The sequence below is a fragment of the Drosophila teissieri genome, chromosome X (assembly GCF_016746235.2).
Source record: "Drosophila teissieri strain GT53w chromosome X, Prin_Dtei_1.1, whole genome shotgun sequence".
Lineage (NCBI taxonomy): Eukaryota > Metazoa > Arthropoda > Insecta > Diptera > Drosophilidae > Drosophila > Drosophila teissieri.
Genome location: NC_053034.1, coordinates 21,888,488 through 21,949,264, shown reverse-complemented (window position 1 = coordinate 21,949,264; position 60,777 = coordinate 21,888,488). Strand labels below are relative to the sequence as shown.

The 60,777-nt window shown below is 42.2% G+C and overlaps 1 protein-coding gene across 1 annotated transcript; it reads left to right on the top strand.

The window, feature by feature from the left end:
• Nucleotides 1–19,679: 19,679 nt before the first annotated feature.
• On the top strand, nucleotides 19,680–60,563 carry LOC122624137 (chitin deacetylase 1). Its single transcript, XM_043803579.1, has 8 exons — nucleotides 19,680–19,975; nucleotides 26,613–26,704; nucleotides 26,819–26,930; nucleotides 34,004–34,131; nucleotides 39,820–39,962; nucleotides 53,721–53,940; nucleotides 56,205–56,590; nucleotides 59,962–60,563. The coding sequence occupies exons 1-8, from the start codon at nucleotides 19,924–19,926 to the stop codon at nucleotides 60,287–60,289; spliced, it is 1,461 nt and encodes a 486-aa protein (XP_043659514.1). The 5' UTR covers nucleotides 19,680–19,923; the 3' UTR covers nucleotides 60,290–60,563.
• Nucleotides 60,564–60,777: the final 214 nt, after the last annotated feature.

Below are 60,777 nucleotides of genomic sequence, written 5' to 3'. Positions count from 1 at the left end.
GCTGGACTAAATGTATAGAGCTAAAAGGAGATTATGTTGAGAAATAAAACGCTTCTTTGACGAAAAAAATATATTTTATTCAAAAAGTCACGGACTTATCAAACGACCCTCGTATATTTACAAGTTTAAAGCTCCGGCGATGGGAGTGTTTATTTATGACGGGGAGATTTGAAATTCCCTCTTTTGGCTCACAAGTAAAAGTCAAAAGAACTGGGAAATCTGGCATACCAAATGTAGTTTCAAGTAACTGGATTTCCATCTGGCGAGCAGGCATCCAGTTCTATCAGTATTTAGGAAATACGCAGGAACACAACCGCTCAAATTGAAGGAAATCATATTCATCAGTTCGCCAGACACATCGATCATTAGTTCCTCAAGTTATAGCAAAAAAGAGCTCTCCACACTTTGGCAAGCAATATTTTACCGTGCTAAACAAGGTTTGCCATTTTTCGGCGACCCCGCCCCCCGAGTCGCCCACCTTTTCACTGAGATTTCATTTCCAGTGGCTTGGGGGGCGCGGGGTGTGCAGGGGTCTGCACAATTTCCGCTGAAATTCATGTGCCCGGCCCGCCAGGAAAAGGAGCAACAAATGTACTAGAGTGCGGGGATGCTGCCACAAGGCCGCGCACAGTGGGGGCAAAAAAATTGTAAACACTTATTTACTGTCCATTTCCGCTGGCTTTTGATGTGCCACTGCTATTTCTGCAGCTCTACTCTGCTTCTCTGCTACTCTGCTACCCCGCTCTGCAGCTGAAAAAGATGGAAAATGCATTAGGCAACATTTCCATTTGTATTACCATTTGTATTTGTATTTGCAGTCATTTTTCCTTGTGCCGCGTGCCGGGTGCCGGGTGCCGAGTGCTTATTTATTCAGCTTCAGCTTTGTTTGCTGGTTACTCACTTGCATTCCGCCGGGAGGCGCCACAGGCCCAGGCCACGGTCCTCCCCCTTTCCCCTTCCCCTTCACCCGCGTCCCTCGTCCTTCAGAGCCCACCTGGCCAAATCAATTCTGTTACTCAACACGCGCCCTCCCCAAATCCAAATCCAAATAGCGGGCGAAAGTCGAAAGAGCAACTTCTGGGGCACACATTGATATGATGCACAGCTCAAGAACTTCGCTCGCGAAACTCCAAATTCGAGCAGGATATTCATTTTCAGGCGTCGCTCAGCAGAACCACACACAGCTTGCTCAAATCAGGATGCGCCTTCCCAAAGGCACTTCGCTCTACTTAAACACTTTCTGACTGTAGTTCTGGAGTTTAAAAAGGGCTTTCTATAACATATTTTATATGTCCCATGGTTACTAGTAGGAAAAATGCAATTCAACTGTGGATTTGCGCCCAAAAGTTGTTTTAGGAGGCACCCAAATTTTATTAAAATCAGAAGTACCTAAATTTAAAACTACAAAATGCTTTAAGCCAATAGTACAAACATCTATATACTTATATAAGCTATATGCTTTGTTGGGGAAGCTTAAGAGCGAGTCTTTAAGTGCCAAATACAACATAAGCTTTTCTAATAAGACACACCAAAAATGGCATCAAAAACAATACATTAATTACTTGCATTCACATAGAGCACATAGTATTGTAAACTTGGTGCACTACTATTAACTGCAGTTTTATAGATTAGTGCTACTTGGCTGGGTAAAATTATAATATTCCCTGAGAGATTACACCAACAAAAAAGTACCAACAAATTATTTGAAATGCAACGTGTAGCCCACTGTTATTAATTCATAATTAAACACATTTTATTTACAAGAAGGAGGAGAAAGGGAATGCCATGTTTCCCATAGACAAACAGTTTTTTCCTTGGAATATCCGTTAGGCTCAACAAACTGTGGCCACTAAGCCCAAAAAATTTATTTGATGCGGTTTTTGTTAAGGTCTTTAATGTGCTACATCAGTTTAATGGCTGAAGTTTGTCGTTGAAAACTATAAAAATACATTTTAATTATAAATTGATTGTACACATTTTATTAAATTAAGAATTCTGCTTATTTTAAATAATTTAGCAGCCATTTAGGTGGTTCGTAGAGGAAGTCAGTACATGTGTGTGGAGCACATAGTTCGGGGGATTATGAACTTATTGCTTAAATTCTTTTGACTTTAAAAAGTCCACAGCTTAAAGTGACAAATGGTGTGGTATTGGGGGTGTTGTACCTCGCAAAGCTGGCAATTACTTAATAGGATTTATTAATCTAAAATTAACTATTTACGATCCCTGACCCTCGCTGCACGGAGCGAAAGTTGCCAAGCTCAGTGCATTTATTTTTCATGATTCTCCAACTCGCTAACTTGGACTATTGAAAATATCTGATATCTGATTTGGTGAGGTGAGGTGCCCTTTTCGGGCATTTGTTTCATCATTTCCCGCCCGGTCATCGTCAATCAATCAATTTGCCGCTGTCATAACAACTGTGCATCAGCAAAAAGTTGGCCCGCTTTCCACATCGCCCAAAAGCCCCGAACTGCGGTTACTGCGGTTCAGTTTTTGGGGCTACTGGCTGCTGACTACCATACACCGTAGTTTTGGTATCTTGGCACTCACCCGAGAAAACTGGCACGTGTTTTTTATTTGGGGGGCGCTGCACTTTCTGTTTCCGAATTTTCACTCACACATTGAACTCCAACAAAATAAAGCCAAAAAGTGCGCTACACCCGCACTCGAACAAAGCACTCAACAAATAAATCAGCACTCGCGGGAGGTCACAAAGACGGAGTGTTACGTGTATTCAAAGATATTTAAGATTTTTCGAAAATTTGCACTTTTGATTTTCGAGTGGAGTTTGGAAAACGGCAGCAGGGTATATTTCCCAGCACTCGCCAAATCTCGACAATGTCTGACTTGCGAAATTCGAGCGTCGCCTGTCCGCTGGACCGCAGCAGTTGGAAAACGCGCAAAGACTGAATTTCGGCGCTGGCCGTCAGCTGCCGGCAACTGCATCCCTCGCTCGGCTTTTCCCCGACTTTCCCCGACTTGCCCCGACTTTCCCAGGCGAGGCGGCACGAGTGGCAACGAATCGCCGCCGAGCATCTCAGCAGCATCCACGAAGTGGCTTGTTGCCGCAACATATCGGCGGCATGCGACGTCGTGGTGTTGTCGTTGTCATCGGTGCCCCTCGTTGTTGTACTGCCGCTGCTGCTGCTGCTGCTGCTGATGCTGCCGCCGCCGCGAGGAAAATTCCCGCCGCGGGGGCAGCCGCTTTTCCATTTCCACGGCGTGCTATTTTTGTTAACGCCGCCAATGCCGCTGGCTCACGTGTGCGTTAGGTCAGTGACGCTTCGCATGGCATCGTCTCGATGTTCAATTTGTTTTCACGCTGCGGCTGCTTCAGCGGCTGCACTGCGAATAATCAGCAGCTCACAATGCATAAGGTAAATCACTTCATTGCATATAATTTCCAATCAGCAACAGTCAGCTAATAAAAAGTTGGCCAAACAACCTATGTTTGGTCTGAAGATACGGAAATGGCAAACTCTGCAGCAATCTGAACAACTTCTAACTGAATAAATCAAATCAATGAATACCAATGGGTTTTAAGTGGCACAAACACTGAGGAAGATAACACCAATTCATTTGTTTCAGTACCCTCTCCGTTTGTTTAACTATATTTTTTGATTCAGCCTGCGGCTTGCATTTATTGCTAACAGATGACACTGCGGGTCCAACGAGGGGGATTTTCCATATTTCATGGACTTTATTCCCCGGCAGGCGTCGAGGAAATTATTAAATGCAAGAAGCGACAAGCGGTGCTAATATTTATAAACGAACTCGGAGGAACAGCTCGAGTTGATATCATACCTCTGAATAACCAAAAGAACAAAACGCATATTTGCATATGTATGCAGGAAATATCTGGTTTGGCATTTTCATTTATTTATTTATTTGTACGTTGTAGACAAAAGTTATAAACTTGGGCTACAGAAAGATATTTTTAGTTATAGCTATTGATCTGATTAGTAATTGGTATGTTAATTACAAATGGTAAGCAAATAAGTTAATAAGGGAAGCTCTGTTTGTTGCGGCGGAAATTTTTCAAATAAAATTAAATAACTTTTGGTGACCGTTTCGACTAATCAACTAATCATAAAGTATGCATGATAAAACTCCGTTCCATCTTTTTTGATTTATTTTTTTATTATTATATTTATTATATTTATATTTATTATTATTTTTTTATTATATTTTTATTTATTATTTTGAACCAAAATTGTCAAAACTATTGCACCAACATGTAAGCTCTCTGTTACCTAACTATAAGGTATTATAAGATGAAAATAATAATAATTCATTAAAATATAGTAAGTATAAGTATAGTATAGTCCACAAATCGATCTAAGTAAAGCTATTAAAAAAGCTTTGGTTTTTAGGATTTAATTGAATTTTAGCATATATTTTGGAATGTTTTTTTTTAGAATTTAAGCCAATTTAAGCAGAAACATAAATCCATATAAAAGTGAATCACTTCAAGAAATTCATAAGTTATTGATAACAAGACAAAAACATAAAAGAACTATTTGTTTCCGTTCTTCAGACCTGCAGTTACTTCAAAGCAACATTTTGACTTAAACGAAATGGAAGTAATAAAACATAATCCTCAGCATTTTCTTCACTAAGCTGTCAAGCTTATTTCCATTCACTATTGACACAATTTCTGCTTTTTTGTTTCATTAAATGTTAAACAGTTTTCGGGTTTGCGCTGAGTATTGAAATTATCATCTAATTAGTTCATTTATCGATGCCAAAACTTGCCCACTGACATTGCACGCTTTGTTTGGCTTTGTTCCAAAACTCAAGCACCAAAGTCCCAAAAGTGGTTAGCCAGCAAAAGGGAGTGGTCAAAGAGGAGGGTGCACTGTACTACAGTGGGCTGGCTCACTAAGCACACACACACACGCTCACACACACACTCACACTCACACACAGATAAATCCCTTCTCTGCTAACCAAACTTAATTATGTCGAGCATTAAAAATGCAACTGTCAAACCGAGGCGACATTAGGAGGTGGAACTTCGCCCCGATTTTCACCTTCTCTATTTTCCGCCCCTCGTGCTGATCCCTACTCTTTGGCCTCTTAAGGGTCTTACTCTGTGCTTGTGTGAGCGTGTGGGTGTGGCTCCGGGCGTGTGTGTGTGTGTGTGTGTGTGTGAGCCAGCAACTTCCTTTATTCTCAGTGCACAATGAACGACGCAGCAGAAGACCACAGCAGGCTTCCGTTCCCAGGTCACTCATCCGCCCTGTTGCCCACATTTCTCAGAAGCCAAGCCCGAAACCCCAAACCCCGAACCCCGAACCCTTTTCCCCAACCACTCCCCCACTCAAACTACTGCCCGTGCCCCTTTAAACCGAAAAACATTCTAGTAACTGGGTCACAAGGATAGCCATTAATTTATAATAATTTCAACTAAGATTTCACAATTTCTTTTGCAGCTGCCCCCACTGTTTTGCCTTAACAATTTTCCACACATTTTCCATTCATCATTTGCTGCGCTCCTCGCCGCTTTTCCACCATTTTCCCACTTCGCTCCACTACAGCCGCAATGCCACTGTCAGCGCCCGCAGAAGCAAAGTCAATTTCGCGCACTTTGCATGCCGCCCCACCCCTCGATTTCCACCCGCGAAAATCCCCGGGCTGTTAGAGTTTTTGGGAGGCAGTGCACCCGTGCCCCATCCCCCTCGCCACTTACCACCCCCCCAGCCCACAAGCCAGCATCAAATTTACAAGCGCAATGCATCAATCACGGAAATGGTTCGGGAAGCAGGGGCCAGATAGTGGAGGCCCTCCAAGATGGGGAGTGCGGAAAAAAGCAGAAATTATATATATTCATATATATTATATATGTAAAGATCAGACAGAGCTACCTACTGCGCTTTTTGCGGCCCAACGCAAAGGAAAACGCAAAGAAAAACAAAAGGAAATGCTGGCCAATTTGACGTTAAGGAGGAATTTGTGAAAAATTCATCAAATTGACTGCGGCGCATTTCCTCATTCAAAACTGCGAGCAGGAAAAAGGAGCAAAGCCACCCCACCACCACCACCCTTTAAGTGACCATAGCCAAGGATAATCCAGTTAGCCGGCACTTTCGCATAATGCTCGGGCAATTCCAAGTGAGTGTCTGTCCTGAAACGGAAAATTCAGAGGACGAATTTCCCAGGCAGCAGATCCAGCCGCGACTGCTGAGAGATTCAGCGAGAGAAAGTACCCGCTGAATGTCCTTTGCGTTTGAACTCGAGGCCCAACCAATAACAAGTTTTTGAGGGAATCAGGTATGTTTTATATATTTATACTGAGAAAACAGTGGGATTCAGGTTTCAGTCGAATCATAACTGTGCCTCAAACAGTGCAGTTTACCAAGGATATAACCAAATAACCAACTCTTTATATTTATTTATTTATTCAAATTAGGTATGGCTAATTAGATTCTATTTAGTCTCACTCATAAGAATTATTTATAGTAAATTTACAAGCGAAATTATAACAAGTTGAGGGGAAAAGGTGAAAGAAAATATTTAGTTATAGCTTTATATATCACATTCCTACATCCCATACAAAAAATGCAGTGCAAGATCTTTTTAGCAAAACAATGTATTTAGCCTTTAACTTATATCATAAAACATATTAGATCTCAAAATGGTCAACCTTCAATTTCAAGCTCATATTGGAAGATGTTGCCAACGAAATGTTGCTGGGCTTGCAGCCGGAGAGGAAATTCAGCGGAAAAGCGAGGCAGATGGAGCGAGAGCATTTCCCAAACTCAGCTGACAAGTGCCACAGATGCTGTTGCTGCCTGTTGTTGTCATTAACCAAGTGACTTATTGACTTACTTATGAACCTGACCTCACACACTGCCGCGCCAACAATTTCCCTTTGGCCGGGAAATAGAAAAGCTGGGGGCGGCGGTGGGCGTGCGCCGAACGGAAACTCGCAGGGGGTGTGGTCGCTTATCACTCGTACATCACGCAGACACGCGCTGTGGACTAGACCAATTGCTTTTTTATTGCGTATTCCTTAGCCTTTGATTATTTTCCCTGTAATTCCATTTGCTGGGGGACCGAGTCGAAGGAAAATATTAAATGGATTGGTTTCCGGTCTTTAATAAGTGTAATTAACTTTTCTTACTTTATAACCATTACTGTTCACAAAGGTGATTTCCCTGTTACCATTATTTATAATCTATGTCATCTGTGCTGTATCTGCTGTATCGCAAAACCTGAAGCGAAATAACCTTTTCAAATTTATGAATTTATTTTTCCAATTCACTGAAGTAAAGCAAGAAGAAGCGAGGCTGGTGCGATCTACACATTTTTTGCACTGTGAGCTTCCGCACCGCAAAGTCGATTCGTTCCCCAATATTTGGCCTACCACTCGAGGGTATTTGGCCGAACTTTGTCTTATTTTGCAGCTTCGCTTCAATCGGAGCTGGTAAAAGGCCGGCTGGCAAAGGCTGCATACTTCAGGGCGCTGGCGGGAAGACACAACACGAAATCACGAAATGTCTCCATCTTTTTCCCCTGTGCCTGCCCTCTCTCTCTCTAGGCGCCTATACCCGTCTCTTTCGGCGTGTGGAGCCAACAGTTTGCGGCTTTGTTTTGACTTTTATACTTAGTTTGTGTTTACTGCTGTGTTCGTTATATTTATTTGCTGGTGTTGCCACAAGCGGTACTTAAATGTGTTTACATTCGTGTGAGAGAGCGTGTGTGTTGGCCACACTTTAACCGGATTATTAATGCTTGTCTAGCTGCCTGAAATTAATCAAGCTGACCATTCATTCATTCTGGCCAACAGCACGAAGGACGCATGAAAACTTAATTAGACTTTAGTGCTGGCACACACTCTCGGATGTTTCCCGTCCGCCCTTTCAGCCCATTCCGCCCCCTTCCTCGCTTTCCTCGGCCGGAAAAACGCTGTGTTAATTCCGATTGCTCGATCCAATTGCGTTTCTTGGCCAACCTGTTAAATGACGTTATGAGCCCTGTTAACCGCCCTGATTGATGAAGGTCGCGCCATAATTCGTTTTGATTTATGTCCTGCTATTAGAAGGTCCTTCGATGACTTGCCTCCGCAAATAACTGGCTTTTGTTTTCTGGAACGCCCGTCTGGGAAGGGTCTCTTTCTGACATCATCATTTCATCAGCGAAAACTGCTTTGCTGATTACTGTAATATACAACATTTCATGCCATTGAACACGTGCAGTTACGCATTTATTTATTGGAATCTATTCGATTTATATTTAATTTGCCATTTACACCCGTTACTAGTACAAGTAAAGGGATTCGATGAGAAGTATGTAACAGGTAGAAGAAAGAGTTTCCCACCATATAAAGTATATATATTCATGATATACAAATATCAATAGCCGAGTCGATCTGGCCATGTCCGTCCGTCTGTCCGTCCGTCTGTCCGTCCGCCTGTCCGTCCGCCTGTCCGTCCGTCTGTCCGTCCGTCTGTCCGTCCGCCTGTCCGTCCGCCTGTCCGTCCGCCTGTCCGTCCGTCTGTCCGTCCGCCTGTCCGTCCGTCTGTCCGTCCGCCTGTCCGTCTGTCCGTCCGCCTGTCAGTCCGTCTGTCCTTCCCCCTGTCCGTCCGTCTGTCCGTCCGTCGAGAATCGAGAAACGTAGAGATCTCAAGAGCTATAAAAGGTAGAAAAGCTAAACATGCAGATTCCAGAGACGTTTTGTTTGTTTTCATTTTTTTCCTTTTATTGCTTGTCTTGCCAATTTCTGTCGGTAGACCAAAAACACTTTGGCCACGCCCCTTCTAACGCCTCTAACGCACAAAACTGTCCGACTTTTTTTATTACTTTAATTATTTTTTTCAAATTTCCATCGATATGCTTAATATATGTTTAAGTCATACATATATATAGCATTTATATATTCGATTCTAGTTGAAAAGCTGCAAGGACTTTAGGTTTCCCCTTCATCTATTGTGCAATGAAAATGATTGCAATATAATTTATTTTAAGCGCCCAATTCGATCACAAAATGTCAACTTCCGGGCGAGCAACGGCTTTGGTACCCGTTTTCCTGTCGCGTTTTCCCGTACCTTGCGTTTTCCCGCGAATTTTTCCACCGCCCATTGAATTGCCCTCTTCAACCCCTTAAATCCTGTTTGTTTGCTTTGATAATCCGCACACAGCTTAGAACGCGGATCTTTGGGGTCGGCAAAAGGGAGCTTTCCAGGGGCGTAGCTCCACGGGTATAGTAGTAGTAGTAGTAGGGTAGTAACTTTGTTTCACCTGCAAATATTTGCCTACAAGTAAAGTAAGCTTCGCTTCCATTAGTTACAGGCGAAGAGCGGCTGAGGCTGAGAAATGGAGGAAAAGCGGCAGAAGCGGCAAAAGCAGCAAAAGCGGCCAAAGTGGGCAAAGTGGGCAGAATGTCAGAGCTACAAAATGAATTTTCGGCCAATTTTCTGCGCATTAGCCGTTGCTTCTTTTGCCGGCCAAAGCCGAGTGCACGAGCGTAACAATATTTGTTGTCACTTTTTCCGTTAATACACTTTCGGCCCAGACGCACAGCATGAAGGCAAACAAGGGCGGCCAAGGGCAGGCACCAAAAGACTCACCAAAATTAAATCATTTTCAGGTGCAAAACGCTTCCATTCAAAGCAGCCTAAGAAGACCTAAGAAGTCGTCGCAAACAAACGGCGGACCAGCAGTTGGCCAATCAATGTCACGGCAAAGCTTTCGCATCTCCTTAATTTTTATTATACTCCGTCCTTTAAATTTGCACGGTATACTCGTACATAAATTTATAACACTGCACCTGCTGCCCAGGCAGAGTCCTTAAGAAAATAAAAATATCTTCCCTCCTTCAGCCAAAGTGAATTATGTGGCCGTGCACAAAAGTTCAGAGCAAAACACCAAAATAAATCGAAAAACTTTTCATTTCTATTAAATAATTTATTTTCAATTTCTTTTCACTTTTATGTGCGCATTCTTCGCCTCCTTCAATTTAATTTATGTGCAGCGACTAAGATTTCAGTTAATAAAACTCATTTGGATTAATTTATGGCTTACAGGGGCCATTTATAGAAATGGAAATATCGAAATGTCATTGGAACTAAGTAAGAAATGTATCTGTTGATGATAAAAGACTGCACAAGTTAACAAGTGAAACATTGAAATATTTTAGGTATTTAAATTCTGTAATTCAAATGTCTGCATCCATCACACTCCCCTCAGAGCTCGCCTACTTTTGAGTATTCATCATTCAGGTGATGCATTCGCATTATTCATTCACACACCATCGGCTGCGACATTTGATAGCCGTTCTTGGCCCATTATGGGACTCCAGTAACTTGGTCGAAAGCACACCAACGTCCACGAGCTCAAAGGTATTCATGAATCCCAGCGAAGCATGCAAGCACTGCAGCTCATCTGCACAGGCGAAATTATGCAAATTTCCTATAAACAGCCATGCAAAATGAGAATCTTCTGTATCGTAAATCTGCCAGGGATCGTTTCAAGTCTCATCACTCGCTCGGACCACGTTATCTATTCTAGCAGGTTCGGAATCAGGACTGTGAAAACACCGGGAAAAGTGTACATGGCATAAGAGGAACGCATTATATCAATATAACCCTAAACTCATGATGTATTCGTGAATAATAAGGTCTAAAAACTATGGAAATTAAATTGGTTTTAATAAAGTGTAATTCCAAACGTTAACAATAAACGAAGCTGTGCTTTAATACTCGTTATTTAAATTTGATAAGATTGCAACAGGTATATAGATGCATTTATGTATTCTTGATAAGGATTACCAGCTTAGTTGATGTCCGTATGTCGGTATAAATTCTTATGGATTATTGTGGAGTGCAAAGTTCTTTAAAAACTCTAGTCTGTAACAATTATAAACCGAAATCAACTGCCACACCCACACATTTAAGCTTCATAATTATTTCAAACACTATTAATAATATTAAAATATTATTAAATATTAATAAAGAACCAAATATGGTCAATGACTTTATTTATATAAGATATACAAAGATAAGATATACATACATGTGTATGTCCGATCTTAAACGCTCTTTTCGTATCTCTGACACTTTTAAGATATGTGATGCATATGTGTCTAAAAAGGCACTATTAGTTTCTTGTAGAAGTATTACTTACATGTGTGTCAAATAAATAAAATAAATGAAGCGTTTATGATGCTATAAAGTATTATTATTCTTGATCAGGATCACTGGCCCAGTCATTCTGACCATGTCTGTCCGTCCGTCCGTCTGTCCGTATGAACGCTTTAACAAATTTCAAAATGTCGTCGGCCAACCGCGCTTATAAAATAAAAATGTATTTAATATGATCCTAAGGTGAGTAAAATAGTAATTTATAAAACTGAATATTATCTTGATGGATTGTAGGAAATTCTAGCATTTTATTTTGTATAGGTTGTGCTCATTCTCGAATCCGGACTTAAAATTATATATTTTTCAACAATACGATTTACCGCTTGGAAGGCAATTCCCAATGCTAAACACAAAATGTAAAGACATATTTTAATCATGTTAAGAGACGATTTCCGTGATTGGTATATCAATAGAGAATACAACAAGTTATTCAATCCTAACAACCCTACTTGGACACTGACATGATTTCTGCTCCTCTCAGCATCAACATTGTTGCCCAGTGTAGGCGCTTGCTTACCTTTAATCTACTCTCCGCTCTGCGGGTGTCCATCACCGAGGAAGCATTCCGCTGTGGCCGCTGCTGTTATTGTTGCCACTTGCCCGGCACCTCGCGTTCCCCCCAAAAGGAGGTGGGTGTTGGCCGGTGGGTGGTTATCTGTGGGCGGGCTGTGGGCGGCACGCACAACAACTGACCAGAAGCAAACAAATAACAAACAGACACTCGCATGGGCACGGCTCTCCTGACGGATGATTTGGTTACGGGACTGGTTTCGGTTTCGCCTACGGCGCCATCGCAGCCGTAGTAACGCAGGTGGTGAACGGGGCCGAGTTCAAGTCGAAGTCGGAGTAGGAGCGGGACCAGGACCAGGACCAGGACCAGGAGCAGGACCAGGAACTGGTGTCACGTGGTGAGCACACAAAGGACCTGTAATTGAGTGGAGAGCTGCAGGAAAACAGGAGCTCAGGTCCAATTTGCAACTGGTAGTGCCGCCCGGAAAGAGTCGCCCAGAATCGACCAGAATCGCCCAGAACCGCTGCCCCGCCCCCGCCACGGAAAAGGGGGCGTGGGCGAACTAGTGACGAAACAATCGCCCAGCATTATCGGTCGCGTCAATTGAAAATGAGAGCGGGAATTTCGTGCAAATATTTCCAATTCAATTTCATTTTTGCATTACAAAACACAGTGGACAATTTGACGTTTGAACTCGAACTTTGTACACCCTACAATTTAAAAATGAATGAAATTCAACACGACGGAATTATGCATTGATAAAACTAATGACAAAGGTATTTTCCTTTGCTTTTTTTGCAATTTCGTGGTAAAGTGTTGATCCTCTTTAAATTTTATTTTGTTTGCTGTCTTAGTAAAATAGTTTGCTGTGCTTCTGAAATCAATTAGTAACTCATGATCAAATATTAATATAAATATGTTCGCAAAATCACATATTAAATATTATGTCTCTGCTCTCAAGCTTTACTCGCCTCCACGACATCAACAAAAGATGCAACATCTGCCAGTAGGGTACATCCACATGAACGTGTCCAGCCTCCGTCGACGCTTCGTCCGGCAGTCAGGCCTCCTCCTCGGCCACCCCGAGCCCTTTTTCCGTAGTTCCTCCCCAATTCATCATAATTAATGTGCCTGATTTGCAGGCTGACCTGGTGGTGTTTGCCGGCCCTCGAATTTCGCCGGGAAACGGCATTTCACTGCAAAATCGTAATTTAGTTCTGCTCCTCAATGGCGAATGAGACGGGTAGATGGTGGATGGGAGTGAAAGCGACGCTTCAATTTGATTTCGATTTGTATGGCGTGCGGAGCTCGCTTTATTCTAATTCGCAATAAACTCGAATTTGTTTGCCTAGCTTTGCCACCCACGCCCCTCTGGCCCGCAAAATGCAATTCCATTTCCCCATTTCCCCGTTTTCGTACCATTTCAACCAATTTTCCAACGTGCCCATGGCTAATCACGATGCACTCCAATCACTCACAAAGGATTTTTTGTAATTTTTGTTACGCCCTCGTTTATTCTTTTTTCTGCTTTCTGTTTTCACTTTTCAATTACCTAAACAGAATCAGTGCAATTGATTTGGGGAAATTAGTTTGCATTTTATTTTTCGACATTTTCCACAAATCATGATGGTGCTTATATTGTATAGCTGAGCGAACCATTGGTTGCAGGATACGAGTATGAAGGCTTTAGTTGCGTCGAAAATCGAACAGGTATTCAGAGCTATATTGTTATCTTTTGAGTGACATGTACATGTACAACACATTTAAATATAAATTAACAAGTTTTGGGCAAAAAATAATCTGCCAATTTGAGCAAATTTACTTCTAGCATAGGTCATACCGAGGCATCGATATGTGTAGAGGGGATGAAGAGGTTGATTAAAAGACTTTGAAATAATAAAGTGTTTTATAAGATCGAGTAGGGTTGCACTGCCAGCTTGTCCCGTGACATTATTTTAATTGCTTTTAATTAGTGTTCTGGAATCATTAGAACTCTAGACATCGGCCCCAGCATTTGAACCGCAAGTAACAAATATCTCTATGCACGATTTCCTTACTTAATTTGTCGAAATGTGTGCCACTGATTAACAACATTAACAAGAGAGAATGCTGTAGTCGAGATCCCCGACTATCAGATACCCTTCACTCAGCTAGTGGAAGTGCGAAACAGAAACAAACCCTGCATGTTCGCTAAAAGGTTTAAGTAATCAATGCTGCGGATTTCGTAAAAGTTTGGCCGAGACTTGCCATGCTCAAGCTCCGGAATGGGTAAGTTATACCATACAACCATATTTTGCAACTTTCCATAGCAAATATTTGTATCGGAGTCCAACTTCAATGCGGTGCCAAATGTAACTTAATATTCTAAATGAAATTTATTTCGAAATCCATTATATTTAAGGAAATATACTCCAAGAATGAGCATGCAATAGTTCCGAAATGGGACGAGCTTAAGCGCAGAGTGCTTAAGGATCTTAGCTGTGTTTACGTATGTTTTGATCAAAACTTTTTATATTTACCTCGCCTCTTCTAGGTCTTGAAGTTCGATTTAAAACTAAAATATCCAGAGTCCTTCGAGCAAGCGTAGCTGCTTATTACGAGAAAGAAACTCAGTTCGATAAGAAATCGTCCTGTAAAACTAAATTAGTTATGAAATTACGAAAGATGTACCTTTAAATGCAATTATTTGTTCATCAACACTTAAATGTTCTTCCTGGGTAGCTTTCAAGGACTTTCTGTAAAAATCTGTAGTAAAGGGCGTACTCTGTACAGTTTATCATATTTGTGTGTCTAAGAGTTGTCGTTCAAATGCAAGCATCTCTTCAAACCTTCCTAGCATAGAATCTTTTATAGTTGTAAGCTTTAAGCCTTTTGATCATGTAATTTTGAGTTTCGGTGTCAAATTAATAATCCACTGGCACTCCCACATTTTCAATATGCGCGGTCTATATTCATTTTTCTTTGATGCCGCAGTATTGGTTTTCCAAATTACAGTATGTCTTAATGCCACCTTCGTTTCTACCGCTAATTTAAAGACCATAGTGCCTCTTCTTTCATCATTTGCGGAGTTTTATAATTAATTGGCTGTAATTTGGCAGTAAAAAGCATTCTCGGAACTTAATCCTTGAATCTCAATCCTTGAACTTAAAACTTTATGGTCGGATATGATGGTGTACTGAATCTAAAATGCAATTTGACTTGCAGGACTTTTTGAGAAATTTTGAGATACGTAGAGTTATATGCAAATAATTTAAACGGTATTAAAACTCGTTGTGTTTTTAACAGATTAAAATCATTTCGAGTCCCAAGCAATTATACCCGTTACAGGTAGAGTAAAAGGGTATATTAGATTGGCTGAAAAGTACGTAACAGGAAGAAGAAGAAAGTGGTTCCGACTCTGTAAAGTACATATATTCTTGATCAGGATCACTAGCCTAGTCTGGCAATGTCCGTCTGTCCGTCCGCATGAATCTCGGGAACTGTAATTGCTAGAATGTTGAGATTGGGCGTGCATACTCCAGAGACATAGACAAGTTTGTTTACTGATGATGCCACGCCCACTCTAACGCCCACAAGCCGTCCAAAAAATATTTGGAAAATATTCAAATGTTCTTCATTTTATTATTAGTCTTGCCAGTTTCTATCCGTGTGCCAAATACATTCTAAGGCAGTATATTCTGTTGGTTATTTGGGCGAACAAAAGGCCCAATTCGGTGGAAAATTAAACAAGTGTTAGGTCCAAAACAGAAATCCACAGTTGCGTGACCTCCAGCCATTTTCTGCGGAAGCCTCCGATTTCTGTCTGTTGATTTTAATTTCCATGTCCGCTCACTTGCATTTTCATCGCCTTTTGTTGTCCGCTGGCATAAACAAAACTATGAAAGTTCATCCGCTTCTCTGCCATCTTCTTTGTTTGTCGAAATCGTTAAATTCTCTGACAATTCTCATTTATCATCGGCATCGTCAAGGCCCCCGAAAAAACTTTCGAAACTTTGCCCCAGACTCCGCAATACACGGAAATAAATATTTTGAATTGCGCATTAGTGCTGTGTTTTGGAGTAATAGGCATTTGTAGATGCATATACTTGCAGCTTTTATAAAAGCTAATGTTAAAACTCGAATCTCCATTCGCTGAAAAGTAATGGGCAAGAGATTTCATGAAAATTTATTTGTGAACTCCCTTTGCCTTTGACAACTAGCCTTCGATAACCAGACTCTTAGTTGCGTAAATATAAGACCATAATAAATGCTTTTGTACTTCAATCCTGCTGGTATATAATCAGTTACCAACTCTGGGCGACATATTTTCTCCCAGTGCTCCGCCCAGCCCCGCCCCTCACTCCCCTGCGCCTGCGCCTGCTCATCCGTCCGTCAAGCATATGGCACCTGCAGACTCGGAACTCAAAAAGCGGGATCCGCTCAACTCAGCGCCTGCGATAGATATTTGCATACATTTGCCAACTTTTATTCCCTGGCATTCAGCGGAACTACTCAGCCATGGATCTCTGCAAAAAATACTTTTCCATTTCTTCTCCTTTCTGCTGCCACTATTTTGGCCCGGCAACGGGTGGAAAAAGAAGGGGGCGGGCTCAACTTTCGCTGCAGTTAGAGGCGACGCAGCTCTTTGTGAGTGAATTTAATTAAATTTATGAAAAATTTACATATTTATTGGTTTAAATGGCCAAAAATTGTTCGCAGCCCACACGCATATACAGTGCCAGACAAAAGTGTAAGACACAGCACGTCGCTCCGAAAGTAATTCTATCTTAGACTTCCAGTAATGTATGCTGTACTTCTTCGTTCTAAGGCTTTATACTGTCAGGGAAATTAAATAGTTGTATAACGAAAGTGCTGGACTTGTGTGCATGAAACGCACTGTCAACAAGGGCTTGAATGTGTGACTAAATATTCATAAAAAAGCAAACAACAGAACTTTCTGTCACAGTAAGTGTATGCATGCTGGCGTGAAATCCCATTCTTTCCTGTCCCACTCTTAGGAATGTAGTTTTTGGGAGTCAACGAAAAATTCACTTTATTCTGCCGAAAACGAAATGGAAATTCAACGAGTTCAAAAACATCCATGAGTGTATTCATTTAGTATTCGGAGAAACTATAACTAGTTAACATATTTACATGGTATCTTGATTATTTGCCCGACAGAACAACGAATTTGAATACTTTCCCTCTTCAAAATGCCTTCAATAAATTGATTTTAACACATTCAACTTAAAGAAGGCAATTCTCACAAAGTTGCTGTGGAGTTTACATTTCCAGCATAATCCACAAAAGAAAGCCACTGTTTTTAGATGCATAATCTGTGTTTTAATTAAGATTTTCATCCGTGTATCAAACAAAGCAAACAGAGGCGAACTCAAATCGACTGAAATACCGCGAAATAGCAAACAAAAAACGGAAATTTATTCAAGTTCTATTGACATTTCAACTGAAATTGAAAGTTCGTTTGATATGCAACGGTATACATACAGATATCAATGACCAGTTTGCTGATTGTTCCCATAAATTCTTTTCGCGCAATATATATTTAAAGGTTGCCTAATTAATTTAAACTCTGTATACTTATAGAAATAGTAATAATAGGGGAATAATTTTATATCTTTCTAATTTATTTTCTATTTTTATTTGACCAGTTTGCTGACTGTTTCCAAGAATTCTTTTTCCCCAATTAGTATTTCAAGGTTGTTCAACTAATTGTTATATTTTGTTATAGAAGTATAGTAAAGTATATATGCAGTTGTATATAACATTATTATTGTGCATAGTATATATAGTATAGTAGTATATAATAGTAGTAGATCATTTTCAATTGCCCAACATTTTGTTTTGTCATTCTTGTGTTTCTTCACGGAACAGAAACCAAATTAGTATTCGGTTAACTCGTTTCTTTCTCAGCTGCTTTTTGAAATATTATCAGGAATCTAGAATCGAATCGAGCCAAATGCCCTTCTCTTGTGCACTCAGACACAATGAAGCCAACAAAGTAATTTACAGAGAAAAAGAATTCAATGATATGGCCAGAGTTAAATCCCTGCTTTTATATTTGAAAATCGGAAACTGAACGTCACATCACCAGAAAGGTGCTACGTGATATAAAACGGATACAAATACATTGTATAACAATACGTTCAGTCAGTTAATTATCGATTTTCTTTTGCTTAGTAATACAACCATTGCAATTTGAACTTACATTAGATTATATCTAATATGTTTGGTGTAAGTCTGATGGAAATATCCTTGCTGAGGGCTGTATTATTTAGGCCGTGGGTTACAACGCGGTCAAGGACATTGTATTCAATATATATGTATATTCTTGAACGGCAGATTATACCAATGTTTATCTGTTGTTTTTCCGCAAAGGAGCCTCATAGTTTACATGGTATACTCTTTTTAAAGTAATCTTTTTTTTCTGGTATCTAAAACTGAGCTAGGTACTTACTAGAACGGAACTTTTGAGCTGTTTTCTATTCATTTACCATTTATAACTTATTATTAACTTTTATCCCATCGAACTTTCAGACATAAAAAATAGTCGTTTGATTTTTAAAAACTTGAACTAATTAAAAAAAGGGCTGGGCACATGATTTAATACAATATTTTATAAGGTGATAAGCAACTTAAAAATAAGCAAAACATAAATTCCATTTTCTTAATTAAAAATTGATATGGAAAATAACTATCGGGCTTTCTTTATCGGGCTTTCTGAAATATATTATATATATATAATATAAATATGCAATTAGAAGTAAAATCCGGAATGTTTAATTGAAAGGTTTTAGATATATGCACAATATTTTTTCCGTGTACGGTTCTCGAAATTTAATGATGCAATAAAGCCAGCGCTGTGGGTATATATTTGATTCACTCACCCCCGCCGATGTGACTTGGATTTTATTATCTTCCGCGGAGGGGTTCACACATATACGGGTATATATGTATTATATGTTATCTGATAACAGTAATTTGCGATTAGCATTTGATTAGTATGCAAACGTGGCCGACAATTGAAAAGACCAAGAACTTGTTTCCTGCGGCGGCTGATTGGGCAGATGGCTTGATTGCTTGATTGCTCGATTGGCTGCCATGCATATGGATGGCCAGCATAATGGGATGGATGGCCAATATGCATAATTCGAAATCGGTCCCAGTCTCCGCCACAGTCACACATTCACATATCGACAGGCACATTGTCTCGCCCGCGGCTCATTGAAATGCGCACGCATGCGCAGACTTGGCCGCTTCCCAAAACCGGCTTGGTTTCGTTTTCGAAGTCACTCGATTCCACTCGACTCGACTCGAACCGAGCAAAAGTGAGTCGAGTCGAATCATCCACCACACCACCAACCAGTTCAAACGAAAGTGAATTGGGACCGAGATTGAGACTGCGACTGAGACTGATACTGAGATTGAGATTGTTTGCAGAGCAATGGAGCATACGATCCATCGCCCAGGGGCCCGCACCCATCAGACATCGGGGCTGGTTGTTGGCAGCGATGCGGAACCTAGATCGGCATTTAGCCGAGAAGCATTTGTGTTAATATACTTCAGTCTTTCCCTGCTCTTCTATGGCTCCTGTGCACAAGTTTTTGCAATCGTACATCACTGCAAACTCAGTGATTGCTGTATAGGATCACGCAAAGTAGGTCATTTTAGTATTAAGCATTTCCAATAACTCCCCAATTCCCATGTGACATTACTTTCATAGCTCGTTGCAGGAGGCCTTTCTGACCCCTTGAGGAATACATACTTTTCATCATCATACTAGCTCGACGAGTTGCTCCTCAAACCTTTTGGCTTATTTCTACATATATGTAAAATGATGGATAATCTTCCCAATTCCCAAATCGAACCCGTACTCTGGCATTTATGTTTACTTGATTCTTTTCAAGACTCCAGCAATAGTTGCAGGTCTGACTACCATGCCGTATGGCCTGTCTTTTCTCGAACCTTTTTCCTCCCACCAGCTTTGAGCCAGTGAGCCATTGAGCCACTGAGTCGCTGAGCAGTTGGCCACGATCGATCGAGTGGCTTTGGGCCGCGGTTCGGAGTTGGTCGAGAGTGGCGGCGCGTTGGCTTCTTGCAATTTCTCGGCAGGCGTCTCGATCAGTTGGCGGTTTGCATTTGCGCGTTGCGGACGTCTCGCTTTTACTCGCCCGCCCCGATCTCCCTCTCTCTCTCGAGCACTCTCCTCAAGTCTCGTTCCGGAATCGGAATATATATACTTCGATCCGTACACGTAGCGGAATCAAGATGTTGCGGCAGTGTCTGGTGGCCGTGCTGCTAGTTATAGCTGGTGCTAATGGTAAGTCTGGGGCTCCACGTCGACCAATCCACCAGGAATTTGTACAATTTCCGCATTCGCCATATATAAGTACGAACATGTATAGATGTATATATGTTTCTGTTTCTGTTTCTCGTTTTTTTTTGCAATTTTTGTTACTGTGCTTCGTGCTGCGAGTGAAAGAAATCGGCGACTTCGAGTTTAGTGCTTTAAATGAAAAAATGAATAACTGCCTGCATCGCTTGGGAGCTTCGCTTCCTGTACGAATTAGGTAACACCGCCAGCGGTTTTCCAACTGGTTTTCACCCTGTCGGCTCGCAAGGTCAGCTGTCCTGTCGGGAAACTGGTTGGCTGGCTGGCTGGCTGGTTGGCTGGTTGGCTGGGCATCCAGTTTGGGACTCCGAACGACTCCACTCTTCCCAGTTGCGTAATAAAAAGTCTGCCAACTGACAGACGACAACTGTCGAACTGACCTCCAACTTGATTAGCGGCAACTTTGCAGCTCTCGCTTGGCTAGTCGCTCATGCTAATTAGCAATTCAGCAAGTAAGCCAGCCATCGGCATACATTTACATACACAGTCAGAAAAAACACCCCTAGTGCTGGAGGTCTGAGGACCAACTTAAATGAACATCTTATGGAACGTTCGAAGATAGATGGCCATGAATGGAATTTCCGTTGGATTGGCTCTTAATTTTCATTTTGAGTTAGCCATACACAAATCACACACTTCGATAAATGCCAAATACAAATTGGCTATTTAGGTTTAAGAAGCGTTTTTCGCGGTGTAGCTCGCATATCGGAAATATCTGCGAGATGAACTTCATGAATATGCAGATCCTGACGAGTCTTTTCCGCACTGATTTCACGGTCAACTTTTGCTTTCATTTCTGCCTCGCACTCTTAAATGAATATTTTTTCTATAGACCAGTCCATTCATTTTGGCATTACAGCATCGCCGATCATTCGTTAAGTTTCTTCTTTCGATTTCACTTTCTTCGGTGCTCGGCGGTCGGTGAAAAACTTGTTTCGAAATACGGTGTATATTGCTTGCATTATGTAAACGCCGATGTAAACTTTATGAAATAAGCCGTAAAAACAACGGAATTGGAATGGAAATGCCAATCGATTTAATTTTTTCCACTTTTTGGAAGCTCCGAGCAGATGCTGAGCTTTATTTATGCAACTTGATTGTGACATTGATTTTACTTTTTTTCCTTCATTTGTTGGCCGTTGCCAAGCGCCAAGCGCGTTGCATAATTGCTTTTGGTGTGTGATGAAAAATCTGCCAAAAAGCTTATCTAAAAAACAAAAAGTACTTTCATTTTATCAGCACACCATTGCACAAGTGGAAAAATATATATTACCGCACTTTTGTGCAGCGTTTTTCCTGCTATTGCGAAATCCTTTACAAAGAAATGTTTACAACATAATAAAAGTGTTTTAATATAGAAAATGATTTTATGATTTTATTTATAACGCCCTCTATGAGACGCGCATTTGTTAAATGGATGAAATATTGCTTTTCATTTTGGGCTTGGCTTCACAGTTCATCTCCCATTAAGCCGAAGCGGTTTTTAAAACACCACTCCGATAAGTTTAAAACTGCAATATGCCATATTTGCCGAACAATTTAATAAGCTTTAAAAACGCTGTGAAAAAAGTGAAAAGGCCAAATCTCATTATCCTAAAGGAAAAGCCAATTGGGAGAAAAGGAATTTATCACTCTGGGGTAAGACGCGCATTTTTCATTTAAGTTATCTGTCAATCTCCTTCTCTTGCGAAGGAAGTAAAGATTGTATTTCATTAAATTTTTTTGGGCCGCTCACTCAAGAAACGAAATAAACATAATTTAAAAATACATTAAAACGAATGGGTGGGATGGCAGGGCGTGGATTCGGTTGCGGTTAAAAGGGGGAAGGATGGAGGGATGGAGGGATGGAGGGCATCGGGCACATGAGCCATTTAAACGCAAATTTGTTGACAAAGGCAAGTGGCTTTGGCCATTACACACTCGAAAAGTGAGCACCGAGGCTTTCCACTCGCCGTCTCTTTCGCACGACCCTGTTGACGTCTCTTTCGCGCTGAGCTAACCAAATCGGCATTATTTACAATTTAAGTGTTGTAAATTCGGGAAAGCAGCAACTGAAACACACGCACACAGCGCGAAAAAAATGGCAAATGTTGCAAAAGGAAGTGACAAAAACATTTAAGCTGCTTAACACACACACACAGACACACACACACAGGGAATGGACACAGGCACACGGACAGGCGTGAAAAATGAGGCGCAAAGCAGCCACAGAAATGCGTGAAAAATTACTTGGAAATACCAACGGATAAACAACAACAAATAACAATTGAAAGCGTTTCACCAAATAAAATATAAAAACAGTTGCAAAAGAAAGGGACAGCCGCTGGAACGGCGCGAAAGAGACGGAGCGAGGCTGAATGTAAAATGTGTTAAGTGAATCTGCACATAAACAACTGAATGGAACTGTGTCAGCGAAACGAAAACTGGATTAAAGCTCCACTTTCAGGGAAGAAATAATGAACCCCGTTAAAGGAAATCCAAGCACTTTTTTTAACCATCCACCTTTCATCGACTTTATTGCAAACACAGAACAAAACTCCACGAAACTGCTTTTTTACAAATTGAAATCTACCCAAAGATAGAGCTAGGCACTTTTTGAAAAACTAATTTCTTAAAAATATAATATGTTAAATTTCTTAATGTCGCCATGGTCTAAACAACAGAGATGAAAACTAGTAAAAAAACTAATTACCATCTATTTGTATGACTCTATTTTCTTGCTACAGCATTTAAATAATTCATTCTTTTCAAAAACGGTGGTGATGAATTGAAAATGTATGTAGAATAGGACCATAGAAAATGGTAATTGCTTATAATTATTGTAATGTAGAATAACCATTACATTTTATACACAATTGCCAAAAGAAGCAGAACACACTTTTCATATTTCATATTGACTTAAAATGGTTTTGTATACAAATTGAATTAAATTTGCAAACCGTTCGATATTTACCCTTCTCGCTTTAAGCATTCGCATAAATTTTAAATAAATTATGGCCAGAGAGAAAAAAAAATCACAAAGCAACAACAATGCCAAGGAAAACATCGACGGAAAATAAAAAAAAAAAATCACAGAAAAATGAAACAAGAAAACGAAAAATAATTGCATGATGTGCATAAAATAAAGATTTTTCCAGCTCTTCACCAGGTTTTTCCCCGTTTTTGTACTTCAATTTTATTTATTTTCTCGGCCACATTTAATTTCTCCAAAGCGGGACCGAGGGGGGGTGAGTGGAAAATGTATCCTTTTGAACGTTACGGTGCTCGGCTTACTTTTAATTATTATTTTCCGCATTGGCAATTTCTTAATTAAGGCAAAGAACAAAAAACGATTTCCATGTAATTGGCCTTATGACTTTTAAATAAAAGTGCAATAAATTTATTATTATTATTTTTCGCCTTTTTCCCCTGCAAACGGTTGCAAAGGTCGAATGGCACTCGTATTTGTTGAACTTTATCGTCTGGAAAAGTATTTCTAGACCAAAATGTCATAAAAGCCGTACATATGTACATATATACCAGTTGTTGGCTTTTTGAGACGTTGCATAAAGCATATTGTCTGTAGAGTCTTATTAAATACATAGTGTTTAACTGGACAGCAAGAAGTTATTTTCACTATTAACCAGCTAACACGAAGAGGATGAACAGCTACTGGGGGTATGGTGAAATCCCTTTTTTTTTTTAAATGCTGAATCCTTTTAAGGAGATTATGCAATCAAAGAGACAGTTCGCAGATGTATTTGTTCCGCTTCCCCCGACGAAGGATGCACAATTCCCGCTTTCGGGGGCAATTGGCTGCAAGTAGTTTCGTTTTGCTCAACTTTTAAGTAGCTCCCCCACAGAGTTGAATTGTTCCATTCAGGAATTCAAGAGTTCAAGAATCCCCACTGCCCGAGCTGAAGTAAAGCTGAGGAGGAGAGGGGCATTAAGCCGCTTAGAAGAGGTCGCATCATTAGCCATGACTTCTGGCCTCCTGCCGGGGAATGGGCCAGGTTTATGGACATGGATGTGGGCATGGACCGGTTAATAAATATTAATTAGCCATAATAATTATATGAAAATATTTCTGCCTACACTTTCCACTGGCGTATTATTTTTGCTAGTTTTTCAGCACAATATTTTCATTTGATTTAATTCTGGCATTGCTTTGTTATTGTTTATTTTACACATTCCATTTAAATTAACTGCCAATTTTGTTGCTTTTTACGCCGCATTGTGGCCGCTGCTGTTGTTGGATAAATATACACATAAATAACCATAAATTGACCAAACACCAACCCTCAAATATTTTAGCAAAATATTTCCATGTTTTTTATTGGAGCATAAAAGCTGCTTTTGTTTGTGCAAATTTAAGTGGTCCCTTTTAAAGTTACTCTCTCATTGTTAATTGTTATCAAAAATCGCACAGAAATAAAAACGAGTGCAGTTCTGGAATAAAAGCGAAACATTTATGCGAAAAACAAATACCGAATATCCCATTCAACTGCAACATTCAGCAAAAGTTCAAACGGTTGCAAAGCAGGTGCGGTTTTTTAGGCCCAGCCCAATACTACAAATATTTCCAGAGCTCTTTAGTCGCCATGTGGCTCCGACTTCGACAGCCTACAATAATTCGGGGATGAGGCTAGAGGGCCCCCATCGCCTGTGTCCTACTTCCAACTGCCCCGATTATCTGCGCCTGAGTATATACATACATACGAATTATGTATGTGTACATTATTTGCACTTGCTCACAGCCAACTGGAGGCAACTGTACTTGCTTATGAATTGCATCGAACAAATCATTCATCTGCAATCTGCATGGAAAAGAAAATAATAGCGAAGTGAGTTTACGCATAATAAAAGCATCTAAATCTAATTATTTACGCAAATTTGCTCAAGACTATTTCCCAAACCAATTCCTCTTCCCAAAGGCCTTTTTTGAATTTTAATGAGCTGTGAGGCTTGGATAAAAGCAGAAAAACCAAGAAAGAACGCTTTATTCGAGTTCCCCGACTATCAGATAACCGTTACTCAGCTAGTGGACGTTCATACGGACGGACAGACGGACATGGCCAGATCGATTGATCCTGGCCAAGTATATATAATGCTTTATGCGGACGGAAACAGTTTCGTTTGCTCTACGAGTAACGGGTATATCAAAACCATTACTATTTTTTGAGCTTAATCTTTAATAAAAATAACATTAACTTTTGTTTTCCTAATTCAACATATTAAGTTTTATATCTGGCTCACATAAATGGCTCAGATGAAACAGCTGCAAAAAAGAAAAGTTATATTCCTTCCGGAATATTCCTTCACAGCGATGCACGTTTTTGACTAAATTAACAATACAATACCAATGATATGAATATAAATGTACGCCGTAACAAAGCATACCCTGTTCATATAGATAAACATTGGAATGCTGACTAGTAAACTTGTTTCACATGCTCAATAAATCAGTTGTTTTTATTTTCCCCGAAGTCTTCTCTTTTCTGAATAAGCCAAATAATGTTTTTTTGATAATAATAACAAAGAGCACTAACAAGTTCGCCGGCATCCGTAGAATTTAATTTCGTTATTTTCGGTGTTTTGGGCTAAGCTATCAATTAATTGCCATTTTCGGTATAGCAACAATGAAAAATCATAAAACTGACAAATAATTATAATTATAATAGGAAATATACGCAGACACGGCGCGTGTACGTAATGCAATTGTGTCCAATAATAGTTTTCATTTAATTAATATTTAGCCTCAAAATGGATATGTTTTATGAATAATTTAAGCAGCAGTCAACCCGGAAAGTGGGCGTCATTATAATCGTCGCTAGATCTCATCGATTTCCCCTCAAAATAAACCAAACATTTTGGTCGAAACACGGATTTGGGAAATGAGAACTGGGCTGAACTTCAGCTGTTTGTTGTTTTAGGCCTCTGTTAATCTAATGCTGTTGGTCAATTTGTTTTCATTATAGTTCAACTTGTGCCGAACCGCAGCTAAATGGGCGTCGGAATTTAAGATTCAAATTGAAAATATTTTTAATTATTTAGTTTTTCTCGCTTCTCTTTTTTGTGCATTCGCTTGTCACTTGATCACAACGCAAATCGACATTTAATTATAACTTATCTGTTATCCCACCCCAACTTGTGGGTTTTTTATATGCCACGCCTCCAAGCCTTTTGAGCTTAGATTTGGCTCATTGAAAAAATGGAAATACATATGTATGTAGGTATATTTATGCTGTAAACTCATCATAAATATGCATTAAGCGATTATTATTTGTATTTATCCTGCCGGCCATTCCTACGTGGACATATAAATCTGATGTGTTACATGGAAGCGTACATACTACTTTATGTCTATTATGCAATTAATTGCCGGATATTAAATTCCACGCGCAACTGTATAAAGAAGTTTATTCCAGTGGTTTACTGATTCGTCTAATTATACAGAACAGCTTAATGCGCTACGTTGTAACAAGCGCATCATTTTGGTTTTATTTAAAAAACTCTAATAAATTAACCTTATTCCATATTCTGCTTATTAACCAAGTAACCTTTTCATTTCCTCGAACTCGTTCAGGCCAGGGAAAGGAGAAGGAGGAGTTCCAGTGCCCCTCACACATTGCCAATGGTAACTACGCTGACCCGGCGACCTGTCGTCGTTTCTACCAGGTAAGTTCTGCAGCCTCTAATCCCAGATTTTCGAAATTTATTACATTGTAATCCGTTTAATGGCACCTACCTCTTTGCTCACCCCATCGCCCATCACCCATCACCCCATTCCAGTGCGTCGATGGATATCCGTATTTGAACCGCTGTCCATCCGGACTTTTCTTCGATGATCTGCAGAAGTTCTGCACTTTCAAGGATGAGGCCAAGTGCGGTCCTCTACCAACAAGTAAGTGATTAGGAAAGTCTGAGAACTGCAGCCAGAACGGGAAAGAAAGTGCAACATAAATCAGGGCAAACACAGAAAATGGGGTAAAAACTGTAAGTGCACTCTAAGTGTGGCCAGTGGCCACCATTCCTTGGCCAGGTTTTTCCCTCCATCTGTCTGTCTGGGCTGCTAAACGATTTGGAGTTTTGAGAGGGACACAAAAACGCCGGACCGAAAAATGCGGCTGGTAAAATAGAAGCGAACTTTGTGCCGAAACAATCGCCAAGTTAAGCTGGGTGCACACAAACTATTGGAAGCTCCAAAAGGAATTTGGAATTCTATTAAAATAAACATGCTGAATCAATTTTCCGAATTTCCCTTCTGAACAAACCATACATTTTCATATTAGAAGCCCTGTACAATTGTATTCGAATTGCGAATTGTCCCTAAGTGGATTAAGATTCCAAGCCCAATTTTAAATTTATTTGAACACAAGAATAAATCGTATGTGCATGTTACAGGGTAAACGGTAATTGTTCTGTATTTAAAGTTGTATAAAAATATTGGGAAAAACGGTAAACCCGAAATTCAGTTGTGCACAAATGACAACTGCATTCTTTAGCTCTTTGGGCTCCAGTAAAAAGATAGTTTGCGTACCAGTCAGGCAAAAGTTCAAAATGATGTCAGTTCACGATACTTGCAGTTGTGTGTATTTTTGCTCAGTATGCAGGCACACAAAGACAAAAAGGATGACGCTTTCAAGCCGGAAGTTGTGCATTAGGAAGCAATTTTGAGTAAATGTCGCATAATTCATTTATGGTTGCAAATTCGGGTGTGTGCATGTGTGGATGTGTCTACGGATTGTGTGGCCCGCAACCAAACTGAAACGTAACCGAAATCCGAAATCCGAAATCCGAATCGAAATATACCCCATTACAAATCCAATGAGCAAATGGTGACCACCACTCCGGGGACACAATTCCAAACATTGTCCGCTCTATTGACTTGCCTAACGACGCTGCCCAACGGGCCACCTTGCCGCAGGGAAAAGGGCGGCTGGGAAATGGGGCGGCAGTGGCAGTGGCAGTAAAGGGGCGTGGCGGAGGTTAAGCCATTGCCAAGATGAATGCCAAGTACTTTGGCACAGCACCCGACCACCCACAACATTGAGTGCACTTCAAATGGGGCACAAACGCGACCGCTTAAGAATAACCAAGTCTATCTTTCGTTGTCGTTTTATCCGTACACTCGGGGTCATTAGAATGGCACTTGCCAGTTTAAAACTGAATACTTAGTGGGACTGCTTCTCTCTTATTCTTCAGAGGAGTCAAGGAAATTGTAATAATTGTTCCAGTCGTATGTAGCCTAAAAGCCCAAAAGAAAAATAACTAAGCATAACTATTGTGCCTATGTAAACTTGCTAGTCTATGGATCCGCTGGTGATACAGTGCTGAAAGAGGTAACAACTCAGGTGACCTATTTTAATTTATTTTCGGTGAAAGCCGTGGAAAGATCTATAATCTTGGCCACATCTATATATGAGTGTGTGGGCCATTAAAGCTTACATTTACGATTTAGTTTTCAGTTTTACGACAGCCTCAGCTTCAGTCTCGGACTTTTGCATCGCCTCCGTTCACCTCCAGAGCTTGAAAACATTTTCCCCCCATTTCTTTTTTAATTTTTTTTTTTTTGCATACACTTGAACTTTTTGTTTTGGCCAAGTGCAACAGGATTTTGCTTCAATGCAGTGGCGAACTTGGTTGTTTAATTGTCACATGAAGAGGTGATCTTTGAGTTTATACAGAGTCTATGAGCTTTGGGTCAGCATCTTTGATTTTCGGAAACATGCATGCAGAGCAACAACTAAAATATTTAATGGTCTACGTCGAAGTTTTTAATTTTCTGGAAGTGTAACCAACGAAAAGGACAAAAATTCAACAGAAACGAGCTCAGAATTTAATGCATTAAGCAGCACAGTGTCGCAATAAGATTTTTACACCCGGTACTCGTAGAGCAAAAAGGTATAAATGGGTTCGTGTTGAAGTTCGCGCTTTTTACGCTTTAAGGTTTATACCGCATATATGTATATTTATTCTTGATCAGGATCACTAGTCGAATCGATCTGGCCATGTCTGTCTGTCCGTCCCTCTGTCCGTCCGTCTGTCCGTATGAACGTCGAAGTGTCAAACACATTTTTCACCTCCTGAAGAGACAGAATAGAAACTTTATCTTAATTACTCGAACTCCCTTGAGCTGATTTACTAGGTTACTGAGCATAGTTACTAAGCATAGTTTTGTATTGATTACAATATATTTAATTCTCTAAATGAGAGCTTCTGCTCATACCAGTTCTTATACAATTTTTAGAGCACTTCAGTTTTACGGACAAAAAATCGTCGTTCTTTTAAAAATCAATTGACTTCTGTCTTACGTACGGAATCTGAAAAAGTAGAGCCAAGTACATAGTTAGTGTTTTTTTAAGCTAACCAATTTTCATGATAAACTTAATAGTCCACTCGCTTGTTGCCCACTGTGCCCGGCAAAAAGTGGTGGTGAGGAGGAGCTTAGAAGGTTAACAGTGCTTGGCAGGGCCTTGGAGAAGGGTGATAGGGGGTGGGTGGCCGGAGAAGGGGGTTGAAGCACACAGTCGCAGCCACACACACAGACACTCACACGGACACACACACACACAGCCATATGCAGAGTGACATATCGCTCACATGCAAACACGCACTTTTGCAGTAGTCGCCATTCCGGTTGCAACTGCGACTACGACGGCTTTTTTGGGTACGGATGCGGATACGGAAAAGGGGGCATAATGGCCGGGGGGCCTGGGGTCCACGGGTACGGAAGCTGATCCCGGCCCGTCCGTCCGTCCGTCCGTCCGTCTGTCCGTCCGTCTGTCCGTCGCTCGTTGGTCGGAAGGCAACCGCTTGGAAGAAAGCTGCGACAGCTAAAGCGTTTGGGGATTTGCGTAATACCGACTGGAATGTTGTCTCATATAAATAGCTCTGTGTGTGTGTCGTTTACGTTATTACTTTTCTTCGCACACACACACTCACACACACACACACAGATGGAGCCGGAGACTTCGAGGCGAAATATTGCAGCAGAGATTAGGTCAAAGCTCTGTGCATAAAAATTTGTTCCCGCGTTTTATTTTTGCGGAGATATATACATATTTATATGTATACATGTATATAGAAAGTCATGCAGTCCGAGCCATACAACTGCATATACAGATATAAATATATTTATGCACTTTTTGTGGCAATCCCATTCTCCGCGAGGTTTTTCTAACCCCCAAGATAACGCTAACTCAATATCCGAATTTCATCCCACTCCAATGTCGTTCTATGAACGAGAAGGTATGGACAATAACGTAATAGGAGTTTGATAATGAAATAAAAACAATAAAGAACTATCAGATTCCCAACTAACTCTCTTACGTTGGTAAATAATGTATCAATTTAAATTATAAATTGTAGCATATAAATAAGCTAGCAAGAGTAAAATATAAATGCTTTGAATACACAGATAAAATGGGATAACTGACGCTCCGCTTGAATCAATGTTAAGTTCAACTTATTAATCTGGCAAGTGAAGACATTCCATTAAATGTTTTCCAATCCAAAGCGAACACCTTGGACACGTTCAGCCAACCGAATCAAAATCTGTACCCATGTGGGCATCTGGGCATTTGGGCAATTGTGCATGTACATATGGCCTCGGGCTTATAATTTAAAGCTCTTTCATCGAAATGAGTGGCGCAAACTAACAGATTGCCTATAATCTTCGGGCACTTTAATTTTGCAGCCATCTGCCAACTGCCTAAGCCATCCGAGGATTAAGAGCTCTGCCAGCCGAAAGACTTCCTCTCCGACATCCGTAGCTCCTCGGTCCACCGAGCACTTGTCTGAAATCTCAACTGACGAATTGCGTACACGCAACGAGATTCAACTGAATTTAAAATTGTGACAGCCAGTTGTCCCCAAAATAAATAAGCAGAGAGCGGCATGTGTGCGCCCTGAAATATATGCAATACATTGTGCATATAAATGCGAATTCATTTCATTTCATTTCGATTTGATTTGATTTGATTTGGCCAAGGCGAAACACGAATTAAAATATTTAAGCCACTTTTTAAAGGGAGTGTTGTGTGTTCGGTTTGCAAGGGTTAGAACGCTTGACAGGCAGCGTGTCCAAGGAAATGACAAGCTGATTTTCCACCCACATCCATACGCAGCTGAGCTGATAAAATGCAAAGAAAAATGTTTTGCACTGAATAGTTTTCAATTTCATAATTCAGTGAGCACGCTCAATGACAGCATTTCAATGTTGCTTACACAACAACAAGAGCAGTGGAAGCCGCCCACACGACCAAGAAATAAGGGCTGCGCAAAATAGTATCAAAAACTATGTCGGAAATGCGGTGCTGCATCGAGAAAGCTGTTCCCATAACTCAATAAATGTATTTCGAACCCATTTTTACACACTGACTCCCTCAATATTCACTTAAACAAAAAGGTACGCATCATGAGTGATCAATGTACATTAAAGCGCATATCGCCCCATTTTCCTGTTCCTTCGGGCTTACCAGCACTTTGTAAATATTGCATTTGCCCAATAGGTCCACCGTAACACGTGTTCACTGTACAGCAGAAAGCGAGGCAAAGTGAAACAACTGCATCTGCTGGATGGAGTGGAGTAGCAGTAGCCGAATATTACGTATACGCATCGTGTGCGAAGATGTGAATCGTTGTCCGTCCACCGACGACAAAATGCATAAGACAAAGTTACTAAAAGTGTTTATTACATTTTATTCAATAACTCAGCACAAGTTTGGAGCGAGACGGCACTAGTCGGTGTGACAGAGTCAGACAGATGCAGAGACAGAGAGAGGGACAGAGAGGGGGAGGGGGAGTGCAGAATTCTTGAAGTTTCTTTTTGAAATAATAAAATTTTATGCATTTACTTTTTGTTGGTAAGGCAGGCAGGATGGCTGGCAAAGAGTTTGGTTTCCAGCCCCAGAGAATTTATGTTGATTGCAGTCCGGTCCTCTGTGAGTCCTGTGAGTGAGTCTCTGTGTATGTGTATGTGTGTGTGTGTGTCCGTTTGTCTGTGGGTGTGTGTGTGCTTGTGTCCTGGCCAATTAATTGCCAAGCATTTCATTTTCATTGCCGTTATTTATGATGTGACCACAAATATTTTTCAAAAGGCATTGATATGCCACAAGCATTTATTTTGTTTTCCTTTCCGGGTTTACTTTTATTTATTTGGCCATTCGGCCAGCAAGTTGATCACGAATGCTATGTTAATATTTAAAAAAACTGAATGAAAACCCATTCATATATATTGTGTTTTAGTTTTAGTTTTTTTTTCCAACTTTTTACACCCGTCCAAGGAAGCAGATGGAACTTTGAGTTGAGCCACAAAAACGGCAAGCACTTCAAAATCTAAATCAATGCCAGACTCAGGAGACTTTCCCACTATATACAATTCCGTCGTTTTTGTTGCTGGATTGGGCTTTTCATTTGCATAACACTGAAGCTAAATAATTAAATCGCAGTTAAGCATTGTCGAAGGGCTTAATCGAAACGAAAGCTTGGAGCTCCTTTCAAGTCAGCACAGTTTACTCTCTTTACTTTACAAGGAATAGCCTCTTGCCGAAATATACTTCAGGGAAAAATTATAGCAGCATTGATTTGATTAATGATATGGAGCTGGGAGTTATTTCCGCAAAGCGAATTGGGCTTATTTGCGAGTATCTAAGGACTTAATACAATTGATTGATTCGTCAACTAGTTGTAGTAGGTTGGCAGTGAAAAGGAGAAGGAGCGCTGTACTCGTGTGTCTGGACTACCAAATACCCGCTACTAGCTACTCAATTGTATAAACATGCCTTGAAATTGAGAAAGCTCATGGTATGATGGCATTACAAATGTACTTGGCATTGCTTTCGAACTAATAATCCCATAATCCCTACTACTGAAAGCGTGTTCAGCACCTTTGGCAGAGATATTCGTAAGATATTAGTAACAGTTTATGAAATCTTTAACATAATGATTAGAGCAATATGCACTTTTCCAGTACATGCTTGATCGAAGACTCAAGGGGTGGCTAAAAGGGGTTTTCTAATTATTGGGTGGGGGGTGGCACACCGCACCCTTGCACGAATTCCCGAGAGGATGTGCACTTTCAGGTAATTTAATATTTCGCCTCGCACACGTCCCACGGACAGTATTTGGCAGGGGGCTCTAGGCTCTAGGCTCTAATATAGCCGTGGCGGCGGAGGTGAGTGGCTCCTCCATTCGTGACCTCCATGGCACTCCACTTCCGTGGGAAATCCCTTGACCCCCGCACGTCAGGCTGCGAGTCGAGCTCGAAAATCAAATCAAATCAACGCCTTCGGCACGAGTTTCGATGGCGCATCCATGGCGAGTGCTAATTCGGTTAGTGCATCTGCCGGATGCTCCGGATATGCATTTAATATTTGCCAAGGAGCAGAGTGCCCGACTTGGCCTCACCTTTTGTTTTGCGAACTTTAAGCGAATTTGTTTACTCGATCGCAAAAACAAAACAAAACAAACCAAAACAAAACAAGACCAAACAACACAAGCCCCAACAACTGATTGCCACTGAGGATGGCGACGAGGATGGCGATGAGGATGGCGATGAGGCTCTGTGGAGAGAAAAAAGCAATTGAATTCGATTGAGTTTCGGCTCGACTCGCAATCACATACAGATGCCACGCCCAGCTTGAGCTCCATCTCCAGCGCCGCCCACATATGCAAATAGCTTTCGAGAGAGGAGCGAGCCCAGGATTTGGCTTAAGGTTATTTGACTTTGACCCCGGCCCCCTCTCCCCCTCTCTCCTCTCGCCCTCCGCCGTTGTTAACTTTCTTTTAACTTGTTTCTTGCACACACTCGCCTTGGATTGCCTGCTTATTGACATTTCGTCCGGCATTGTGTCGGCTGACTTGTTGACTTTCGACTGGAAAGACTGGGACTGGCAGGGGGACTGGCACTGGGATTGGATCCGCATAACGAAATAGATTTTAAATAATTTCCAAACTGATTTGCACCCCTTTCAGCGCCCGCCCCTGCCACGGAGGCCCCGGCAGACACCGCCCAACGCTGCAACACGGAGAACTGCGCCCTGCCCTACTGCTTCTGCTCCAAGGACGGCACCCAGATCCCCGGCGACCTGGAGCCCGAAAAGGTAAGTAAGACCGGGATGTGGCTGGGTGGGTGGTTGGGTGGTTGCGGTTACACCGCTGAGTACTCGGGCGTTGGCAGGGTATCACGGGTATGGTGGGCATGTTTCCGTGGGTGGAGCCCAAGCTGCTTTCAAGCAGATGAGGTAAAATCGAAGACTTATACCAAGAGTGGGAAAAACTGGAAGTCTGACGATCGCTAATCACTAATGCAAAGACAACGAGCACTCAAAACTATCTCAAAACCTTGTAGATCCCTTCGAGATTCTGGCGGAATGCCTCAGTTCGTAGTTCCATTATTACATTCTATCAAATATTCCCACAAACACCTGGTAATCTGCTAAACTGGCCGAGAAGAGGACTTCGCCTAGTCGAATTTGGCAGCTTCAAAGTCGGCTACTTGTTGGCCTTCCATTTTTCCATTTTGCCATTTTGCATTTAAGTGTTAATTTGCAGGGCGATAAATTTCGAGAGCATTGACAGCTTTTATTTTTACGACACAGAACTGGGGCTATGGCAGCTGTGGATCGCACCGCTTTGGATGGGATATATGTAGGATTCAGGATTCAGGATTCCGGATTCAGGACTCCAGGACTCCAGCTCGTCCTCTGGATTCCAGTGCTCCGTGTCCTGTGACTATAAATCTATGTATTTGCATTCGGTTTGCTCTTATCGTCGCTTTGCATAAGGAAATTGTGCTCTTGTACTTTTTGCCATCTGTTGTTCTTGCTGTTGTGCCTTCCTTATTGTTGCCAGTTTTTGTTTTGTTGCTGCTGCTGTTGTTGTTGCTGTTGCCGCTGCTGTTGCTGTTGCTGTTGCTGCTGGTGTTCCTGTTGATTCGAATATCCTGTTTAATAACTACGCTTTGTTTATTTGGCCAAGAGTTATGCGCTCATGGTGTAAATAGCAATGCGAACAGCAAGCCGGAAAACTCATAAAATTTCCCCACAAAATGTATACATTTATATTTAAAGAGTTGCAAAGAGCCTTGCTGTCCTTTTTTACCAACAGGACCTCTCTCTTTTTACATGAATTCTTCTTTTCAATAGAGTTGCTTTAAGTCCGCTGACTGCACTAGCTCCTCTGCTCATAAGCCTCATTTATTTGTTAAACATTTCCTCTGATGTGTTCTGGCCCCCGTTCAAAAGTAAAAATCGGTTAATGCACATATGACCCCTTTCGCCCTTTGACTTGTGGCCTATCTGCCGGCAAATTGACAGTCAGTGTGCTGTGTGCTCTGTACTCTGTGCTGTGCACATTAGTTGTGCTTCCTCTTGCGTAATAATAAAAAGATGTTCAGCAAATTGTGTATACCAGCAAAACGGCAAACGGCGAATACTCTATGAAGAATATGCAATCATTGATCCCAAGAAACTTTACTTCAATAGAGCTTTATCTTCTCTCCAAAATTCTAAGCTGGCTTATTCCATTTGTTTTCTAAGCTGAAGCTGTAGATCTTTGATTCTAGTTCATATTGAGCATAAGAATAAAAGATGCATAGCTGTCTACAAATATGAGTAAATATTATTTATCATATTGGAAAATGCTAACATACCTCTCAAAATGCTATTCGTGAACAGAAACTCTTAAGTTGTTCATAATTATGCTAGAAATAACCTTTAGCTTGTTGTGAAGATGTCAATATGTTTCTTATATAGTCGAAAAAGAGTATCATTTAAAGAGTATCATATAAAGAGTATCATATAAAGAGTATCATAGAAAGAGTATCATAGAAAGAGTATATCATATAGAGTATCGGTTGGCGGGAGAAGGAAAAACGAGCATGCATAAGTTGAAAGCAAAGCGGATGTTTATGTGGCGGGGCACACATACTAACAGATACGCAAATCGCAGACAAACAAACAAATCCTCACGCACACACACACACACACACAATCTCGCTGTTGCACCACGCACACACACGCAGATAGACAAATACACGCATTCGAATACATACAAGACAAGTGAGCCACTTAATTTCGAAATTGAAATGTATGTTTGTCCTTGCCATCCGTTTTGTCCTGTTTGTGGGTGTATGGTTGCCTGTGTGTGTGTGTATGTGTGTGTGTGTGTGTGTGTGTGAGTGTGTTTGTCGGTGCTTATTTAAGTGTTATTAGCGCTTACATGTGTTCGCAGTAACGCAGCCCCAAAATAATTCCATTTGCTAACTGAATCTTTATCTATGTGTGTGTGCCAGTGTGTGGCCGTGTGTGTGCGTCGTTTGTGAGTGCGCGGGCATAATTATAATTAATATCATCTCAATTAACCGCAAACAAGCGGTTAATTTGTGCATGCCAAAAAGTTCCTTTGATTTGGGTTCGCACATGACGCATACGCCGCGTGGGCCACGCCTTCTCAGCCGTATCCATTCGGTGATGCCTCCTTATTGTCGTCCTCCCCACTTCCAAAATCACTTACTCCACCCTTTTGGGTCTTTTTCCGGCTTATAATAATCCGTTTCACGGGCAAAGGGGTACGGAATGCGGAAAATGGGGCGAAAAAGTCAACAAAACTACCTCCGAATACCCAGGACTTCATTTGAGTATGTCAAAGGTATACCCGTGCCTATACATTTCAAGTTATCGCGATCGAAATATTTTATTTACGCTTTTCATGCACTTTTCTGTTGTAATTAAAATAAAAATAATTTATGGATACAGAATCCATTACACTTTGCCACAAATCAAGGTAATGCGCTTAACATGGGGCTAAGGCAAGGCGTTAAGTAAACCGCTCTTGCTCAATTTGAATGCGGATCGAATTTGATTTGCGAAAATGAAAAGGAGATGAAAAGATGGCACAGTGTCAACAAAAAGTTTGTGGATGCCCCGATGGCTGGATAAGTGGTGAGTAGTGAGTAGTGAGTAGTGAGTAGTGAGTAGTGAGTGGAGCTGATGGCGAACGGATAATGGCGAATGGCGAAATGCGAGTGGCGAAAGGCGAATGGCGAGTGGGTGGTGCAATCAATGAGCCGCACAATTGTCGCTGCGATTGAGCAACTGAGCTATGCAAATTTGCAGGTCCCCCGATCTCCACCAAGCACTTGGCAATCCTCGACGACCGAGGAAGCTGCTGGCCCACTCCTCGCATATATCCTTGCGTTTCCCCTGCTCCTTCGCTTGGTCCTTCGCCTGCTGCTGCTGGTGCTGCTTTCCAGCTCTTCGGCTGCCATATTTGCTGAAAGACTAAAGTGCAAACTTGAGTCGCATTAGGCAAAAATTATCAACGCACACAGAAGTGCAAAGGGAAAAATTCCAGCACTTTCGTCTTCTATTTGTCCAGGCCACATAGTTGCACTATTCCAAGCTTTAAAATGCGTGTCCCGAAAATGGGACACAGCTGAATATAATGGTTACTATTTTGCCTAAAATTAAATTAAGGAAAAAGACTCAAACCTTCAGAGGCAGTATTTTTGAGTAGTCGGCAACATTTATGCAGCCAAAAGTCACGATAATTTCTCGGCCACAAATTCGAGGACACGAAATGCAATTGGGACTGGGAGTGGGACGCTAGGTAATCGGCGATTCAGCAATATGGCAATCGCATAAAGTTCAATCGGCCCACAAGTGCACAATGGATCGCACACTTTCCCTCACTTTGTGGACGAAAACTTGGTCCGAGGCTGAAATTTATGATTTTCTTAAGCTCCTGCCTCGCTCTCCTGCCGCGCCTCACATTCATTATATTTGCAATAATATTTTTACTTCATAATTCAGCGAGAAGGGGAAAAGTTTTGCAGTTGATTTTCACTCATTTTGCGGAAACGCGCCTTTGAAATATGCCTTTCAATAAAGCCGGCGCCCAAGCGAAAGGCAATAAGATGACGTTGAAGGATAATGGAAAAGTGCGGAGGAGGGCGGCGGGTGGAGGGCGGAGGGCTGATAGGAGGACGCAGGAGGGAGGAATTTTAAGAGCTGTCAAATCGAAGCGCGAATTTCAATTTCAATTTCAATTCAATGCCGACTTGTCATCTAAGCCGCACTTAAACTGACCGCCGAGTGTTTCACGCCCCTGCATAATTTAGCCAGCTCAGCTCAGTTCGGTTAGGTGTTAGGAGGAGGATCATCAGCGCCATCATGGCCATCATGGCCATCGTGGCTATCATGGCGCAGTCATACTCATAGTCATCTTCTCCATCGACCGCATTAATATTGAATTTGTACAATAATCCTTTTTATGTGTCCTACAATGAGCGCTAAGTGCGTTCCAGCTGCCGTGCCAACCGCCTTTGTGGCCAGATCTCGGACCAAATGCGAAATGCATTTCCGATTTCCGATTTTGCTGCAGCCACCGTTTTATTTCCCTTTCCATGTGCGCCAAACGATACCGAAGTTTCCTTGCGAGTAAATTGCTCTCACCGTGGCCGTTAAACTTTCATTTCGGGACCCACTTTAGTTCAAGGTGAATAACACCGACTTTGGTAGATGAAGAAGTGGATTAAAGGTCTTGAGCTTTCCATTTTAAAGGAGTTGTATCCCAAGAGCGAGTTGCATAACAGCTGAATACTCATGGTGCGACAGCCCATCTATGATTTCCTATGAATTCCTCTTCTAGAGCATCCGAGAGTTCGGAAGGGAGTTCCCCGCTGCTTTCCCTGTTTTTGTGGGGCGTCATTTCTTTGGCATTATTATTACTTCCTCGAGGAGTGCTTTCCTCGCCCATTCTTTTCGGACTGCACTCGCCGGTCTTTGATTATGGAATTGCACTCAAAGTGTTGCAAGTGCAACAAAAGCACCCAAATCTACAATTGCAGGGTTTTCGGTCAGGCTTGGGCTTGGGCTGGGTTTTGGTTTTAGTTTTGGTTTTGGTTTTGGCTTTGGTTGATTCCCAGTTCGGTGTCCATATTTTTGGGTGGCAATTTTGTAATGGAATTTGCTGTGCGGATGTTGCGTCTGGGTGTTATTGATAGTCGAGCATTATTTGAAATTAATTTGGTTTCGTGAATTGGTTGCCAGTTGCCGGTTGCAAGTGGCAAGTGGCAAGTGGCAAGTTGCTAGTTCCTAGTTGCTAGTTGCTCCCTCTCCGCCAGTTGCCCACATGCCCACTAATTATGTTTAATGCTCAAGCTGCAAGTTGGCCCAAAGCCGAAAGTGGGGCTTAGTGGGGTGCTTAGGTGGCTGGGGTGGCAGGATGGTGCAGGGGGGGTTCGGGGGCTCGGGGTGTTTGGGGAGCTGGGGACTGGGGGCTGGGGGTGGTTGGGAATTGCGCAACCAGGCGCAACGCAGACAGGAAAAACAAACGCAAAATGCAAAACCTTCAATTAGAGCTGCTGCTGCGGCTTCCAATGCCATCGTATGCCCGGCTGATTTTGAGGTCGGCAATCCTCTAATTGGGCACAAATGCCCACCCACTCGCTCATACGAGTATTTGCCCCCCATCACACACACCCCTTCACTCCGCCCTGCGCCTGCGGCTGCGGCTGCAAGTGCTTATATTTATTTGGAGACAGAGGCAGAGTCAAATCGCATAATTAAGGGGCTTGCCTTCGGCTCGAAGATTCATTCAATCACGTGTTTGCGGCGAAGGGCATGGAGTTGGTGGGCCGCATTCTTCCCGCATCACAGATTCCGTAAGCGGTTTCACCAAATACTATCACTTGGCCAAGTGAAGAGCACTTGGCAGCTAATGTGGGACTAGTTAACTGAATGACTGAATACTATTGAAAACATCAACTGAAACGATTTTGTTCACAGATCCCCCAAATCATCATGCTGACCTTCGATGGCGCCGTGAATCTGAACAACTACCAGCACTACCAGAAGATATTCGACGGCAAGCGCAAGAATCCCAACGGCTGTCTCATTCGGGGCACCTTCTTCATGTCGCACGAGTACAGGTGAGTTGTCAGCTCAGGTGGCAAATTGTAGTTTAATAAGCCAGCTGGCTGAGCTGACACTTGACAATTGATGTGTGCTGTTGCCTTTGCTTTGCCGTTTCCCTGGCTCGTTCTCGTTCCCATTCTCGTTTCTCGTTTCGTTTGGGGTGACAGCAATTTTCCAAATGCACATTATTTTGGCATTACAATATTACGCATACGCCGGCTATGCAGGAAGCAGCCGAATGCGTCTTCTCGAGCTGTTCTCAAAGTTCTCGGGGCCAGAAAGTCAAGTGAGTCGAGCGAGAGTCTCTGTTTGGCAGACAAAGTTTTTGTTCAAAATACTTGTCACATACTTGCCATGCCCCCAATCTCCCAATCTCCCAGCCTCTTACCCCCACACCCACACACATATTGCACACGCACACAAGCACACTTGTCAGTCAAGTCAGTGGGGTCCGCTCTGCTCTACTAATTGTTGTTGATAAATTGGGGCTGACAAAGTTATGTCAACTGCAAAATGAATTTTCGCCAAAATATATGAACTACATTTTGACAGACTTATAAAAACGGCAGTACACACGCACGCACACACACACTCGCACACTCACACACTCGCACACAGGCAACAAAGTAAAAGCCCAACAACAAAATGAAGTGAAAGAAAATGATGGAGGGAAGGCAGCAGTTGCACAAGTACGAGTGTACAGCATCGGCCAAGGCATTAGCAACGAAAAGTAAAATAAAAACGATGAGTGAAATGTGTGCTTGTAAATAATTTAAACAAATCGAATTAGGACTTAAGTCTTATGTTCGAGTTAGTATAGCGTATTTAATGAGGCATTTCAGAGGAACTGTTAACTTATTATTTGCGTATATACTCCAAAGTCCATCAGATAATTACTCTTCGCTTTTTGGCGTCTTACTGAAACGAAAGTAATCATGTTTTCGCCTATTTTTTACTAAATAAAAGTGCTTCGGTCAGTACAACTATTATTTTGATCACTTATGCGCTCCGGAGCACACACACACTTATGAGGTGGCTGTCGTAGATAAAGCCAGCAGCAGGAGCAGCAGGAGCAGCAGGATATATGGCAGTATTCCAGAAGAAGAAGATGAACCGAGAGCAAAGGCAGTCGCAGTCAGCATGCATGGCCAGAAATTATGAGAATGTTGAACGGTGGAGGAAATCAACGGAAAAGTGCAGCACAAATTCTCTGGATGGCTGTTGTTAACAAAATAAAGCCATTTCATGCTGCATTCTATCACTTATTGAAAATAAAATATTTGCCTCCAGCAGCAAGGAAACCTACACAATGTTGCACACTGAAATTGGAGAAAATCATTCTGAGCACTTCTTGGGCTAATTAAGATTTCGAAACTTCAAATGCCCCCAATGCGAATGTGATAAATTATTTTTGGCACAGAATTTGTTCAAAATGTGCGCCGCATTCAGGACATGAAAGCTGTTTAGTCCTTGTCTTTAGTCCTTGCATTTCTAAACTCTACCAAACGCGTTATGCAACTAATTCAGACCTATACATTGGAGGATAATTTTTTGTTCACTGAGAACCTAGCATTTTGATTCTTTTAATGGCAGAAATCGCATTCTCGTTGCCATGGTGCCGAATTCTGGCGGTTGGCGAAAAAGGGAAAACTAAGTGAGCAGCGACAGTCAAAAAATTTGCGAGCCGAGCGTGAACGGCAAAAATCTTGAGTGAAGTTTAAAAGCTTTTTTCTACTTTGCCACAACACAGGGTGGCAGCGGGCAGTGGAGGGGAGGGGAGGTGAGGGGAGGGGCTTTTCCCAGAATTCGGGGGAAGCCCCGGGGAAGGCAGTTTTGAAGTTGAATTGAAATGCGCTGAATGGCAGTAATTGCCTGAATATGTTACACATGCACACACATGAGTGCGCTAATCGGACGAGTGGGTTTGTGTGTGCGAGCACATACACACAACACACATGCGAGTGTACGCATTGTATATAAGCAGGATACTTTCCTTTTTTCGGCGAATCATTTTTCTGCCAGCGAAATGGAGGGAAATGGAGGGAAACGGAGGAGCGGAGACACACTTTTCATCTTTTTCCCCCGGCTCCAGACCATAAATAGTGGTAAACTGCAACTGCCTGCAACTTGCGACTTGCTACTTGCCGCGTGCTACTTGCCGCTTGCCGCTTGCTACTTGCGACTTTCCACACAAGAACAAGCCAAAAGAATCTGCCTGCTCGGCAGTGCGGAAATGATTTAATGCGCTCGCCAACTCTTCAGCTTTTAGCTTATTTTGTTAAGATTTTTATTTTCAATTCGCATCGCTGACTGCCGCAAAGTATGCAGCGAATATTCCTTTTTTGTTTACGGCCGCCGAGGCAATTAGTTTTGTCAGTTTCCCCAGGAATCGAGTTTTTCGGCAGTGAGAAAAATGCATATTCTCTGTCATCGGGCCGTGCGGTTCCTTTGCCTTTTTCCTCTTTCCTCTTTCCTCTTTCCCCTTGCCCCATTCCCCTCTTGCCTTTCGCCTTTCCGTTTTCCTTTTTTCCTTTTGCCTCGCGCCAGACTCACACATGAATCATATTTTCCGCAGATTTTTTTGCGTGCGGTTTTGCGGTCAGCAATTGATTTAATTCCGCCGAGAGTGCAGCGCGGAGAAGTGACACTCGAATGTCGAATCTTATGTCTGCAAATTAAAGCGCCAAGTGCGAATTGTTATTGCGATAAATGCAGCGATGAAATAAAGCTTCGATCCAAAGGCCCATTTCTGCTTAAAAAGTACTATTTGGCGAGTTATATAATATTTAATCTAATATTGTAGCTTATTCTTCAACGGAGAAAACAAAACTATGCACATTTAGATACTCCGACGAAGCAGCAGAGAACACAATAGCCGAAAAAGTTAATAATATTTGTGTTTACTATGTGTGCATCCTAATAAATAGTGCTAAAGACAAGAGAGCACGACTATCAGATACCCCTTACTCGGTTAGTATGAGTGCTGCGGCTATGTTCAAAGGGCACAGAACGATTCAGGCGTACATAAATTAAAAAAAAAAGATAAAAATATAGAAATTGACAAGAAAAGTAGAAAACTCAAGTGGCATTGGAGGTGAGGAGGCCACCGACCGACAAACCGCGTCGAAATGTACAATATTTATTGCCAGCTCGAGGCAATCCCAATGTTCTATTTGCATTCTTTCTATTTACTTAAATTGCCTTCGCAGCACTATTGGTATTTACTCCTTGGGCACTGTGACTCACTTCCTAATTGCTCGACATCGCACTGAGAATGCGGACGCAGTAGTGGCGTGGAGTTCAGGACTCCGGGTTCCGGATTCGGTTCTTGGGGTGCCCAAATCTCCGGTCTTCGAGGAGCTTGTGGCCCAGCTGCTTAGAATATTCATTTCAATTGACATTGCCAGCACGTTCGCCACGGCAACTGGGAACTGTTAACTGTTAACTGCTAACTGGGAACTAGAAGTGCAGAGCGAGAAAAGCAGCAAAATTGGGCATTGGTGTTAAAAAAATTTGCAAGTAAAATGTATTACTTATGTACATATATCGGTATTGCCTATAATCAAAAATATCAAATATTTTCAAGAGCATTCGGAACACATTCTCACTCGTTCAGTAGATGAGCAAGAAAGATGTCACAGCGTTTCTCCCAGTGCAGCCAGTGCTAACTGGAAACGGCTAGCGACCTGGTTAGCGTTTTGCAGGGGAGTTTCGACAGTTTTTGGGGAGTACTCACTGCTCAGTGTTTGCTATTTATACGCCGAAATGTCACTGATAACGAACTTTCTTGCCATCGAATGCTGCTCCTTCTGCTGCGGCTAAGAAAACAATCAGACAATTGCCACAGGACTTTGCACACTTTTCCGACTGCAGGCTAACTCAGACGCACACTCGCACACTCGCACACTGGCACACACGCACACACACATGGGGGCTGAGACAATAGTTGTTCATTTGTATTTGGCTTCGGCAAACTGCAAAAACCAAGGAAAAAATTAAGAACAATGTTGAAGGAAACTTTTTGCGCAGCATTTTAATTGCACGCAAAAACTTTTAACTAACTAACAAGCCGAAAACTAGGCAACACCTCACTGAACACACTCACACTCACACACACACACACTCGCATTGAAATCACAAAGAAAGCGGTGAAAGTTGGGGGAGCAGAAGAAGAAGGAGGAAGGGGCAAAGGCCAGACTAAAGCCAACTAAACAAAAGCGACTTGGGCCAAAATCTAATTTTCAAACATTTACGTTTTAATTCCCCTTGTTAACACTACACTTGCATTTCGGGGAAAAATTCAGCGCAGTTGCACACAAAAAATGTTGGCATGTTAAATACTAAATTTAGTTTATCCTGTAAGCCACTTCGATACTACACATTAGTGCAGAGAAATGCCAATTCTAATTAAAGCACACAAGTACACATTAATAAGCCATGAGAAATCACAGGATTGATTTAATATTTAATTTGTAATATTAACCTTATATTAATGTATGAATGTATATGTAACGCTTTATACGCGAGTCCGCTTCACTGCAATTTTTTGGTGTAGAAAGAACGGCGGGTGCGCAAAAACCCACTGAATAAACATGAGCAAGACTCTCCCCGCAGAAACCAGAAGATTGAAATCGAGTCCGCGTTATGTTCAGTCATAGCTGAGGGATAAACTTTTATTGCCGGCAAAGTGGGCGTGGCCACCTGGCAGCCGCCCAGCCGCCCAGCCAACTTGCAGCAGCAGCTGGTTTAACTATGTAATTATTTATTTTAAATCGTTTTCCCTCTCATCTTTCCACATCAACCGAACGGAGAACTGCCCGGGAAAACTGACAGCGAACGCGAGAAAAGCAGTCAAGTGTTGGCACACGGAGGGCGTGGCTATTAGATGGAGTTGAAACGCTACTCAGCCCTCCAGGAAGGACATTAAGACTGGGACAAGAGATTGGCCAATTGAGATGTCTGGCGTCTTCGCTTAGCTCTCAGGAAAGCAGCTCTCTCGAGGCAACTTTACAAGTTAAATCATAATTAGGAACACGAAAATGTAAACAATTGATTCGTTCTTGTTCCTGATTCATTCTCGGATGAACAAACTTATTCTCGCTCTCCACACATTTTTTGGATGAACTAGGAAAAACGCAGGCTAGGGGAAATCCAACTAAAAGGCCAAGTGAAATGTGCCGAGGCATATTGTTTTTTGTTCTACGTTTGACACTAGTGTTTGTGTGTTGGACTGGACATTCCATTAACTATTGGATTCATTGGCATCGAAATGAAATCCATTAACGGCCATGTGGATGGCACTCAATCAAAAGCGTTTCCTTGCTGCATATTTAATGCTGTCATGTGCCTAATCCCGACTGCCTGCTGCCACATATCGATTAAGTGGCATTTATAATGGAATCAATAAAACACAAGTTTCAGCCGCAAGCCCAACTCGGCCAAGATATTGTGCCAGATTCGAGTTACCCACTCGCTCACTCGCACACTCGCATCTCCGGAATGCACTGTGCGAAAAATACAGGCAAAAGGCACTATGAAACTATATTATCAAAGTGTTAAATCGAAAATGCTGTTTAATTATTGCCAAAGCCAAGAATTTAACATATATACAACACAGGCTTCTGATGATTTGTGGCGTTCATGTCCTGTGAAAGTTGCAAAGTACAAACGTCAGTACAACGAAAATGCTCGAAAAATCTGGCAGTGCAAGGACATATTTGCACAAGGACAAATAATTGCCTTTCGTGCGTCCGAGTCGATGTGCCCTTTGATATTGCATTTCATCAATTGTTTGCCATCGTTTGACCTCACCAACCACACACGCACATGTGCAAAGGACATGCTGTTGAGAGCCGTTGGCAATTACGAAAGGTGAACTTTGACACGCGTAATCAACACCTTGGCCATTCGTTGTGGCATCGACCCGAAAGCAGCCAGGCTAAGCAACTTTGGCTTTGATGTCCTGGCTCACCATACACCATCACCATCACCATCACCATACTTGCGGCAGGAGCTGGGAGCTCGCTCTCATTTTCATTCCGGTCCCGTTTCAGCGACTTAATATTAATAACATCGAGCGGCGGCTGTTCATCTAACGGCTAACCGAACTGCCACGCCTACTTGGCGTCGCCGCCCTTGACAGTGACCACATTGTGACTGGGCGCTGGGGAACAAAGTGGGGCTCTAGTATTAAATGAAATTTACCTAGATTATATTTGTTATTCAAGTCCTTGTTTTTGTGGCTCACACAAAACAGGATATATCACTTTCATTCAGCTCAAAACGTTGGTCGCTACTATTTATTTGCAGTACCTCTAGACACATTAACAACAGCGTTTAAATGGCCACGCAAATTGGCATTGCTTCTCCTTATAAGGGCCTTATTTTTGAAGCCCATTACTGGTATTTAAATAGGATGTGCATGAACTGCCCACGTTCTCTAAGCACATTGCTCCGAGCTATAAGCCATTTTTAATTCGGCCCACTGTGGCAAACTGCGGCCAACTGTGGGCTCTTTGCGAGCAGCTCCCCAACTTGTACCTCGACTTCGGCCAGCTGCTGGGAAATTTCATATGCCTAGCGGCGGCGGGCGCAGCGTCGCGGTTTTGCCTGATGTTGATGCTAATGTTGACGTGGCCCTGCCCTTGATGCCAACAACAACAACAAGAGCAAGAGCAAGAGCAGCAAAAACATAAGCAGCATGCTGAGGCAGTCGTGGAAAGCCCACAACAACACGGCAAGCGACAGCGAGCCAACATCCTTAGCTTTAAACTTTCTAAATGACCCGAACAACTTTTGAGCAGCTGTCTGGCGAGGTTTGCAAGTTTTAAGTTGCCATCAAAAAGGCAGCGTAGAACTGAGCCGGCAGAGCTGAGCCAGCAGCACAAGTTTGGTGGGGGGTGTAAATAACTTTCATGTATGCAAATTTCACTTTAATTTGCTTCAACTGTTCGCGACACCGTTTAGTCCTCTGGCCTAGTTAATGCTTCCTTGCGATTCCTTGCATTTCCCTGCAATTGCAGAACAGGATACGTCGATGGTTCCACCCACTTGGCAGTGGGTCATTGGGGGGCATCAGTAAGTGGAACTTGACTGCAAGGAGGAAATCTATATACTCGTATTCCTGGCGGTGGCAAGAACTACTGGTCTTTCTCACTTGAATAGAACACTTACCAAAGAAACACAATTTCTTGACTTGCCGATTATATCTTCAATGTTGAGGAAAGTTCACTCATGCCGATACCGCTCGCATCGATCGGTGACTAGTAAGGATGCCTTTATTTGATGCAAATTAAAATCAATTCGGAGAGCGCCATCTAATCGTATTTCCCTCAGCCCAAACATATCGTTGCGTTGTATACCCTGCTGCTGGAAATCGATGCGTTCCGGGGATTTCCGGCAAGTTCAGTGAAGTGGGCATCCAAGTTCCCATCCTTCCTTCCTTCCCTTTTCCCATCCACCGCTCTCTTTGGACCCCGGTTCTTTGGTCCTGGCAATTGGTTTAGATCACTGAGCTGTGCAACGAACGTTCGCTCTCCGTGTTTGCAATTTGGTAGGAAAATATCCGTAACGTTAATATGTAGATGCTGTTCGCTGGCTAATGGTTTCTGCATATATGTGTGTGTGTGAGTGTGTGAGTTGCCTCTGCAGCTAGATGCATCTGTGTGTGACATGTGCACGTGTGTGTCTGCGTCAGTATCTGTGTGGGTGTGGTCGCTTTTGGTCGCTTTTCCTGTTTTTCTTACTGCAAATTGTTGATGAAGGCCCTGCCGTTGTTGTTCTTGTTATTGCCGGCATTGTTGTTTGTTGCCAGCTTTGCTGTTGTCGACAATGATGATGAGACTTAAACCAACTCCGGGATAGGGAACGGGAACGGGAACGGCTACGGGCAAGGAAACGAATACTGAAAGGGTCCTGGTCCGGGAACTCGGCTCTCGGACTCAGGGATGTCCAGTTCACGTTACGAGATTTGGCTGAAGGCCCTGCAAATGAGGCAATGATCGCAAAGTGTATTCGCCAAACGAAATGCATTACTTGTCCTTAACCATTTACGCTCTCATCTCACTAAATATTCAGATTTCACATTTCTAGTAAAACATTTTAAATGCAAGGAAAGCTTTGTTTTAAAGCATTAGTTACCTCTAACTGAATTAACTACTCAATTACGATAAGTTTATTTCATGTACTATATTGCTTGAAAAGCAGTAGTAAACACACATATTGTCCGTTTGACTGTCCGTCCGTTTGAAAAGCGAAGTCTCGGAAACTATTGACAACATTCAGATCCGCGTAACGCCTAAAGTTTCAAAACATGGCCACGCTCAAAGCAATACCTAAGCTATTTCCATTTATTTTTAAGTTTCCCTCCGATAGTTTCCTATTTATAGTTTTGCTTTTGCTGTAAATAGGACATCAACTTATTTCGAAGAGGGCCAAAAAGTTAGGGCTTTGGCCAGAAACTAGCCAGATGGGCAAATCAGCTCGGACCCTGGCACAGACTGCATCCGAAGAGATTCAAATGAACGACGATGATGATGATGATGACTATGTCGTTGATGTGAAATAAAGATAACGACAACGTTGACAATGACTATGACAACAACCCAATGACACTTTAACAGCTCTTGCAGGTGCCTTGCCGTGCGAGTGTGTGTGTCTGCTGTGTGTGTGCTGTGTGTGTGCTGTGTGGGTTGGTTCGGCTGTCCATCCGTACACATGTGCACGTGTGTGCGTCTGGCCGTATCCTTTTGCAAGCTCCAGTGCTGTTGGGGTACATTAACTCTCGGGCCAGATCTTGGGGAGATTGGTGGAACTGAGGGCGGGCAGCCAGATATTAAGACTGGAGTGTTAGGAATTCGGGAAAAATAATCGTGTGGCTGGACCTTCAGCTCGAGGAGAAGCAAAACTTACTTTAACAGGCCATCTTGATTCAACGATGAATCGAACAGCGTTATGATTTCAGTCGCCTGAATAAAAGCTCTGTAAGTCCAAATATAAATCGAGACTATGTGTCTCTTACCTGTTTTTTCGGTTAATTCTCTTTTTCCGTGTCATAGTCTCTGTTGGCGATAGCACACATGCACATCTGCATCTTTGTGTGTGCGGAAAATACACTACATGTGCACTAGACCTTGCTCCAGTCTGCTGATTTTTCCCCTTCCGCCACCATCTTACAGTAGTACTTCGCTACACTCGCTGACCACATTTGTATACGAATGACAAAGGATAATAAGCTCATTCTACCATATAGATATCTACTTAACTTGATTCGTATGTACGTATATGATTAAAAGTGTGCCCTAAAGAAGTTTGGATTGTTCATATCCAGAGATACCTATGTATACTACTCCTCTCCAGAGATTCGTGTATGTTTATACGTCGGAGTGTTATTCTGCATTCGCCCTCTGTATTTGGCTGTCTGTTTTTATTAGTTCGCTCTTGTAATCACTAGAGCCACCCACTACTACCCGTACCCAGTCTGCTGCCCGGGGATTTCCCCCCAGTTTTCCAACTGTTATTGCTTAACTGGTGTTGATAATAACGATGATCACGGAAAAGCAAAAGACGCAAGAGACAGGGAAGTCAGCAAGGCAGCCATAATTTTTCCATGTGAACAGAGTCGCCCCCATTTTCCCCAGTTTCCCGATTTTCCCTTTCTGCATTTTGCATTCTGCTTTCTTTTTCTTGGTTTTCCTTTTTGGCTCTCGTCTGTTTTTGCTTTCTTTTTTCTTTGGCAATTTTCTTTATGAGTGTGTAGAACGCTGTCGAAGAGCTTTATTGAAATCACGGTGGAGGGGGCAGGGGGATCTTATTGTTTTTATGCCTTTACCAAAGTCAGGCCAGCTCGTTAGCCCTGGTAGTGTCACACACACACACACACATGCAGCACACACTTATTCCACACACAGATACTCCCCCACACATGCACAATATGTTCGCCATGCAAATGAAGTTAGTTTTTGGTGCTGGGCGTAGGAAAAACAACAGAAATCTCATTGCTATGAAAAAATTGCCATAGACAAAAAAGCCATGGCCAAGAGAACCTGTAGATTTGGCTTTTAAAAGCACATTAAAAGAAATTGCTCGACTTTGAGACGAGCCCAAATTGAAGAAAAATACGTGTGTGCGTGTGGACCGGACTCGGAACCGAGGATGGGTTAAACAGTATTGGGAATAAGTTTCCAGGCTTACACATATAGATGGTAAATATAAGTGTAAAAAATATCAAGGAAAACTTAGAAAAATATACACACTTTTTCATTAACTTTGCCATAGCTGTTGCCTCGATGTTCATTACTTTGCTGCATCTTTCAGTGAACTCACTAAGGTCCTCCCCCTCTGTATTATTTATTTTAATTCTAATCGATCTGTCAAATCCCTCAGTTTAATTGCAGAAAAAACACGTTTCTGTTTTCCTATATTTGGCTTTTCCTACGACTTTCCCGCCGCCCTCCCACACAAGTATGTCTGCGTGTAATCTTACAATTTCTAATCGTTCAGATTACATGTGTTTCTGCCTTTTTAAATGCAAATTGAACTTGTTAGCAAACGCAAATTCAGGCACAGAGCTGGGGGCTCGGGAAAATTCGGTTTTTCGTAGCTGCAAAATTTAAAAGGGCGTTGGGATTTTTTAAACGGGCTTGGGTAAAGAGCGTTTGCGAACGCCGGTTGTGGGTTCTTGGGTGACTTTCGAGGAGCTTTCCGCGTGGGTAGATGGCATAAACAATGGCTGCACTTCGTCTTCGGCCACTCGCGACAAGGCCAAAGGAAAATTCATCAAATGTGACTGAGTGTGACGCACTTCCACCACAGACTTGGTCCACTTTAAAGGACCACCCTCACCCTCCCCCTCAGCCCAGTCCATGCCCAGCCCAGTCCAGCCACTCAGCCTTGTTTGTCAGTTTTTCTTTGTGGAGTCATTTGACTATTTTTGCTCTGGCTCGGTGGCTCTGTTAATTGCTGCCGACATTTGTCACCTCCACCTCCTTGTCGGCCTCCTCCTGGCCTTCGGCTACCCAGTTGTAGCCACTTCTCATGTGCCGTCCTGGGAAGCAATTGGGGGCAGTTTCCAGAAGGCTGAAGGATAATTTTGGAAATGACAAGGTTCCCAAGCGATGCCCGCCGCAAGTGCATCTTTAGTCAGGTGGCTTTTGCAATACGTAAAACTGCTGGGTTATTTTAATGCATTTTTAAAATTGCATAACTGGCAAATGTTTTCTAAGGCAATTTGGTCACACTGGAATTTTGTTGTATTTTTGTTTCATTGTAAATAATATACTTGGAAACCAAAAAATAATGAATAGGAGGTGACTCGGTTTCTAAAATGACAGAATATTTTGAGCAGTGCTTGTCACACCACCTGTCAGATGATGCACCGCTCAGCCCATCATCGACAACCCTGTTTGTGTCGCACCGTTGGCAACACTGTTTGCTCGAATGGTTGGCCTTCTTCGGGTTTCGTTCTCCTCTCTGAGCCCGGTATTTCACACATTTTTTCAGTCCTTCTCATTTGGCCTTGGCTTCAAGTGGGGCCGCCCCTCCGTTTGCTTCTAGTTCTTCGTCCAGCTGTTTGTCTAACAATTGAAATGTCATGCAATAAATCTACCCCACACATACGCACCGCAGGATGCACCCACGCACACACACTCACACTCACACTCGTGCACACTCACACACTCACACATCCTGGGGCCCAGGCTTTTCAACAACTTTTCACATTTCCACATTTTTGCATGAACTTTTTGACGATGTCAGATAGTTTTGTGCCCGTGCGCTATTGTTTGAAAGTGCAGCAGAGGCTGAAGGAGGGCAAAGGCGGTGGGGGGGTGCAGTGGGGGAGGTGGTGGAGGTGTACATGCAGGTCGCCCCAATGCAGTGGGCGTGGCTGCAACGCCTACGGTGCATCAAGTGCGTCAGCGGTACATGGGGCGAAATAGGCCGCCAGATCATCGGCATAGCCATGTTCCATTACAAAATTCATTAGTAAATTATTTGCACGCTATTGTTATTTAGCAATTTTTGTGATTACAAAAGTAATAAATGGATACATTACAATTGAGCAAGCGATAAGAACGGCAACTATTGAACTGCGGTGGCAACTCATACTAAATATACAATTCATCATTATGATATGATTGCCTATGCAATTACCCTTTGCAGTTTCTCTCAGTGCAACAGCTACAACAAAAATGCATCGCATTCATTATGATTTTTACTTCTCGTTTTCGTTTCTCAATGGGCAGAAGGGCTGTGTTCGGGCTGTTTGGACCAAAAGTTTGACTTTAGGGCGTAATTTCATTGCAAAATATTTGCAGACACACATGCAGGGCGGGAAGAGGCACTGCGAGTGAAATGTTTAATAAATATATACGTACATTCATGCATTCATGCAACTTTCTTGCTTATTGTTGCTGCTGCTGCTGCTGCTGCTGCATGAAACGAGTTAACAGATGAAAAAAGAAGTGCTCACAGAAATAAAAAGACAATGAAAAAACAGTTACGTTCATAATTTTATTTCCATTTTTATTTATATCACTTTTTGTCCATCGCTTTCTGCTGCTCGTAACTATTTGTGCTTTACAAGCCCCACCGACAACTATGCATTACTTGTTAGCTGTATCCCCGAGCTTTGCTTTGCCCCCTCTTTTTTGATCCCCCCTTCTGGATCCCCCCGTTTGGATCCCCCCTTTTGGATCCCCCTTTTGGATCCCCACTTTTGGATCCTTTGTTTGGCACCCTTTGGAGGAATAAATTTCACTCATATAGTTTAGTACTTCTGCAATGTGTGCTACATTCCTTTGGGACCTAACACTTTCCAAGTGGTTTGCAAGCCTTTTTTGAACAAATTTATCAACATTTTCCCCAGCATCGACCATCGTTGAACGATCGGCGGTTTCAGATCTTAAATTTCCCATTACATTAAAAGTGATAATAGGTCCATAGTTACTATTCTTCCCCTGCACAAACACACATTTGTTGTTAGGGCATTTTCGATTCGTAGGCTGGCTTCCAACACCTCCTGAGTTCTATCTGTTTTTTAAGCATCCAGCAAAAATGCTCTTTCCCTCTCCTTTCCCGTTGCATTTTAGTTTTGCCGTTGGGAAATTCTTCTAATTGGCAAAAACCAGGAGTTTGAGAGATTCAGTGTTCATGTTCGTCAGTTAGTTTCGAATTTTCACTTCTCCTGATATGTGTTGCTGTGCTGTTCTTTGTGTTTAACCATCGAGTGTGAAAATGATTTGCTAGGAGTGGAATAAAGGAACCACTCGAACTGGTTATTCCTGAGTTAATAACGTACAAAATAAAACGAAGAACTTTTTTTCCGTCTTTAAGAGCTATTAGCATGCTTGTTATTGTTGCACTTAAATGCACGATTTACTGAAAAGTCCATTAAATTTAAATCACCCTAGTGACTATGCAGTCCATTAACCTTTAATGAAGTCTTATTATATCCGGTGATGGGTATACTAGATTCGTTGAAAATCATGTAGAACGTAGAAGGAGGCGTTGACGACCCTCTAGTTAGTATTTTTTAGGCTCATCATCTGGGTATCTAATAGTCGAGGACTATAGACTACATAGAATCTTCTCTTATGAATAATCATATCTCTTATTTTTCAAACAAATGTCCGGACATTAGCTATGCCCTCTTCTTATACGCAACGAATTACTTTGGCGTAACAGAAAATACCGCAAAGAGCTCTGATTACAGCCCACTTATGGCCAATTATTTTCCTTTCTGACTGACGATTTCCCCCAATCCGCCATTGCAGCAACTACCAGCAGATCCAGCACCTGGGATACTATGGCCACGAAATCGGAACGGAGAGCATCTCGCAGCAGCAAGGACTGCAGGACAAGGGCTACGAGGAGTGGGTGGGCGAGATGATTGGCATGCGTGAAATCCTGCGACACTTCTCCAATGTGTCCGTCAACGATGTGGTCGGCATGCGAGCTCCGTTCCTCAAACCTGGCCGCAACACCCAATACAAGGTGAGTTTGAGTTGTTATTGCCGAGGGTGGCAGGTGGGTGGCAGCTGGGTGGCAGCTGGGTGGCAGGTGAGTCAACCCAGCACAAAAGAAATGCAAACAATGAGAACATCAATTGACATGCAATTGTCGAGTGCGATTTCTTGAAATCACAACCAGAGGGTGTGGGACTCGGATGGAGCTCCACAGATCGCAAACGGAATCGCGAAAATCGAAAAGTGATTCATTTAAAGCTGCAGTTTCAGTTTCTGCCAACGCAGCCAAACGGAATGGGAAAACGTACCCAATTTGTTCGGCGGCGAACGGAATGCAATCTGAGTTTTCAGTTAAATTTTTTCTTCATACAATTTTGAAGACTTAAATTTTGAATTTACGCAGTGCTATGCTTCACATCAAATGGTAACCTTTAAATAAGTACTAACCTTACCCCATTACTTGGCTTTACATTTTCGAACAGTTTGTAGAGAATTATATACACGTCACTCCTTTGTACCTATGTATGTATGTATAAGATAAAAGAAAGCGTTTCCCACCCTATCAAGTGTCCTCCTACTGGATTAGGATTACCAGAGGTTAATTACCTCTGCAAGTGTATAACAAAAGAGAAACGTTCGCTGCGTCACTAAAATCTGCATGCCGTGTTCAAACTTAATAGCTTTTATATGTAGTTACTGAGATGTTGACGTTTATACGGACGGACAGACAGACGGACGGACATGGGCAGAAAGACTCGCTTGATCCTGCCTAAAAGTATATATACTTTATAGTGTTGAAAACTCTCCTTTCTACCTGGTCCATACTTTTCAACGATTTAGGTAAACCATTTTAATCGAGAGTATCGAGTACAAATTATAATTTATTTATGAGGTCATGTATTGTTTTTAAATCAGCACCTTTGTATTGCAACAACAGCCCGGTATGTGATAGCTTTTTTATTTAAAATGCCGTGGTATTGGCCTTAAATTGAATTCGAGTTTGGTGGCAGTCCAATGAGGCTTTAACAACCTATACGGAACTTTAACACATTTTGACTCCGACGAGTCATGCCTGGTTGACATGACATGACATCAATGTCACAACACATTATACGACATCTATCCATCCAGGCATCCAGGCCTCCCAGCCCACCTCCCAAATCTCGATCAGACTCGTTGGCACATTCACGCATTTAAAATCATATCCATGGCAAATCTCTTTATGCAGATAATGGGCCTAACTGAAAGAGTGTGAGCGGCATGACCGCCCACCGAAGCTGTATTGTATCGCACCCATGGATTTTGTCTGTGTGAGGCGATGGGATAACGCAGATAGGTTCGTCATCTGTTGCTTTGGTAATTCCATCATTTTTGTACGTACAAACAGAATGATTTTTCCCAATTGGCCCCTATCAATTTTAATATACTTTTCCGTACCGAAAGCAGAGCATTCTTCACGTCCTAAAAATGGAAAGTCTATTTTAGGCACCCTAATTCGCCAAATTTCTATTTTATAGAAACCAAGAAATTTCGGATTCTGATGAAAGATAAAATCCAAATTATATGAAATGTTGAATTTAGTTTGATAAAATGCAAGACAAATTTTTCAAAAAGTCTATTTCTAAATAGCCAACAATGCATATCCAAGAGTTAGTTAGGTTTGGTCATAAACACATGGATATGAAAGCGTAAAGATTGCGAGTTCTCCAATTTCAGGGAACAAGCGTGCTCAAGGATTGCGTGCAGTTCAAAATCTACTAAGATTTTAAAATCGGTTTAGTCGAGGAGGAATGGAAGTAAAAGAGCGGGTCTAACAAAATGCCCAATATGACTAGCATTTATATAATATGGCTACGCATCGAACGCCACCTCAATTCTCCTTTCCGAATATATCCACAATCTAGATTAGACCAACAAGATGGATATGTAGATTACAAATCAAATATTACTAATCTATTCCCAGGCATAATGAGTTTTTCAACAATATACATAGAAGCATACAAAAGCTAAAAACAGCTCCTGAATCTCAGATATGTGCCTCGTAATATATCAATTTTTTAGGTCCCCATAAATGTAATTTTGTCAAGTAACACAAATTTTATTGAAGTCGGATTATAAGTGCTAGGTATTTAATAGATAAGTCACGTAAGCACGGCTTCTGGTGAAATTATTGGGCTAAATTTGTATCAACACTAACAAACCTCATTTCGCAAGAACACCATTGTGGCGAGACAAAAGTATCGTCTATCTGAACTCCATCTTCTACTAAACAAATGTATTTTTCACCACCAGGTACTGGAGGACTTTGGGTACATCTACGACAGTTCGATCACCGTTCCGCCGGTACCCGTGCCAGTTTGGCCGTACACCCTCGACTACAAGATCTCGCACGAGTGCAAGAGCGGCACTTGTCCGTCGCGCACCTTCCCCGGCGTCTGGGAGGTGCCCCTGAACACCCACTACGTGGAGGGATACGAGGGCGGTCACTGCCCCTATCTGGACCAGTGCGTCCTGCACAACCTAGACGAGGAGGAGGTCTTCCAGTGGCTGCAGGAGGACTTCTCGCGCTACTACGAGCAGAACAAGGCTCCATACATGATGCCCTTCCACACTAACTGGTTCCAGACCAAGCCGCTGGAGAACGGCCTGCACAAGTTCCTCGACTGGGCCCTCGACCTGTGAGTACTTAATAATATTAAGATTAAGATTATTAAGATGATAAAAATTGTTCAGAGCATGTGTTAGAGTTTGCAAACATCCTTATGGCCTCAGAGCTGGTCCTAGTCGTTCTAGGCATGTTTGTCCGCAGGCGTGTCCGTCTGTCCGTATCGACGTCACATCACTTTTATTAGATGTGTGATGGTATCTTATAGTCGAGTAACTCTACTATAGCTCTATTGAAGCTCAACTAATTCAAGACCCTACCCCTGACCTCCCTTGAAAACCAATCACACACATATTTATTCAAACATTTAATCGTCAACTACTCTATCACATAACTCAAGACAAGTCCCGCTTTCCGGATTTCAAGACTGCATCTTTATGATGTTGTATATATTTTCAGGGATATTCTTTCTTGATTTCTGTTTTTTTCTGTACCATTTTTTTTTTTTGAATTTTTACCTCGTTAGAGGTGCCTGTGCGGGGTGATTTAACCAATTCTGTTATATGCGCACACTGCTCTCATTTTTTCATAAATTTATTTTTTCAGCTTTTTCCGTTTTTGGCTTTATACATAGTATATTTTTGTTGTTGGTGTTTTCATAATTGAAAGCCAACTTTGGAACCGGCTCCCTCCCTCACCTCATGCCGTCTCCTTCTATTCTCACACTCGCACAGACAAACACACATGGGCAGCTGGCGTTTCCTGCCGATTGCCGCTGGCAAGTTTTATATTCAATTAAAAAAAGCCAAGAGAGATGAGCGAGATGAGAGCCGGGAGACGGGAGACGGAAGAAAGAGAAGCGGGAGAAAGCAGGGAGAAAGTGGGCCGCAAAAGGCCGAGGCAGGAAGCAGTAGCAGCAGCAAAATTGGCAATTGCTATAAAAATTGCTTGTAGAAGCGGCGGCACATGTTGCCTGTCCGTCGACAGGTTGAGCAGGGCTCCACGACCCCCACAATCCCTTCGCAAACAACACCCCCGTGCGCAGAGTACACTGCGGAAAATGGGGTCTACTCCTGATAACTTAAAATATAATAAATGCCAAACTATATGCATATGTCTATGTAAGGTGTCTAAGAGTATGCAGTACAAAAAACATAGTATTTCAACTCAAAATACATTGCTGCATACTTTTAGGCACTTCATAGTGATTGATATATCCGTGGTAGTAAATAACTATTGTGCCTCGGCATTTTCGTCCTGTGCATATCGCCAATCCTGCTGGCAGTCACTCAACCATATGCACAACTCTCGACGGAATCTCAGACCCTGCTTTCTCCCACTTACCCACTTTCCCACATTCCCATTTTCCCACTTTCTCCCATTCCGGCGTCCTTTTGGCCAACCCACAATGGCGACGCTGTGGTCAGCGTTTAAAAAAATCATCAGCAGAACACGAGCAGTAGCTTGGATAAGGATAAGAAGGGAAAAAATCGCACGTTTTAATGAGAAAAGTTTAATTTTGTTAAAGTTTCATTTTGAAAATATCAGTGCAGGCGCAGGCCAATGAAAAGGGATACTCGTATACGGAGCGAAGGAGCGAAAGGAGAACGTGGACTGCGGGCAACAACAGGAAAAGGGAAAACAGGACCAGGACCGCGGTATTAGGGGTCGTGGCTAACTAAAAACAATGTTAAAGTGAGCAAAAACAACACTAGTCAGCCTTCACCAGGAAGGCCAAGACGGCTGGCTGCCAATAGAGAGAGACGGGAAGTCCAGCCGCAGAAAGAGACGGCAAGCCGGGGGAGACGGCAAGTGGCAGTAGACTTGTTTAATTATAGAATCGCACTTTGTCATCGACATCAGGCCGGGGATGTGCATGAGTGTGTATGCGTATGCGAGTGTGTGTGTGTTAGCCGTGTTATCAGCCATCTTTGTTTGCGTGGAGCAGGTTACATGCTGGGCATCTTCGGATAAACTACTTTTTCCAAAACAAGCCTTGGTGTTATGTCGGCTTAAAAGATTTGATTAGCCTTCGTTGCGATTTGGCTATTTAAAACACGTGTTTTCCGACCTAACGGCATTGCAAATTGTCCGCAAGTGAGTACCAATTAGAAGTTTTCTATAAGCTGCTAAGCACATGAGGCTTAAATTATAAGCACATCCACCTAGCTATACCAGTAGAGATTTAGAAACAGTTTTTCAAGGGCGTAACAGCATTGGGAATAACAATAAGTGAAGGCGTATTAAAGACGTATATCTAAAAGTCACTCTTTCATCCACCATTAATAGGTTTTCAAGAATAGTTTTGTGGAAACCCACTTCAATTAACAACTAGTGTACCGAACTCGAAATGCTTGATGTCGCTGAAGAAATTGTTTCAGCAATCCACATAAAATCTACAAAATTACGATCGTTCGAGTGCCTGCATTTAAATGGAAACCGTTGGCAAGGGAATTTCAGGGCGATAACCTAAGTGAAACTTTTTAGTCTTGCCGTTTTCAAACCTAAGAAATTTCAACTTCATTTTCGCCAAAACGGCGGCACGCATCTCGGTCCATCCGCCCACCCTTTCGGTTCACCTGTTTCACACCTCATGCATTAGTTTACGGCAAACTGAGAGGGGAAGTTAAAACTATAAAGATCTGACCGGAACGATGGATGGAAGGGGGGGCAACGGGGGACGCGGGGAAAACTGAAAGAGCAGCTGCTGCGAAACTATTTCTAGCACAATTGTACGAAGTTTTTAATTAGTGTGAATGACTTTCAACATTGCGTTGCCGTTCGGACCAGGCTCAAACTGAACCTGAAGCTGAAGCTGGATCTGGATCTGGATCTGAGCTGGAGCTTTGGCTTCACAGGAAATGGAAAAGTGGGCAAGTGGGAAACGGGAAAGTGGGAAAGTGGGAAACGGGAAAGGGATAATGGCTAAATGTTGAACCGAGCACGGAGGGCGGAATGTACTGTTTGCATGAGATGCCTGAAAATGCGTAGCCCTCTGTCGAGCAGCGCAAAAGAATTCCATAAAGTTTTCTTTTGCATCAACTTGCTTAGGCCCCCATCGCCGCCCCCTCTGCCACGCCCACTGCGGCCCATCATCATTACTCTTTTGTGTGGGCCACAGGTGTACACCGTGCAGGTGCTCTGCTCTGTCGTTGCAAAAACCATGTGTGAGCGGTGTTTTTCTTTTATTCGAATATTTTTAATCTATTCCATACAAACAAATATAGTATTTCAAGCACACACTATACTTATGTAACAGTTCAGAGACCTAAAATAAAATAAATAGTTAATGAAGAATAATAAAACAGAACGAAGCGAGGCGAGGCGAGGGAAACCTCTTGCGCAGAAAACTCAACCAATTTAACATTAACCAAGCAGCCTAATTGAAATACCCCACTTGACCCTCTGATAGTAATAACCATCGTTTGTCTTCCGAATCCCCAGACCTGACGTCTACATCCTGACCGTCACCCAGATGCTCCAGTACATGACCGACCCCAAGGAGCTGCGCGAAGTCAGCCAAATCGAGTCGTGGAAGTGCGACAAGAGCGTGTCGGTGGCCCCCAAGCCCTGCAATATCTGGCAGACGTGTGCGCTGCCCTTCAAGATCCCGGAGCAGAATCTGACGGATACGCGCTATATGGAGACCTGTCGGGAGTGCCCCAATGTGTACCCCTGGCTGGGCGATGCTGGCGGTACGGGAATCGCGGGTCGGGATAACTATATCTTTGCCGGAGGCGAAACTCCAGAGGAAGAGGAAACTGCCAAGTAGAAACGAGAACTTCCACGTCCACTTATTCCATCCTCTAAATTTCCCCTCCCCCCCTTTTTTTGTTTTTTTTTATGTGCCTTGACTCGTATTTTTGTTGAATTTTTCCCCCAAGTTGTACTACTCTCAGTAATTTCCCACACATGTGCCAGTCATCGTGATGCAATAATGAGCTGCCTTCTCCTTTTTATAAACATCCCTTTGTTCCCTCTTCGATTTTCCTACCACCCCGCCTGTCACTCGTATTCCCCTTTCCCCCCAGTAGTTCTTAAGCGAAATTGTGTCAAATTGTCCTTAGTTTTTAAGCGACTAAGTGTTAGCAAGAACTTTGTTTTCTGCACGAATAAACTGACCATTTTTCTAAAAGCTGTGTGTTTTAATATTTTTGTTTCGCACACATGTGTCGTAGTATCAAAGAGGTTTTAGGTGCATTTAGTACTTTCGCAGGTTTTACATGCCAGTTTCATTCAAAACCATTCATTTTCAGAAAA

What these genes read in the sequence shown, in the direction of transcription:
- LOC122624137 (XM_043803579.1), top strand. Translation starts at nt 19,924, where the DNA reads ATGTTGCGGCAGTGTCTGGTGGCCGTGCTGCTAGTTATAGCTGGTGCT. An exon ending in GCGACCTGGAGCCCGAAAAG is followed by an intron (nt 34,132 to 39,819) that starts GTAAGTAAGACC and finishes TTTTGTTCACAG; the next exon opens with ATCCCCCAAATCATCATGCT. An exon ending in TTCATGTCGCACGAGTACAG is followed by an intron (nt 39,963 to 53,720) that starts GTGAGTTGTCAG and finishes CCGCCATTGCAG; the next exon opens with CAACTACCAGCAGATCCAGC.